Source organism: Brachionichthys hirsutus, chromosome 19 (genome assembly GCF_040956055.1).
Source record: "Brachionichthys hirsutus isolate HB-005 chromosome 19, CSIRO-AGI_Bhir_v1, whole genome shotgun sequence".
In the NCBI taxonomy this organism is placed as follows: Eukaryota; Metazoa; Chordata; class Actinopteri; order Lophiiformes; family Brachionichthyidae; genus Brachionichthys; species Brachionichthys hirsutus.
In genome coordinates, this window is record NC_090915.1 from 7,949,467 (window position 1) to 8,014,780 (window position 65,314).

A 65,314-nucleotide genomic window follows, 5' to 3' on the forward strand; every position below is an offset into this window, starting at 1 on the left:
CCCATTTTAAGGACCTTCAAAGAGCACAGAAATGGAAAGGGTGCAAAGCACAGGTGCACTCGCATCACTGCAAATGTACACGTGTGGAGCGGTGGAAACACGCAGAAAGAGAAGAGTGGGTACGATGTGTGAAACAAACTCACGCTGTATCACACACATCAACGTGAGGAACCAGGATGGCGTCTTGTTTTACCAGCGAAGTACTCCAGGTAAATGTGAAAGATCTGTGCCTGCTGTAAATTCAACATAGCAAGGTGGAAAAAAGGAGGAAAGCCAAAGGGGACTGAACCCATGAAGTCTGACTCAGGTTGCAGCATCGATCGTGACCTTGACACAGCATTGACCTTCTCTTGTCAAACATCTGGCTGCTGTCTCCTCCCCCGTCCTGCAGTAACCGTCGGTTCTTTCATCTTCCCCCGTCCTTCCGTTCGGTTCTCCCTTCCTGCCTCTGGAGATTCACTCCAAACACCTCCATATATTATCTACCCGGTACTTCAAAAGAAAAGGACCTGCAGGGATGTCAGAGAGATGTAGGAAGTCATATCGATGGAAATGGATCTGACATTTTTCTTTACATTCCCTAGAAATGTTTATATTTTAAGTGAAGCAAAATTCTAATTATAATGTCTTTGTGATCATTTATAATGATAAAGACTGAATGTTTTTGAAGGCTGTCAAACTCCATTAAGACTTATCCTGTATCACCAAATGCTGCAAATACCGTTGAATAACGACCCTCACAGGAATATAAGAGTGATCAGTTCAGACAATGATGTGAAAGAACGGCTTTTGTTATTTGGGGCAAACAACACAAATGCATCTATATCGCCTATCAAATCTGTTTTCTTTTGTCTTGCATTGAAAATACTTACTCAACAAATCCTGATAAGGGCAAAGTACAACCATCCATTATGGTCTGCTGTCTCTAAACTCATACAGTCTGATTATTTTGGATACTGGGAGCGATGCTGAGATGAATATGTGTAGATTCCAAATGGTTGCACATATTCCAATGCTAATATTCCAGGCCCCTCCTGCAGTCTGGCCTCAGAAACACAATGGAATCCTTTAAATATCCGTGTGTAACTTGGTAACAGTGGCAACGGCAGCGAGGCGTATCCCGATGCCACTGGAATATGCCAAACGAAGCAGTTCAACATTATGAACAATACATCCTCATCTGATGTCTGGTAACTGGTATGCGAATTGGCTTGTATTGAGAGAGAATGGGAATCCCTTGGAGACGGAGAGAGTCCAAAAGAGTTATGTATGATTGGCACATCTCTGTTTATAATACCCTTTCTTACGCCCCTCTTTTTTTTCTTCCATCATTTATCCTCCGTGCCCCCCCCCCCACGTCTCTGGTCTCCCGGTTCCCTAATGACGGTTTTAGGCTCTGCATTCCGGATGCTACGATGAAAATGAGCACAGGATATTTACATCTTTCAGACTAATCCACTTTTAATGTGTTCCAGGCCCTTGATCTGCTTCTTTTAATCCATGCGTCTGGTATGTCTGGTTTAAAGGCGCTAACGATGGTTCATTTTTAGAGCGACAGCTGTCTATTCCGCTTTAGAGAACATGGAGCACAGAGACGTGTTTGTGTACATGCATTCAAATATCAAGGCGCGATCAATCGCACGAAAGCTGAAATTTATACCACGTTCATACAGGGAAATGTATGCAGGAAAATAATTCCTGTTTTAAAAGATTCTAAATAAGTTTTGGTTCATGTGATTTAAAGAAAGATTACCGCATTCCCGCTTTTCTTTTTCATAATTTGGGGCCAGCAAAATATTCTTCTTTATTTGAATTGACTTCATCTTGATTAAGACAGAGTAATTGACGGGTGTAGATTCAGTCATTCTTGAACTGCAGCCTCTGAGCAACAACATTTGTTCTGCAGCACAGCATACAATGTCCTCTGCATCTAGTGTGACGTTTTACATTTCCATCAAGCAGCTCTTTGTAAGCAATGAAATAAAGTGGCGCAAACAAGATGTATGACTCTTATCTACAGCCTGAAACTGGCTTCTCATCTACAGAGGATCTGCATTATTTCATGTCTCTCTCATCTTTTCACTGAATCTACTTTCACTCTTTCACACTTACCGGTACAACAATTTATTTCACAACTTTGTATTAGATTTTTGGACACCTGTTTCTTTCCCACAGAGATGTGCTCCTTCTTTTCTAACAACCCTCTCGCTTATTTGATCTCTCTGCTCTGACACGGAACTCTCCTCATTACTATTCTTTCCTCCCTCACTTGCATCTCTTCGGCTCCTGAAATCATTGCAGGTTCAGAACAACAGGAGCTGCCTGGACACGCAATCCTACAATCAAATAGGAAAAAGTGTAAAATAATTAAATTAATTTACTACAAAGGATAAAATGACAAAATGCACTCAGGGCATCCGTATATATATATTTATATATACACAACATTTTGTTTTGCTGCAGATTCCTGATTCATTCTTTCATTTCATCTCATTTCACTCATATGCAACGAGATCTTCCTCGGGTAATATGCTGCGCCGCAACATGCTACCCTCTGAGCTGTGAATCTGCTTCAGGGTTGATTTCTCCACCTTCTGATTAATCTCATTTAAATGATTTATGGTGGAGAGCCTCACTTGATTAAATCCTCATGTTGTTAATGTGATCATTTGGACTCAGGTGGCTGCCTTCGAGGATTTATGTAGATGTAAATACTACGTATGTGAAAGGGCAGCTCTGGAAAATATCCTGACCTGATCCTCCTGACTTTGTCCAGAGATCATACGTGATATCGGTTATGTTTTAACCCTCGTGCAAAAGTTTCTGCTGTAGATTGAACTGAAGCGAGTGCTTGAAATGCAGCTGAATTTGAAGAGCAAAATGACATTCAGGAAGGAAGAACACGGGTGGAACGACGTAGACCTGAAGGAAAATTTTGAAAAAATAGCCTCCATGTGGAAATAATGTTTTGTTGTGGAAGCAGCATGGCCTTAGGTTAACAGAGGGAGCAGAGGAGCGGAGAGAGGAAGACGAGGAGGAGGGCGGGAGGAACAAGGAGAAGCGAAGGATCAACAGACTCTTTTATGAAACCCAACACCTGAGGCCCCGTCACGTCTGCCTCTCCCCCCCGCGAGACTGGAAGCAGACTGGAAGGATGATAGCAGGATTAGTCAAAGTGGATTCCAGTTATATATATATATGAAAATATGCATTGTGTATTTGTGTGTGTGTGTTTCAATAGCGCTCCATCAGTAGCCATGAAAGCTACAAACCATGATTCACTGGTTACCCTCCTGCCATCAGTTTCCATGTGGAGGGTTCCATCTTCGGATGAGCAATAATCAGTCCGTGATGTGTTATTATCATATAGCGCACTGCCTGTTTGGGGCATCATTAGAGCAGGCAGCAAGCAGCCCACAATGCGATGCCTCCTTGTTTTTGCCTGTTTGTGCCTCTGCTGTTAGAGATGAAAAGAGAAAGGCTTGAGTTTCCTCCAGTTAATTAGGATGAGAAGTTCAGACACAGGCAGCGCCGTGGTTAGAGGTTATTCTCTTTGTCTGTCTGCTGGTATTTGTCGCCTCCCGCTTTTTACAGAGCACAAAAATCACACGAGAGCAGCACTTGACATGGTTTGTATTCCACACATATAAAACGGTATTTATATCTGACTTTTTTTTATGCAGCGTATTGCTGCCACAATCCCTTTCCAGTGGACAGAAGACATCAACTGATTGCACTAAGAGCTTAATAACAAGGAGAGAATGGCCAATGGTCAAGATCAATACCTTTCTTAACACTACTTTAATGCAAGAAGCTGCTTTAAATTCAAACCCCTCCAACCAAACATGTCGGATGTGCAGAGATGCCTCATTTGATCCTATGACAGTGATCTGATTAAAATCCAGCCCAGAAAAAAGAGAAATCAATGATACTCGTTGATAGGAGCACCTCTTCGAATGACGAGGAAAACAAACACGGAATATGATTTTCTTATTTCAGCTTTGTTTTTCCAAGGAAATGATGATGAAACGTTGCAACAAACAGGGTCTCTGTCTATCTGTCAGAATTCTCTGCACCCCTTTACACTCCTGCCTCTTATTAGATTTCTCCCATAAATAATTGATGACTTCGCACCTCCCCCCCCCCCTCTCAATCTCTCTTTTTGGCTCACCCTTTCAGTCAGCTGTGGAGAAGGACACTCAAGGTTGAACGTCATGTGTTCCTTTATGTGTGTGTGTGTGCGCGCGCATGTGTGTAAACCATGAAACAGAAAGGAGAGATAAAAACGAATGTCCTGCTTTTGATTACAGAATGAAAGTGATGGATAGAAGAAAAAATTAGACATGGAAAAGAGAGTATGACCAAAGACAAAATATAAATGTGTTTAAGTGAAGCACCGTGACACGCTGGCTCGACTCATGGTCGATTCAACAGGAAATACTTCCACTTAGGAAGTATGGCTAGCAGTTGAAAGATGTGGACTTGCTTCCGGACCACTGTCCATGGTGCTGATCAGCCCTGGGACAATCTGAGTGAGAAACACAGAAATCATGGATGTACGGTTGTACTCTACACCCAGATTTTGATCCAGATTTTCTTTCCCCTTTTGGATGCGTTCACTGACTTGATAAGCTTCTCCCACTCTGTAAATGAGAGCGTCATTATTATAAAACCTTTAACCGCACATTAAGTGGATTAATGTTTTTTTTTCCTTACTGCATTTCGAAATTTCGAAATATACAATTCATTTATATATTCTTAAACAATTCTAATACTGTGGCATCAGATTTACAGTATGTAATCTTTATTTGAATATGCAGTACTTACTTATACATATAATCCCAACATTGATGCACCAGGCGACACAATATCTCACACAATTTGTCTTTCAGTAACTTCAACATGGACCAGGGATTTATACTACTTTATGCTACTTTATTTATGATAAGGAGTCAATGCCTCTACCCGAGCTACTGATAATATATTTAAAAAAAATCTAAATATGTTTAAACACTTAATGACTTATATTAATTATTGGGGGGTTGCCTTTTCAACGCAGCTCTGGACATCTATGTCAAAAGGCTGAGCAGGATTTTAACACTTTACTATCATTTTAATGTACAATAAAATGTACAGCACATTCCTGTTATTAATGATATTCTCTTATACGGCTTTACCGACATTTCATTTCTTCCATATTTCTTTGCAGTTTATAGCGTCTCACTGTACAGGAATACTGAGTTTATATTACAAATATTCTGCCCATTTTATAATCAATGGCATTGGATTAATTCCATCCAGGTTATCCTTTCTGTGTTGAATGAGTTCTTCAGCTGTAGCTTTCATGATGCATGCTACTCAACACTATCACTATTCCATATTGGATTGATCTCTCGTTGGTTTCAATTCAAAATGAGAACACCAGGTTTCATTATTTTGTCATCTCAGTTATTTGCAGTCCTCTAGTGGTTGTAAACTGACAATACATATTAGAAACAAAAGGCACAACATTTAAAGCTGGATGTAACCGGACGTAGCTAAACTGTACTTATCATTTCCAAAGTGAATAAAAAATAATAGTTATTTGTTAATAAAATCCCCCCCCCACCCCCACCCCGGGACTTTTCTGTGTGGAGTTAGCATGTTCTCCTATGTCTGGGAGAACATGGCAACCCTCACATTTTGGTTTGTAGTAAAACCTCTTGAATGTTGAAATATGTCATTGGAAAACAAAATAAAGCCCTGGTCCAGCATTACAAAGCAAATTTCACATTTTATTTTAAACAATTTTATTTTATTTTATTTTAAACAGCTGTGCCAGGTTTGCTCGGCCCAGGACTTCAAACCAAGGTCCTCAGAAGGACAGAAAAGGACACCCTTCAAGAGAAACGTCTGCCTTTGTGTGCAATGTTTTAACAACAAACAAGGCTTCTATAATTCAGCTCTCCATCCAGATGGAGAAGACAAATAGAGGTCACATCAACGCAAAGTGCCAAAAACTGAGGACAGACCCTTGTTGTCACTGTGACTTTTTCCTCTCCTGCCTTGGTTTTATTTGATGACGTTAGCTGTATTTCTCTTTTATTGGACAGTACGCAATAATCGGGGGGCAGATTGAATGCAGATCCCAGGACACAAAGGAAGAGAGAGACACACACACACAAAAAGGTTACAGGACCACAGGCCAGAAGCAAAGTGATTAGAATAAGTACAAGCTAAATTAAAATGTCAAGCAGCAGCTCCGGATTCCTCCCATATACCTCATTGTCCGTCTGAATACAAATTCAGAGCCACTTTACTAAAGATTATGTTAATATTTCTGTGAGAAAGAACTATCATAAGGCCATACATTCATTTATGAGTTATAATGTAGGGCTTTAAAAATATATTCAAATATGAAATATTCCTTTCTGTTCTATTTATCATTTAATGAAACCCTTGTGATTACCAACAACCTATCACCTTCTAGATGATCAATTCATTCTAATCGGCATCCAGCAGTATCGCATTCATGAAATCATGAATATGATAAGGAACATATGTAAACTGACTGTGTTTCTGAAGATAACGGAAGATAATTTATTCTTAAATTAATGAGTAAAGAATTCAATGCTGCATTTGTAGTAAAACCTCTTGACTGTTGATGTTCGTGCTACTAGGATGCAGCTTTGGAAATATAAAACAGCAAAGCTCACTGTTGGATGGATGGATGGATGCAAGTCAGCTCGGCCCGTGTTTGTTTGCCGTCTAAATGAGGCTTCGCTTTTGTAGCCTCGGGTCAAACAGACCGATATTTGTCACATGAGGAAGCCGAGAGCTGAATTATTGAAGGCTTGTTTTTCATCAAGGCGAAATTACAGCAGTAAACACAGGCGGTCATTCACTCGTAACAAATTACTTTTGTGTGCGTGTGTGTGTGTGTGTGGGGGGGGGCTTGTTAAGACACAAAGAAACCAACACTGAGCTATGCCTGAGAGGAAATCTCATGAATTACAGCATATCTGTGATTATCTGGGTTTCCTTTTTTTTTTAACAACACAGAAAGATTTCATTTATTCAGTGAACACCACTCTCTATTTCTTTTGCAACACATTGGTAGGAGTTGTTTTGTTTACTAAAGCAGACGTTTATTATTAAGATTATTGCTTCAGCTTCTGAAGCTGTAAAACCAAATAACGGTGGGCGACTGATGCTTTATTCATTTCTGTGCAATGAGTAATTAAACTATTAAATATACAGTCCCATATCTAACCATTTTAACCAACCTCAAAGTGTATAAACAACAACAGCAGCAGTAAAATAGAAATGTGTGTGTGGTTTTTATAAAGCGTAATTAACCCTTGTGCTGTTAAAAACAGCCTTTATTCACATCTCAGTTAAAGCTGTGCCATATCACGTTACAAGAACCACAAACAAACAAACACACACGCAAAATATTGAGATTAAACTGTAATCGAGCTCAGACTAAAGTAGAATTTTCTTGCCATTCTTCCGTGACCCCCCAATCAAGACTCAAGATCAAAACGTTTGAGAGCTTTGCTGACTATTAACTCAGAGCCGTTAGTCCTAAAGTTCTCCCCAGGGCACCCCGAGCCTTCACCTTTACAGGCTCCGAGACGAGGTCGCAGTTGGCCTCGGCGTCTAGAAGGTGGATTTTGCATGACACAACATCACTGAAAGCTTTTCACACTTTCGAGTGATGACTTGCAAGATGTGCGACAGACAAACTGGACAGCATGAGAGCGGTCCGGGATCAGTGGATGGAGCGTCTGTCATATAGCTACAACCCTGGGAATAACATAACATTCAATGAGCAACGGGTTCCATTCATTTGTCCTTGTCTCTGCCTCTCGTTCTCAATCCAACTGGTCCAGACAGATATCCGTCCACTATGAGCCTTCGGCTCTGTTCAAGGTTTCAGCCTGTTAATGGGAAGTTTTTCCTTGCCTCCGTCTCCAAGGTGCTTGCTCTTATGAAAAAAGTTGGGTACCATCTTTCCCTGCTACACCTGTAAAGTGCCTCACGATAACTTTCCGTTACGATCTGGTGCTCTAAATTGAATGGAATCAGTGAGACAACAACTTGTATGACAAAAGGCTTGTGGTGCATGTTCTTATCCCGGAAACTAGAAAGAGTTGTGCTGTAATAAAACAGAGAACGTGACGATGAATCAATGAAGCTCTCGAGAGCTTCTGTCTGAAGCATTAACTTGGAGGAATCTTTGACTCGTTACGGAATGATAAATATGTTTAGCAACTTCATCGAGTTTCACGTTGCCTCGTTTTCATGCTGCAATAGTGTCTTAGCGCTGGTGCGGTGAAGGGGTTGACAGGAAGTCGAGAGGCGTCTTTGTAGAACAAACGTTAACAGGAAGTGAAACCCAAAGCCACAGGCCACCTGAGGCGCAATGCGTGACTAGAATAATACCACAGTAATCATCTGCATGCTGCTGCACAACCATTAAAAACGGGCCACTCTAAAGCATCCTGCAATGCAGCATTTTTTTATGAACACAGAAATCATAAAATTCCAAACTAAAATTGCATAAATGGTGCCTTACTTAAATAATGAGTAAGACAAGTCGTTTATGCACATGTATGTAAAATTTAGACTGAAAGGTTTATAAATGTTCCACCGCATTGCAACGTGAAGTTTGGTGTCTTTGAGCAGAGCTTGGCTGCGATGGATCCATCAGAGGGCTTTTAAAAGGTTTTAAAGATTCATGAATCCCAGATGCTGCAGATTTAAACGGAGCTTTGAGGAGTCGATTTGAATCAATCAAACAGACGCAATGGCAATCTCTAATTTGAAACTGCCAAATGATGCACTAGCTCTTTTTGTAAGACAGGAACCCAACAGAATCACCTCAAAGGCTGAAATTGGCTCACTTAAATTAGGTGGAAACAAAAAACAAAAACAAATCACATACACAACAGTACAAGGTAAATGTGGACTATTTGCAAAGGTTTCCTGTGCAACTCTCACCCGCGTCCACCGCAGGACATCCGGCGCTGAGACCCAATGCATGAATATACTTTACATCCAAGTCAGGGATGCCTCATTTGTTTAGATGCATGGGGGCCTACCTCAGAATAAATGTGCAGCAGCATCCTGACAGATTAATACTACAAGCCCTAATCAAAGATTATCTGTGTACATAACAGATCATCAACGCGATCCTTTCAACAGCACCCTTGTCATCTCATCTTTTCATTTCCCATCACCATCGGCGTTGTCAGCGTTACACAGGAAGTGTCACGGTCTGCCCTGCCCCTGTCACTGCCTCTCAACTCTCAGTTTGTTTTACTCACACATGAAAACTGTATCCGATATTAATCCGCAGCGAGGAGCAGTTGTTCTTCCTCACATTTCCCCTCTTCAACACGAAGGGATCCTCTTCACAGTGCGCTCCTGCTTTTTTAATTCTATTGCATCCTTTCTCATCTGTCACCGGCCTGCAGCTGCATCATGAGCATACGGAAATTTAGTGAGTATTGTGTGTGTGTGTGTGTGTGTATTTGCGTGTTGTATTGTTAATTTGTTCAAACATAGGCAGGATGACAATTGACTGGCTGTGAGATAAAGAAAGAGAGAATTATGTCTTGCAAATATCTGGCAGTTTAAATTATCTCCGTCGACAATGCAGGTTATTTTTGTTTTACTTATTTTGTTAGGGTTGGGGTTACTGCTTCTACTGTGTGGAGAGGGATGCGATCAAAAACGCAGCTCTGCAGAGGATGGAGGGATTGTTTTGTGTCAGGCGGGCTGAAAGAGTTAAGCTCGCTTATCGAAGCTGCATTTTGTTTTTGTGCCACCGGGGGACGGCAGAACAACCTGAAAACACCTGACTGAAACTCACTTTATAAAGACAAATACACTTTTTAGCAATCACGTATTCATCGATCCATTGCAAAAGTCGAACAACATCGGCAGTCCAATATTGTTAAATATTATTTCACCTTTGTTTAAGAGCATATTAATGTTATTAATGGAAAAGTTCTGGACACACGGAAACACAAACACAAACCTTCACAAGTCTCTGCATGTCAAAGAGGTTATGATTCTTCCTGCTTATCTGTCTGTCTGTTAGCAACATAACTAAAATGCTACAGACAGATCTTGAAGAGATTTTCTGTAAATGTTGGGAATGTTACCCGGAATAGATGATTATATTTTGGTGATGATCCAGAAGAGATCCCGGATCCTGGATCACTTTGAATTGCAGTAAATGGAGCTTCAAAATTCTCTCCCAGAATATCCTCTCTGTTTCGTCAGTATGTTCAGGCTCTCCCGTTCTATGTGTCGTCCTGTATTCCCTTGTTCCATCTTTAATACCTGAGGAAACAGATATCAGGTGAAATCGGGGTAAATTTAAATAAAAACAGGATTTTTTTTCTTGACCTTTTCAATACTAAACTATTAATGATATTAACTTGAATCCAATTGTTAAAGGTTTGTTTTCATGGCTAAGGAATCTAGAAATAGAGTTAAAATAAATGCAGGATAATAAGTTTTGGTGTAAATCCTAATATAGGGAGACTGAGGTGCTTGGCGGAGGTCTGTGCTCTGAGTGCTGTTCTAGTTGCATTATGTTGTTACCACATACTGATCCTGCTCTCGAACCCACCTCAAGGTCTCAAGTGGTTCGGGAGCCTCACCAACCTCTCTTTCCGCCGCTCCACTGAAAAACCAGACTCCGAGTCCCCCCAGTTAAAGTCTGGCGCAGGCATGGGACCTGCAGTCGATGAATACGATGACCGTGGCGTGTTCACCGGCCCCACCCTGGCTCCACGTGCCGACACGACGATGGACGACATGGAGACTACGCGTCCTCGCACGGCCAGCTACGTCCGCTCCAGCGAGAACTACACACACATGGGCACGCTGCCACGGCTGCTGATGAAGAGGAAAGACAAGAGCAATAAAGGTAAAGGAGGATGTTGATTTTGCTCGGCTCCTCTGACAAGTTTATTCATGTTATTCATGTTCATGGCTGATTTTCAGCAGGAGGCCCCAGCAGCAGCGTCACCAGAAGTCAAAGCCAGCAGCGACCTGCAGTGCACCGAGACCGCGGCCCCCCAAGGTTCAAAGCCACGTCATCAAGCCGTGCTGCCGGCAGAGTCAAAGCAGAAGACACGCTTGATCAACCCGTGAGCAGGCCTCCACTAACAAACACCCCCGGCGGCCTCTCCGAGCAGGGGTCCGAAGACGTGAGGTCCGCTGCTGGTGGAAGACGTGCGGCCCTTCAACCAGAGGGTGCAGACACGCGAGGGGTCTCCCTGGCAGGCATGGACTTGAACTTCAGAGAGAGTTCATCACCTCCACTCCGCAGGAAGGGTGACCAGACTCAGGAGCAGGTTGGGTTTGAGTCCAGACCAGAAACAAAAGAAATCCAACATCCGGAGGAGAGCTCTGACCGTGCTCGCAGGTGATTGCTGCCTACTGTTCATAGCCAGCCTGAGATCGAATCCCGGTCGGTGCTTTTCATCGTGTTAATAATGATAATAATAATAATTCAGTTGACTTATTTGTATAAATTAACATGTGCTCTATATTAGACGGGTTATGGGCATCAGACCTTAGATGTGGATCTTAGTCAGGAAAGACGGCTGACTGTAGTTATCATGAAACAGTGAAAGTGACTGATGATGATGATGAGCTCCGCTCTTCGTCTTTGTCGCGGGGGGGGGGGGCTCCTTACTCATGACGTGCCAAAGTCTGCCTGGCTTCAGCATTTCTTCCTAGCAGATCGCATGGATCGTGTTACAGTGGAATTTGACGGTATGACTGCATGCGTGTTTGCGTGCACGCACACGCTCACGCACACGTGCGTGAGTGCGAGCTCATTAGTCCAGGCGAGGGACCGTGGGAAATCTTATTTGGGACTGAATCTCACTTCCTTCAGTCTCTCTGTCCGTTTCTTTTGCTTTTCCTTTTCAAAGTGCAGCTTTGGTCTGTTTTTCTGGCGACCGGTAAGTTTTTTATTTTTATTTTTATTTTTTAAGCTTCTTAAATGATCTTTTGTTTCCTTCGTTTCCAGCTCTTTGGGTTTGTCCTGCTTACAGGACAATTAAATTTAAGTCCAGGTCAGTTTTTTAGGGAAAATGTGTCGTTCCGGTCAAAACTGATATTCAACAGTAAATGGGTCAGTGTGGACTTTTGGGGAATTTCATATTCTGTGACGAACTATTTAATTAAATGAGAAAATAACTTACTTGGGAATTAACATATTTATCCTAAAATGTATCACAAACAGCCGTTAAGATTCAAGTCAATTTTAATTACCGTATTGGCCCGAATATAACACGATGTTTTTTGCACTGAAATTAGGCTGAAAAAGTCGGGTCGTGTTATATTCGGGGTCTAGACATTATACCCATTCTGAACGCTAGATGGCGCCAGATATCGTTACAACGAATGGTGAACTGAACTCGCCAGGCCAAAGCGAACGCCTATCATTATTTTATTGCGATGTTTTTCCTTATTCATATGTGGTGAGATGTGTCTGTGTGGATGTGTGTGTGTGTGTGCGCGTGTCTAGCTGGGGCGTGTCCCGCCGGAGCAAGCGAGTGTGTGAGAAAGATAAAGAGAGAGAGAGCGCGCAGAGCAGCAGCAGAGAGAACTAGGAGACAGAGATATGCGAGCGATAGGAGAAAACGGAGTTTTGTTTAACAGTGCAAGTAAAATAAAGCAGCTTCAGTGATTCAGCACGTCTGGCCGGCGTCCATCTTGTGTTGCTGCGCTTCAGCCTTCGTCCCCAGCGTGGTCTGGAAGTTAACCCCGGAGGCGCTGGAGAACAACGATCCCCCCAGTTAAACTTTACTTTGATGGTTAATGCAGTTATTGCAATTTTGTTGTTTTATCACAGTAGATTGGTTTATTTACATTTTAAAAACCAGAAGCCATTCATTTACAAATGTGATTGCACTTTAGTTCACATATTTAAATGTTCAGATATTAAGATGTGAGACAGTTTTTGCATGATTTGAATGTGGAAAAATAACATGCTTTTTCTCTCGAATATATTGTTATAATCATTTGTTTCAGATGTACTGGAATTATTTTCTGTATAAAAATTGAAATTGGTGTTCAAAAAGTATTTTCTCAAACTTGAGTCTTGAAAAAGAGGGGGTCGTACTATATCCGGGGTCGTGTTATATTCGGGCCAATACGGTATATGGCACAAAATAATACATTTCTATGGGGTTTATGCTTCTAATTAAATATAATGAAGAGAACTCATCCACCCACCTTCTGTAACACTTATCCTGTGTAGGGTCAAAGATGGACTAGAGACATTAGACATTAGGTGAGAGGCTTTAAAGATGTTAAATTAAGAGTCTTGCCACTACTCAAAGTGAAAGTGAAACGACTATATGCATTGTTGTCAATGTCTGCTGGAAAAGGATTTAAGATGTGTCTCATTGCTGGAGAGCAAAAAAAAATAAGTTTCACCTCCGCTGAGGTGGGGGTTTGTTTGTCTGTTAGCAAGATACAATTCAAAAATTAAGTTTAAAATACACAGCAACTCTGATTCACTTTTACTTTTCATGGTTGTGTGTGTAATGTTTTTCTTTTCTGATGCTTTTAGTGTAAATGGTTGTGCTGCATAGTTTACATTTGGTCAGCTGTTTAAAACATTTTTTTTTTTAAAGCATGACAGCCGCTTGAGAATGAAAAGCTCCTCTCTCGAGGGGGCCTATTAACATTTCTGAGTCCACTGCCACAGCAGGGCCCTTTGAACTCTCTGTGGTCATGTGTAACATGGTTTAGCTCTGCCCCCCCAGGACCCATCGTGCATGCATTTATGAGCCATGATGATTGATCTTAAAACTTGGGAGTGTAATTGCCCCTTTGGCTCAGGATCACTCTACATCTTAAAGCATTAAATGCGAAATAACTCCCAAGTGTGCTGCACAGCAGGGTGTTTGACACGCAATCCGTGAGTGTGAGATTTAAAGGGCCAGCTCCATGATTTAAAGGGCCAAAGCCGGGATTTAAAGGGCCTGGGGTTTGTTATCTGCCTTTCTTGTGATGTACAACACCTGTTACAAGGCCCGATCAAACACGAGCGTGCGCACGTGTGGCGATACATAGAATGTTGAGTGAGGTTTGCAGGCTTGTCCAGCTAACGTCATTCATTCTCTTTTACGTCCTGTCCCTTTTTTTTTCCAGCCACATGGAGTCACCAGGGAGCCGAGTGGCGGGCGTCCAGGTACGTCTGCTTTTTCCAGCTATGCTTGTCTTGTTCTCCGCTGTGTGTTTTTTTTTTTTGTCCTTGAATATTTAGTACTTTGGAAATGTCCTCCCTCTTTTCAGCTATTTTTTCCTACCATAATAATAATGTAGATTTTGATCCAGTCTTTTTAACCTCCACCAAACAGGCTGCCTTTACACCTGTGGCAGTTTGTTGGCTGTCAGATTGTCAGTAGAGCCTCGTGCTTATCAGAGGTTAGTGTCCGTGTCGCTCTTGGGCCGATCATAAGCCCAGATAAATGCAGAGGGCTGTGGCAGGAATTGCATCCAGTGTAAAACTTTGCCAAACTTTAACGTTAAATTAGAAAGTCACCCCGGATCGGTTGATGCCCGGGTTTACAACGACCGCCGTCAGCGCTGCTAACTTGCAGGACGCTGCTGGAAATTGGATTACTGTGGGTTGAAGACAGAGATAAGGAAGAGGAGGAAGACGGGTATATAAACAGTGAGAGAAGAGGGAATGGAAGAGTTATTGAGGATGGAGCAGGGCCAGAGGTCGACCCAGGAGGAGATACATGGACGTAGTGAGGGAGGACATGAGAGTGGCTGGTGTTGGGGAGGACGATGCAAAGGACAGGGTGAAGTGGAGAAGGTTGGTTTGCTGTGGCAACCCCTCAGGGGACAAGCCGAAACTGTAGTAGTAGTAGTAGTAGTAGTAGTAGGTTGTCAGTAGAGCCACTCAAAACTCACTGAATGGTTTTCCGTGAATCTTGGCGGGAAGATGAGTTTTGTGCCGTTAAAGTCTAGAGCTGTTCGGTCTGAGTGGAGGTAAAGGTCGAGTCGTCGTCGTTTTACCTCCGCATGCAAGATTTAGATGATGTTTAATCACCTGTGTTTAAAAAAATAAAATAAATATTTATCTGTGTCTTCAAGATGTTTCATAAAAGAATGATGATGTTGTGTAGGTACAAACGTGGATTTGTAATCCTTTTTTAATAAAGAGAGTGAGTGACGGCGCCTCTTTAGGGCGACTGGGCGCTTTCTACGCCTGCCAGTGTGATGCTTGAGACACCAGACTCCAGTCTCCATCAGTTTGAACGCCCCCCCCCCCATTATTAAATTAGATTTATGTGTATTTTGTTCTGAGCGCTCTGATGTAATTACTGTTGATTATTGGAGCCAAGTCTTTAGCAGTTATGCTCATTTCAGTCACTTCACTCTGCATTTAGCCTAATTCTGTCTGCCATTTAGCTAATTGAATTTGAAGCGAAGCGACGACGTCAGCGCCGCCCAGGAACGAGAAGCAGTCTGCGCCTCAGCCAGTAGGTGGCGCAACATGCTCAAGCTGTGAACTCCAGAATCAGAGCAGCGGAGGCTGTTTCATGACCTTGGAGGTGGATGATTCATGTTATCTGTATGTCACAATCATGTATTGATGCAGATATTGGACTGGGAGAGAAGTGGGGGGGTGAGAACAGGAATGGAAAGCTCATGATGGAAGGATGGAAAGGAGGTAGAGAAGGAAAGCCTGAAGCAAACTGGGCTTCTGGGGTATGTTGATGTATTGATTTTACATCGAAGGCGGGGCGGTAAAAGCTTCTTCCCATGACCCTGACCCGTATTTCTTTTGTAAAACAAATATGGCCAACTCCACCTGACCACATCAAATCGACTTCAGTTAAATCCCCCCCCCCCCCGCTTTTCACAGAGACGACACGTAAAGCACAAACGCCTCTAACATTTGCACTCTTGTTTTTGAGCTCATGAATTTTTATTACAGTCTGAGACGTGAGTTCTCATCACAGATGGGAAGTCAGTTTCTTCACACGCCGTTTATAACCAGTCCGCGGTATTAAGCCACCGTGTTCCTTACATATATCATTAAATATGTAGCCGTGTGATTTAAAGCATTGACCCTGAAGGTTAATGTTCCAGTCATGTGAATTTTTAATGCAGAGGAATGGGGTCTGGGTGTGTCTCAGGGCAGCTGATAAAACACAGACGAGACTCTGTCAGTGCTGCAAATGCTCTTATTGTAATTCATCAGCATGCACAAGTCAATTCTTCAGTGATTACCGGTGGGGTAGGGGGGGGGGGGGTGCCCCGCCCCATCCCATTAACACCAGCATGACAACGGCACAAAATGTTGCCTGAAATGTGTGGCTTTTTTACTTTAGAGACAAATTGTCATCTCGTTTCAAACTTTCCTGCAAGCCCTCGAACATGTTTGCATTCCTTCTTTCCGTACCTTGCTCTAAAGCACTCCAACAACCGCTCCCATCACCGCCGCCGGCCCCACCCGGCCTCTGAAAGCTCCCAGCAGCCCGCCTCCATCTCCCGCAATTTCTCTGAAACATTTATGACAGGCTGATGTTTAAATCAGGAGTTGGCCTGAGTGTTTCCTGTTATAATGGGAAGGAATGGCCCAGTGATGCTCCGAGTGCATGTATGTAAATATGCATGCACGTGTTCATGAAGCCATACCGATACAGAGAAGGACACATAAACCAGTCTGATATGAAAGTCCTTAAATCACCAAATAAGGAAGAAACGTACCAACATCTGTTTGCTCCTTTTGTCCCGTTTATAAAATATAAAACCATTTATTTATAATGCGGCGCTGGTCAGGCTGTGTTGACTGGTTTTGTGTCTTTCATTGACATATATTTAAAACGCTGTTTAACGGCTGGGTCGGTGGGACCACATTGTTATTGAGCAGCTAATTAACATCTGCAGTGAGTCTAAAGTGTTCATGTGGCCACTGGAGCTGCGACTGCGTGTTTGTTTTATACTTCGGCCCAGCCCTGCTTTGTCTCCTTTGGCTGGTTTGAAGCTACTTTGATGGGAGGAGCAGGAGGGGTTTGGTTCATATGAGGCTTATTAGCATGTCTGGTGCTAGGCACAGTCCATAAAAATGTGTATGGGGGTGTTGGCACGTGCACGTGTGTGGAGGGGTTCAGCTGTGTATCTGTGCTGTGTGTGTGATTATGTGAATGGTTTCAATTTCCTAAATCTGTGTGTCTGTGTGCTGCCTGATTAAATTAAGGAGATTTCTTGTGTGTGTGTGTGGGGGGGGGGGGGGATTATTACAGTATAGTGACTTAATGTGGCGCCTCTGAAAATTAGAGGGGGTGTAAACGGTCTCTAGTTGCTGTTCCTTCTCCGTGCACACAGACCAACACACATTTGCACACCTATAGTACTGCTGCATATTAGAAACTGGATTCACGTTTATATTATTAGTTTAGAAGTTATTCACTAAAAACATCACTTTCAGTAATGGTGGTTTTTTTCTGGATCTAGATCCAGAGCTTTTGAAGATACAACAAATCGGGTTTGTCCACTACCAATTCCACAGTGTCTGGGTAAAGGCAGCAAAAAAACAGAACCTCCTTTATGGAGGTGATCAGAGAGAGATTATTGGAAGGGTCCAAAAACAAAATGGTTTCGTTGTGAAAATCTACCCCGATTTCAACTGGATCTGTTTCCTGTGTTGCTAGAAGACGATGCTTGTTAGAAATCGCTATCTCTAATATTGCCAGAGGTTATGATCTTTTTTTATCTTTGGGTAATCCTGTGTACCACATTTAACACGCGTACAATCGTTGCTGAGGATTGACCAACACGGCCGTCAGAAATCTCTGCTGATAGTGCAGCTAGAAAAGCTTGCAGTAGCGGTCCCTTCATCTAGCTGTCCTTTTAATGATGATTAGAGTGTCAAAGTCATTAAACACTGAAAAATATATCATAATTATATTATAAGTCTTAAAAGTCGTGGGACAGATGGTGCATCTCAGCGTGAGCTCCATACATCTAGCGGTTTGGTTTGACCCCCCCACCCCCCTGTCACCATTTGCTGCCTGTCTATCCCCCATGTTTCCTGCCTGAAAGTCTCAAATCCTAATGTTTGATGCAGAATTTAGTAAAGCAAGGACGAGTATTCAAAAGTGCACCCTCAACAAAATTCACTGAAAGAAAACGTACTGGAATTTTGCCACAAACTTCCACCTCTCAAAAGAAACAACCTCTAAAAGACTGAAAGGGAATAAAGAGCCGTTGTGTTGTATTCCCAGGAGTTCCTGTTGTTCTGACGTCTTTCAAGGTCGGTGTACCCGTGCACGTGATGGAGAATGATGACACATTGATCTCTCCATAAAAACGTTATTTCACACTGCATCATTCACCCTAAAGAAAGGTCTCGTTGCTACAGCAACGCATCCACGATCACATTAAGTCAATATAATGAGATTAAAGCAGGACGTTTGATTTTTAATTGCGCTATTTCACACCGAAATGAATGTTTTTTTTCACATCTTTGCAGACAAAGCGGCGGCGTTTCCATCAGGCCTCTCACTCTGCTGCGTCTTCATTGAAGGCTAATGTTTCAAACGCGCTTTGAAACACCTATCATGTGGATTAACCGGTCTGTGAAAACACACCGATGACAATCAGACACACACACACACATCATTAGCCGTACCCTCCAAACCCCCTAGAGAGTCCACCCTTTGTTTTAGAAACACGCGTGTGCACGTATAAAGATGTGTGTGTTCATGTAATCTCGATCAGCCTCGCTGTGTGTATCTATCTCACACACGCACACACACACGGACACACGGACACACTCTTTTCATTAATGAGACGCTTGCAGGCACATGCAGGGATTCTCCATTGTGCTCCCTATCAGCCTGTGGGACGGGAATCACTAATTAATATTTAACTGAAGACCGCCCGCCTCCAAGCTGGAGAGGAGATGAAGAGATCGAGGTCTGGGAGGAGAGGAGGAGTGGAGGAGCAGCCATGGAGGAGAGAGAAGGGAGGACAGGGTGGAGACGGGAGGGAACGACAGGGATCAGAGAGGACAAGGAGGAGGAGGTTAGCCTGGGGATGAGAGGACCTGGGTATGGAGGGAGCGAGGGGAGGGCAGACGGGTCGGGGAAAGGTTGGATTCGATAGTGCATGGAGATGAGTTGATGTGGGAATAACGGAGGAACAAGTGAATACAAGCTTCCAGGATAAGGGATAAGATGAGAAAAGAGAAACTACGAGAAGCATCGTTCTTTCGGGCTAATTTATGAATTCAAACACTTCAAATGAAAAGCTGAGGATTGATGTTTCTTACAATGTGTGTTACAACGAGGAGTGCATTTGTATAGATCACAATAACTAGAAGACACTCAGATCACAGACCTGACGATAGAAAATACTTTCTAGAATGTGTCTGCACAGCTGTGAACCGGTAACACTCGCTTATCTGAGGCGCATCGGCAACTTCAGTGTTGTAGCATCTGAACGTGTGCACGGAAATGTGTCTCCAAATATCAAGACCAACCAAACTAAACCTGAGAATAAGATCATTTCCTTTGCAGAGTTTTCAATTTCATTTAAAATCCTTTGACTTTTTATTTTATTTTAAATATCTCGGGTGCAACTCGAGGAAAAACAATGAGTGATCAGTAACTAAATTGAAATTGGTATGAACTACTTTTGAAAATCACGACTGGAACCAAATGTTCCGACCCCGGCAGAGGTTTGCACCATCTGAGTGCTATTTATATATAATATATTTTGTTGGCATTTCAATAAATCCTTTCCTTTTCGTGGATGTAAAAGGGAAATCGGTGGAAACAAGCAAACTTCTGTCGTCAGCCACCGAGTGTTCCATCCAACATTTTCAGAGAACGCAGTCTGGCTCAGTTGGGATGAATCGGCTGCTGCACAGCAGAACTTCTGACATCTGTTTGACTCAAACTAATTCATCTGAGGATGGAGAGTGACGCATAAAAGGCTATGCTCCTGGCAGGATTATTCACAGGTGAAAGTCAAAATATGTTTAGACGGGTTGAATATAAAGCCTCTGTCTTAAAGTATAATGGTATAGTTACCGTATCAATTTGCTCAGATTCTGTTTTTTTTTCTTAGAATAACGGGCTCTTCTGTATCCTTGGATACACTTTTTTTTTTTTATTCAACCTCTGCTTCTATCCACTCATGAATTCGGGCTGTGTGTTTGTGTGTGAGCCAGATCTAACACTACATGTTGAGACTGTTTAGTTGAGGAAAGAAAAGCACAGAGCCCCTCGTATCAGATTATTTGTGTCCCCACTGCGTAATCTGTCTAATCCAGCGTTGAATAGTTTGAGATTACATTAAGAGGAGATACTGCGGTAAATGAATCTGCCCTGTGTCCCGCGGCTCCTTATCTGTCAACATTGTCCCTCCGCCTGTGACCTAGTAGCATGGATTCAAGAGACAGATTAGCAAAGTGATTACAGCATCATCTGATACTGTTTGGGGTTCAAAGATGACCTCAAAGTCGCTGTGAGAAAATGAGAGTTTTGTGTGACCTAGAATCTGGTCACACAAATGACCCCCACCCCCACCCCCACCCCTCTCGGGCTTTGTCTCTGTGTGGTGGTGCAGACCCCACCAAATGCAGTGTCAGAATTTTGGATGCTGTCAGCACAGGGCTCTCGCAGTGTTGCTATGGCGAAGCGTCCTTTAATGATGTCACTTACTCAGGCCTCTGGAGACGGAGCCCCACCCCTCATGGTGTGTGTGTGTGTGTGTGTGTGTGTGTGTGTGTGTGTGTGTGTGAAATGGGCCAGTGAAAATCAAGCCGTGTTATCCTTGAAACACCTGCCTGTGTGTTTCAGTTCATAATGAGCTGTCTAGCTGCTGCCTGCATGGTTTTTTGGAGACGCATCATTATGTTCTGCCACACGCGCACACACACGCGCGCACACACACTCACACCTACACCCACACACACTCACAATAGCATTTCTAGCAACATTATTTCACTACAGCAGCTAAAAGATGCATGTTTGTGACTTCTAATAATATGTAGTGGGATTTCTCTCTCTGTGTCAACTTGAAGGTGGAATAAAAAGTGCGGATTTGCATGTAATTGTGTGTGTGTATGGAGTGTGTGTGTGTGTGTGGGGGGGGGGGGGGGGGGCACCCCTGTTGGGTTCCTTTCATGGGAAAAGAAAGGTTAAAATTCCTGTGGGAGGCTCCACTCCTCACTTTCTCCTTCTGCCAGCATCTTCTTCATCTTTTCATTGAGGTTTGTTTCCTCCTCTCCCTCCTCCTCCCTCTCTTGCTCCGTCTTTCACCCCCTCCATCATCCCACCCCGACCACCACCCCATGTCAGCATTGTCTCAACGCTGAAGCGGAGGTCGCTGCGAGGGTGGGTGGGGTTCCTGCCTGCTATTCGACAGCACCTCTTTCTGCCTGTGCCTATAACAGCATTCACCCTCCCTCCATCCATCCATCCATCCATCCTTCTCGCCCACCCTCCCTCCCTCCCTCCCATCCCTCTGGTCCGCCCTCCCCCCACCCTTTCATCAGCGAGCAATGAGGTAATCCCTAGCAGGCGCATGAAGTGCAGCAAGTGCGGTGAGAGGAAGAGAAGGGAGAGCAGAAGCGTGAGGGAGCCGGTGCGAGGCAGACGCTGTAATATCACAGGGTGTTATCAGTACCGGTATGGTAGCGGTAGCGGCTAATACCTGATGAGGTCACCTGCAGCCGCTGGGAAGCTGTAGCTGTGGGTGTAGCTGTTGTTGTAATTGCATTATGTTGAGGGGCTGTTAGCCGGGCAGAGAGGCAAGGAGGCTGGCAGGGGTGGGACAGGTCTAGCCCAGGGGCTGGGGTTCGGATTGGACTCCCCGAGGGGGGGAAGCGAGAAATCAGACCAGACGTGGGAGAAGTGAGGTAGAGGAAGAGGAGGAAGGAACCAGAGGGGACAGGTTTAAGAAAAGGTAGCAAAAGAAGGTGTGTGCACGTGTGTGTGTGTGTGTGTGCGTGTGCCCACCATGACGGAGAGGTGTAGTCTGTGGAGCGCCCTGTCGGCTGCAGCATGCTGCTTCTACCGGGGATCGTTCATGCAGGTGCAGGTGAGTGGCCGTCGATGTGTGTGATGCAGAAACGGAGGAGCAGAAGTGTTTTTGATCCACGTTCCCTCATGTTGTGCACATTCATTCATGCATGTGTGTGTGTGTGTGTGTGTGTATTTGAGGGAGGTGCGCTCACATCGCCGGTCTTGGCAGCTGGTAATGTCAGCCGTCCTGCTACATCGCTGGCAGATCGGCGGTATCATATTTGTTGTGCAGTGCTGTCAGATGGACGGATTGATTCACTGCATGGCTAGAGACGGAGGGATAGAGAGAGAGAGAGAAAGAGAGAGAGAGGGACACGCTTTAGTGAGACTTAAAAAGTGTGTGATGGGTGCAGCAGAGTGTATCAGCTTTACTTTGGTCTAATTCTGTCTTCGTGCTTGAAACCTAATATCTGACCCCCCCCCCCCGTCATTCGTGCTTGCTATTTAATATTAGCAAAAGGCTTGTGCTTTCTCTGTCGATTTTCCAAAGAGAAACTAAATGACATTTGTTTTAAGGGGCTTTCCTCGAGCTCCTTGCAGAGGGAGTCACGGGATGATAAAAGAAGAGAATGCATAAAGGGAACTGCTTAATAGATGAGATAATAGGAGCTGGTGTACCCCGAAGATGTTACTGCCCGGGGTTGTCGTTCTGTTCAGGGCTGAGGTGGAACCTCTTCTCTTCTCTTCTCTTCTCTTCTCTTCGCGCAGACTGTGTTGTAATTATAGCTGTAAACAGCCACAGAGTTGTTTGTGCATGTGGTTCAGGCCACTAATCCTGATGTTGGCTCTTGGCGTGTCCCACCTTCCCCCCCCCCCCCCCCCCCCCCGTGGCTGCGGGACATTTTGTCAGGATGACACCGGAGACACTCTGAGCTTGTTGGCAGATCAGACGCAACGCAACAAGAAAAGTAAAGACGGTTCTCCAGGAAGCCGTGATTCTCGGCTCGCTTTCTTCCTGGTTTTGGAGGCATATCTGCTCGTGTTTGGGGCGAAGTGTTTTGTTTCTAGTTTAATTGGATCTGTCATGGGGTTACTGTGCAGTGGTGGTGGTTGGCGGGGCTTGTGTGTGTGTGAGCCGGGGGGGGGGGTAATTTAATCAGCAGCCGCCTGAATGCTGAGTTATATAGCAGCAGCATTTCTATTGTAAAGGAAAATAATTACTTCATTTCCTGCATCTTGGATTTGTTTACAAACTGTGGGAATCTATGAAACTGCAGGCTAATATTGATTGGTCAGTTTATTATTGAACACAGCCTGTCAAGTGCAGTAATGTGTGTACTGTCTGTGTACTATTTGTTCTAACTGCATTCATAGTCCTGCTTTCTTAAATTGCTGCTGTCCTTTCAGCTGCAATTCCTATTGATGAAAATGAATTTAATCCTAAATGCTTTTACATGCTAAAGACTTTGTCGCTACCAGATGAGCTTCCCAGCATGTCGTTCATACTCGATGATGAACCTAGCGGATAATAATCTGTGTTTCTCCGGATGGTGTGACTGTAAATGCTGACGGCATCTTGGCTGTTTGCTGCACTAATGACTGGAGATTGTTCTGTTCATGCGGGGGCCATTAACCACAGCAGGAGAAACTGCCTCCACTTCAGACATCTTTTTTTGTTTGCCATTATTATTATTACCTTTTATTAATAACGTACAAAACCCGTCTAGATCAATGCTCACACTTGAGTTTTTAAACCTGCAATCTCAACCAAAACATTGAATTTATGAGTGTGTCGTTACACGATTACTACTGATGTAAAGCTTGTGTGTGACCTCAGCTCATCAACTGTACCGGTGGGTAGAGATTACACTTGATCCCCTGGTCTAGACTGCAGCATGCTAACTATGAACGCACACATGCACGCACACACACACACACACACACACACAGATATGCAGCTTAACCATTGTGTGTGCATTACACTCAGTGCTTCCAGCCCTCTGGCCTCCGGCAGTTGTTAAAGCCCTCACTAGATAGAGACGTGCATATAAAATACACACTTTGTTTTTTTGTGAGCCACTCTCACTGCCCCGCCCCCATTTCCCTCTGCCAATCGTGCTGCAGCTTCGTTCCCCGCTGGCCCGACCAGCATGTGGCCCCTCTGTCCTTTAGCGTTCTGTCAGCCCTGCTGTATCTGGAATGTTGCTGTCGACCTCCAGCCTGGCGACACGGCACCTCCCTGCCCTCCACTCCCACACTCTACACCGTGAACCAAATGTCTGCCCGTGCAAATGTTTTCTGTATTCACCTGGTGGTAAAAGTGGGCAAGTAATGGCCGTACAATGTAAGAAATAAATGTCCCATAGCTCTTGTGTACTCCCTTTTTTTTCCTTTTAAAGTACGCAATGTTTTTTTTTAAGGAAGGAATAAATTCTCCATCCTTGAGTGGCTAAACATTATTTCCTTTTAGTTTTACATGAAATAAAGTGCGAGGAGATGGGAACTCCGTCCAAGTTCATTGTAGTAAGTAAAAAAAATGATGCTTTTAGAAGTCCAAATTACACTGCTAAAATCTGACTTTCAAGTCGGTATCAGATTTAATATTGCTCATTTTAAATGCTGAAAAACAGGGGTTATTTATAGCATTTTTGTTAATGGGGAAAAAATACAATATTGGGCAATGACATCATCGCATAGCTCGAGTTATTATGAACACATACAATCACTTTATTATTACAAACATATTAAACTGACCGGCTTTATTTGATCTATGTCTCGCCCTCTTCCCGGGAGTACAGTCACAGTTTAATAACAGAAATGGAACCGACACCGCCGGTGACCTTTCTTTTCTGTATTACCTCACCTTATATATTTCTAGACAGTTTTACAGTAATAAACTAGACAGCAATCGGAGAGACACAAGGCAGCTTTTTTTTTCTTTTTTAATTATGATATTGCATCTAAAAGCAAAGATAAGATTACACTTTGGCGTGCCCCTATGTCACTGTCCTGTAATAGTTTGAACTCCCGTGACTCCTTGATAATGAAAACCTGGAATCACATTGTCATTATTAGTTGATGGAAAAGCAAAATGATATTTTACTGATGGTGGTTTTCTTCTAATAATAATTGTTTCAAGGCAATCCGATCTGTAGCGTATGTGTGATTAACCTGAACATAAATCACCCAGCATTGAGATCCACTCAAATCTTAATGGATCTTTTTTTCTACATGCCAAATCTACCAATGTTTGCACAAAATCCATCACGCAGCCTACGCATAATAGAAATGATCTCAAGGAAATCTCTCAATTTTAAAGATAGGAAAACCGATTCCTACTTCTGCCTCTTCATTTAGATCCGCTATAAAGTTTGAGGCATTCCTCCTCGTCATCTGCCCATCCATTCCACCAAGTTTAATGAAATAATAATAATATAATCCTGCTAACAATTAGCACAACATACATACTAGTTTTTTCTACACTTCCTATGAGTCAGATTGTTGGATCTACTCTAAATGAGTTCTGTTATTGCTTTTTACTTATCTTAAATTGAAAAGGGGGGAAATTGACTTGTTGCCTTTTGTTGCAAATTTTGAAGCAGCTTCTTTGACTTTGTATGGAAGTTCTCTATCACTGCTCGACCTGTCTTGTCACTGCTGAGTTAAAAAATGTGCCCCTGCTGAATCCCGTGTGTGTGTGTGTGTGTCTGTCTGTCCATGCTGACAGAGCCAAAGCCAATTGCTATGTAATATTATTGAAATATTCACCATGTAATCCCCTTTTCTCCACTCCTCCTATCTCTCTCTTCCCTCTCGCCCTCCTCCCAAAAGCTTTTCACCACAAATCCTCTTTTGGCGTGCCTGCCTGTCACACCCTCAGGCGCGTACTGTGAAGGGCAGCTGTGTGTGTGTGTGTGTGTGTGTTTAAAGGCCCTTACCAGAGCCCATATCCTCATTAGAACACTGTGATGTTTTTGGCAGGAATGAGGCTCAAGCTTGTGTGTGAGAACTTCGTATGCGACGCTTCCGTTCTCGGATCTTTAATTTGTAATGTCGGTTTCAATTTGACTTGAAGTGGGCATTTTAAAAACATTATGGTTTTTTCTTTAGTTGAAAAGAGGGTTAGGGTTAGTTTGACGCTAGCTTCTTTCTTCTTCTTCTTCTTTTGACTAGGGGTTGCCACAGCAAATCAACCTTCTCCACTTCACCCTGTCCTTTGCATCGTCCTCCCCAACACCAGCCACTCTCATGTCCTCCCTCACCACGTCCATGTATCTCCTCCTGGGTCGACCTTTAGCCCTGTTCCCTGTTAGTTCCATCCTCAGCATCCTTCTACCGATATAGTCCCTGTCTCTCCTCTGGACATGTCCAAACCAACAAAGTCTGGTCTCTCTGATCTTGTCTCCAAAACGTCTGACCTTCACTGTCCCTCTTATTGTCTCATTTCTAATCCTATCCAACCTAGTCACTCTCAAGGAGAACCTCAGCACCTTCATCTCCTCCACTTCTAGCTCCGCCTCCTGTCTTTTCCTCTGAGCCACTGTCTCCAAGCTGTCCATCATGGCTGTCCTCACCACTGTCTTTTAGACCTTTCCCTTCATCCTCGCTGACACTCTCCTATCACAGAGCACACTTGATGCTTCATAATTCACAATTGTTTGATGAAAGTCATTGATTTATTGAGCGCTCTTATAGGACTGAGATTGAAGTGGCCCTAAAACAAATCCATATACCTGATCAACAAAATCTTTCGTAATATCCTCCTTATCAAGTGCGAGTGTTTCCCAAGCATCCGCCTCAGCTCTGAAGGGTGGGTTCGTTGCACAGAAAAAAGGTTCAGGTGAAGGAACGAAGAAACCAACATCCGTTCACCTTTACCTCCCCACAAACAGCTTCTGCCATGATAATATTCTGCTTCTTGCTTTGCCCTGTTGTGTACTGACAAAGCAACATTAGGAAGGCGGGACAAATAGATATAATATGATATGACTCTGGCTCCTTACAGTAAAAGGCAAGCAGGATTGCTTGTGTTGTCCTTGCATGAACGCTTTTCTTGCAGCGGCTGCATGAATTATGAAATGCATCAGCAGTGCTTCGTTGTTGTGAGGCATTATGCTCAGACTTTCATTCTACCGCCGTGTGGAGCCTTGAAGGTTCGAGGAGACGCCGAAGCCGCGTCCTGATTTGCGTCCTCCGAAGGCTGCGTCTGCTGCCTGAACCCGTCGCTGTGGCGACCAGGCCTGGCCCATTTTAGCGGGTTAACCAAGGATCTACCAAATGGGTCCGGCGTAGTCCACCCTATCCCAACATCATTGCACATAGGCGATTTCAGTCATTTCCGGCGCTGCTGATCGTCCTATTCCGGTTTGGCCTTTGTGACTGTGGTCGCCGAGGGACAGGAATCGGTGGACTGGGTCCCTCAAAGGATGCCGCCCCTTAAAATGGATTCAGCTTGCCACTTAGGTGGTGTTTCAGACGCAGGTCCCTATTGCGCAGCATTTGAAAGAGTACTTTGGTTCCTAGGTTGTTGGCGAAGAGCCCTGTCGTCAGTCTTACTGGTTCAACAGACTCGAGCACATGATGCTCTCGCTGTTCAGACGAGCAGAACTGCAAAAACCAAATGTTCTTCTCGCATCATGACTTTTAGCTGCGGGCCAAGATCAGAGAGGTTCGCAGCTCGGTGCTTCAGTTACTCATCTGCGCTCTCACTTCACATTATAAAGGATGGCTTTTAAATGGAATAACATAACATGAACCCATATGGTCTGAACTCTTTAAACAGATGCTGGTGGAAGAGGGAGATTATTCCAGAGAATACCTGCCTGCAGGTCAGAGACGACAGCGCGCTTTAATGCGGTGATATAAATACATGCTTTTGAATATTTTCATTTTGCTTTCTCGCCGTCTAGTGCTTTCGCATCTTTAAAATCTGTTGTGTGATCTGCTATCAAAGTCTGGATTACTCTGCTTGTGAAAGTTGACTATCAGTTATCTTTTTTAATTTATTGAATCTATGGACCTGTGAACTGAAACCTAAAAGCAATAATCCCATGGAAACCTATCCCTGGAATTTGGAATGAGTTTGGTTGTATTATTACTAGTTTGATATAAGAAATGATTTCATTAGTTGTAGATTTCTTTCAATGATGAAGCTCCTTTTAAGTGATTTCAGTGATGGAGGACTGATTGTTTGTGAACTTGAACGGTGAGATGAAAGACGTTCTTTTAAATGAAGAGCAGCATCTAAAGATAACAAATTGCCGACATTCTTTTGATACACTACACGGAGTTGTAAATTCACAAGTTTATCGCTTCAGCCATTAGCTTTGTTTTATGTCTTTAATCTACTGATGAAGGATCGACTGATGCTCTCCTCTCCCTCTCTCCTTTATTCTTATCTCACTCTCTAAAGTCTCACTCTTCTTCTCATAATACTTAATTCATTCACAAATGATGAATGAATCCCAAGTGTTAATTTTAAAAGCAAGTGTGTGTGTGTGTGTGTCTGTGTGCCAGTCCTCTGAAGTTTCTTCAGTCGCTGTAGATCTCGCATGCCTGTAGATCCACACATGGTGGGAACGCCACAGCTGAGAGGGAGTGTGGCATAGTCCAGGGATTTGGAGCAGGAGGTTTGGCCATTGTTTGCTCTCCTCATCTTTGACCTCGCCTGACCTTGGGAATGCGGCGGCTATGGGATCACAGGCTGCTGTGGATTTAAAGGCTCAGTTCTCCCAAAAGAGTCCCAAAAAAAAGGCCTTTTCAGCTTTGGGGGTTGTGCTCTCCTGCTTTAATGTGCATTGTTAGAGAATTACAATGGAATAGAACGCTCTGACATTAAGATGGGCCTTCGTTGTTTAGTTTTGACTGGGATACAGGAAAAAAGTGGAACTTGGTTATCACAACATTAAAAACCATACAAATATCTGCATTAATAGCATGATGGGAGGCTCTACGTTGCATCCCAGTGCTGCTGATGCTCATGCAGCAAGCCCTCGGTGTCTTCTCACTGAAAGTACTGATGGCATGTTTTATCAATGAGGGAGATTGTGGCGATAATGTGAACCAGATGCAGATGATGTTTAGAGATGAAACAGATTAACTGACTGACGTCTGATGGCTCCGTTGGATTTGTGTGAACAGTAGGAATACGAAGCAGATTTAAACGACAGACATTGAAGGAACGTCTGCAGGCGAGGTGCGAATGATCCGGACAGTTATCTGGATGATTTGTGTCTGTCTGGTCTGCTCTATAAACCTGCAGCGTGTTTAAATGAGACTCTCGGCTGGTGTGTTCACGCGTGAAGTCTTGGATGAAATACCAACAGCAGGGTGGTGAGGAGGGGAGGAAGACGAAATGCAAAGTTCAGATGTTTTCAGTTGGTTTTCTTCTTTAAATTCGATGGCGAAACCATCTGATTCTAAACTGTACACAAAAAAAACCTCTCAAGCGTTCCGAAAACGTTTGGAATTACTGCAGCAACATTTCCGAAACGAACCCTTGACATCGATCTGCAAGAATGTCCGAAAATGTTGTAGACTGGCAGCGTAACCTTTAAAAGAAATCACGTTCGGGAGGCCGTTTTCTGGAGTTGGTGCTTTCAAGCCCTTTCGTAAATGACAAGACAATACGGCGAAAAAGGTGACCAGTTTTGGGTGAAATACTTTTAGTGTGAACGTCCCCTTGACGCTGGTTTGTATGTTGATGCGAGAAATCTTGGAAGGCATCCCAGCAGCTTTACAGGCAGTTACAAACCTACAAGTGACATCATAGTCTCATAAAAGTGGGTGTTTGGGAGCGGAGTGAGAGTTGTGGGTGGTAAGAGGGGGAAGGGAGAGTAAAACATCCCAGCTAGCAGTAAATGCTCCCTCTTTATCACTATGACAACAGCCCAGTAACAAGGAGACAACACCCATTTCAACCCTCCCAACCCCCATCAGTGTGTGTGTGTGTGTGTGTGTGTGTGTAGCATCACAGCAGGTACCGTTTGTGTCACCAGATTTTGGTAGGCCTGCCTGTGTGCCTCAGTGGGACACGCACACTCGCCCACGCTCCACTGCTGCCTCTGTATGAATGGAATTGATACCTCAGCGTCCCACTCCCACTGTCTTCCTCTCCCAGCCAATTGTTCGCCTCGCTGCTCAACCTCCAGGAAGGGATGACATCGTTTCTGGCCAATGGCTTCACAGCTCCAGGGTGTGTGTGTGTGTGTTTCTCTGCTCTACATGCTGGGGAGTGATGGAAGGTTGTGTGTAGGTGTACATGTAGTGTAAAAAGGACAGCTGATTGATATGCATCCGTGGTTTACCTGGGGGATCAGACTGGCCCTCTTTTCCATCTCATCACTTGCTATGCTCTTTTCTTCTTCCTCTTGTATCCCCTTTTCTCTATGCTCTTTCTCTACATTTAACTTGTAGCGCTTCTTTTATTTTCACACCCCTTCTTTTTCTTTTTGAGCTTTACAGTCTCATCTTCATCTGCATCATCATCATGCAGTGTGTTTTTGTGTCCAAGTTCCAAAGCCAGTCAAAAGACCATTGTTTGTGTGTGCATGTGTGTACTGCCTCAGCAGGGAGTCAGATGTCATCATGACCGAGGTGCAGATCAGTTTATTTATGACACACTTCCCTAATGTGACCTTCCATCTAAATTTAGTGTTTGCAACGTGGATTTCCAGTCATGTCTCAGATTAGCTCCACCATGGAAGTTACGTTCTTGACGCTGATTTTTTTAGTTGGATGGATCTTAATGAAAAATATGCTAAAGATGGGTCTTGGCCAAACTCCCATTTAATTCTGAGAATGATTTGTATATCCCTCTGGATGCAAAAAAAATAACACATCTACGTTTTCCCATTTACTTTAATAATAATAATTTTTTTTTTAAAACGAATCTTGTAAAATATGCATTCAATTCACTCACCAAAAATGTTGAAATATATCAGAGTTATTTATTTATTTGTACTTTTACTGTACCTTGGCAGAGGTTTGCGCTCTCCAATTGCTTTTCTAGTTATACCTGTATCTGTTTATTCACGACAGTTGTCTAGTCGACGCTAAGGTCAGGGATGACTTCTTTGTAAGGTGTTTGAGTCTGGCATACTTTCCCACCGGAGGGACTAGAAAGAAAAGAAAATGAATCTGGGACAATGCTCATTTTGACAGTCTGCCTTGAAATCCAAACAAAGAGAATCCCGTCTATTCAGGCCATGCATGATTCCCTTTATTGGGGTGTGAGCGTTTATTTATTCTATTTCCTGGCTGTGTTTCAGCCAACAAAGCTGATTAATCCTCAGATGTCAGTCATTCATTAATTAGATGCTGTGTCACCATATGTGTGTGTATCCATAGTAACAAGGCAGCATATGCCGCGTCTTTTTAAAGTAGTAGAGTTGGAATTCATCAATGAAGCAGATGGAAGAAGAGGGAATATAGAGTACTTGATGTCATTGCATTTATCTTAAAATCACAAGTCGGTGAAAGATATGGATCTCTAATTTAATTTTGAATCACCTGAGGCACTCGTCTCTCTTCTCACCAACCCCCCGCCTCTCACTTTGCCTCCCCATTTCCTGTTTAAATGCATTGGAGAAAAGCATTGTGGGTTTGCGGTTTTTCCTTTACACCCGTCACTGTCAAGATAGATGGCATTAGTATGAGAGGTAATGACACTGCCTTGCAGTTTAAAGCCATGTAAGAAATACGTGTGTGAGTACATCAATATATATATATATATATATCAGATTGGTTGCACCTCAAATACATGTGTGTGTGTGTGTGTGTGTGTGTGCCTTTGTGTTAACACAGTAAGGTCATATTAATGAGTCCTTAGACCTTCCATCCATCAGTCTGGTGACCTTTTACCCCAAAAAGCCTGCAAATTGGCCATTAATGGTTCAATCAGGAGACGGATGGCAATCCGACGAGTGCCCAAATCCCCGGAGAGGGGGGGGGGCAATGTGTGTGTGTGTGTGTGTGTGTGAGCGGTGGGTGCTGTGACCAAACTGGCCACAGCATAATGGACGTATTTGTCATGATGTGGTCTGTTTTTAAAACCATTCTAATAATAATATAATAATATTCCAACATTCAGGATTTCTCCCGACCTTCCCTCGTCAACCAATCACAAGCTCTGCTCTGAACTGTCAAAATGAAAGGTTAGACTTGCTTTTTTTCCCAGCAAAGTCAATAAACAGGCCAGAGCATCTTTCAGCTGTGGCAGCTGGCCGTGGTTGCCATGGACACAAACAGCTCCCGGTTCAATTAAAACCCAAAATAGGAGTGAAGTTGTGCTTCATCTTAAATTGTATTAAGCAACAAATAATTAAATGAGAGACGAGAGGATGCCCCATCTGTAGAACAGTCTAAGACGATGTGCCAGATATAACCGGGATAAAAATTATTTATAACGGTGAAAGCCAGTCCAACACGTTCCCTGCAACATATAAATAATTTACCTGACACAAGCCTGCAGACTTGCTTTTATTCCATCTAAAAGTTAAATGCTGCTGTACGCTAAGCATGAAAAGTTGAAACGCTCCTGAAATTATTTAAATTCAACCATTTTTGGAGCCTATAGCACTTTTCTTTCGTAAAAACAATATTTCCGAAATGAAGTCCTTAAATGTTTGATTTTGCAAGCAGTATTTTTATCTCCTCCTCCGAGTGCATCCCATCTTTCTCCGTCTCTCACTGATGGAACAAGGTGCGACGCTCCCGCTGCTGTTCGACGCAACACACATTGAAACAGTCGCACGGAAACGACTACACACCTCGGTGCTGGCAGACGACCCAGCTGAGTGGATCGGTGAGGAAAAGTGCACGGAGAGCGATGATATGACGTGTGGCTGAGAAGACATGACAGGAGAAAACGGGGAGTAAGAGATGAACCGGCGGAGGAGCTACAGAAAGAGAGACTGCAGGAAAGGTGCAGGAATAAAGGAGAGATGGAAGAAAAGACAAAGGGCCCTTATTAAGAGTAAAAACTGAGATGGGGGTGCTGGTCGGAAAGGGGAAATGAAACTAATCTCCCTCCATTCAGGGCTACAATGCGGTACAATCTGTGGCAAAGATAAGAAGAGATACTTGAATAAGGAGAATGAAAAGCTAAGAAGCGTGAGAAAGTGTTGGGCTCGAGCGTGTCGGGTGGGAAAGGATGGCAAACCGGTGGCGACTCAAGGGACTGGAAGAAGAACCACACGATGAGGTTTGAATAAATGAAGAAAAAATCTGCAAAACCTCAATTTTCTTTGATTACATGGCGCCTGGGCCAGCTGGGTAAAAGATGGACGGATGCTGGCCCAGAATATGAGACGGCGTCGGGGATTTATTCTAAGCTATTGCTAAACATGAATTATTAATGTAAGACACTAAAAAGGGAAGCTGCTATGCTTTATAAGGCTTTATAAGGCTCACTGGTCAGCCAGCAGATAATCGCTTTACATGCTGCTGCTGCGAAGATGGAAACGCTGTGGTTGCATCGCTAATTCTAATGCACTCTGAATATGGCATGCAAGTTAGCGCACAGCGGTGTCGAAGGTGTGCGCGGTTAGATGAGGTGCTACAGAGCGGTATTAAAAGAGCATTCATTCATTCATTACCCTCGCCGAAGAGGAGGCGAGGGTAATGCAATTGGGTGCGTTTGTCTGTCTGTCTGTCTGTTTGTTTGTTTGTCTGTCCGAGTGCATAACTCAAAAACTAGTAACCCAATCGACTTGATATATTTACACAAGCAAGGTTCTGTCTGTGGCTCGGTCCTCCCCGAGAATGGCGTTGATCCGGATCTGGATCCAGATTCTAGAATTATTTTTACATCTGGAATTGTGCCTGTGCTGTAAACTGCCACTTTAAGAGGGAGGGACACGAATGGCATGATGGGAAAAAGAGTCCAGAAGATGGCTTGTAGTACATTCCGGAGCAGCAAGCTAGAGCAGGTTTGGCCCCTCTGATCCGGAAGCCCTGTTTACTGTCTCACAAGATCCAATAGTCTTTTGGAGGCGAGGGTCTGCAATCTCTGATTGTTGTTTTCTAGTTTAATCTGAAATCCAGGCCGCGTGATCTACTGGAGTCGTGCCCACACCCTGGACAAGCCACCGGTTCGTGTAATTCAGACTGCTGTTAAACCCCTGAACCGCTTCTATCGGTGCTCTCGCATGACGACCGATGCCACAACGAACAAAACTGAGAGCTGGAAACGTGACGAAAGAAAACATTTTTCTTGTCTAAGATCCTCTCAGTCGTGTTGGCAGAAACCCGGGAGAAACACTGTAATGTGTGCAAATTTAAATAGTGAGTCATTGGGAGGGAAAAAAAAGGACCTAGACTGAGATAGTGAATTAACTCTTGAGGTATTTGTTGGCATTTCCAGCTGTTTATTGTATTTAAATCAGCTTGATTTGAGGTTAGCTTTTTGCCAACCATTCTCAGCAGTAAAGTCGATCAGATGAGTTTAGTTTCATCTTCATTCGTTGCTTTGTCCGGTTTGGCTTTAATGGAAAGTGTTGTGTTGTCCTCTCTGTGGAACCATAATAAAACCGATGCCTGACCTATAAGAGAACACGCACGTCACACACGCAATGAGATGCCGTGACGACCAGCCGTGTTTTCCTCCACGATACACAACACTGCACATGACAGAGCCACGCACACATGGGGCACGTTAACCTCTCTCCAACACACACACACACATGTACATTATTTTCTTTAGGGGAAATGCCAGCTGGGGCATGCAGAGTATGGAGTTACCATGGCAACAGCATCTATAGGTGTGGCATTGCTGAGTCTGCAGTAAGAGCGTGACTCTGCGCCTCGATTGTGTTGGTTTTATGCGTTTGACCATGATATGAACAAATACCTGCATCCAGGCACCTGAAGTCGTTGTGTAGATTGTAGTTTTATAGAGTTTCTAAAAGCGCCTGTCAGACATGTTTGAGTGAAATCAAAAACTAAATTGCTGCTTCTTTTATGCATTTCCCTCCTCAGTAAAAACCCAGACTGTTCAGGCTTAGCATTAAATTTGTGTGTGTGTCCAATAACAGCAAGGCAATGTGTGTGGCTAAGTTGCTGTGTCATTAACACGAGTATTAAAATAATTAAAATTGAATTAAGTTTGCAAACACCGTCTAATTCAATCCAGAGAAGCGTCTAATTGAATATGTGTAATCACTAATCAGTGTCTGTCTCTCACTCAGGATGACATGAATACTCTTATCTCGTCTGATTTCACCTCGATGCTTAGAAGGTATTTCCATGTTATTTTAGTTTTTCTGTTTGAATGTGCAACGTGTGTACTCACATGAGAGAGAGAAGTGTGTGTTATATGTTTTTACATCTTTGTGTGTTCTTGTATAGTTTCTTGTTCACAATTGTCAGGATAAAGAAATGCAGTTTAACTTTATATTTCTGGCCCATCAGGGTTTCCTGTTTTTGTGCAATTGTTCCTTATAAGAAGCCTTAAAGAAAAAAAAAGAAGAGGATAAATGAGCTATAAAAGATGATTCCCTCGGTGATGATAGTATTGATGACACATAAAACCACTCAGATACAGCAGACAACACCCACAGAAGATACTCGGGCAGCCGATCGTCAGCATATCTCTATTGGCAGGACGGCGCCTGCATTGATGACACATTTCTTTTGTGGTTTCTGTCTGTTGTAATCGTCAAAGCGCTGATGGATGTTTCCCACTGGGCTGGATGGAGAGAAATGGAGCGGCGTCAGGAAACACTTTGGTCTGAAATTCAGAAACAAAAAGTGAGGGGGGGGGGGGGGGGGGTGATTCACTGAAGAAGAGACATTAAAATATGAATGGCAGAGACGGAGAAGAAGATGGGTTTGGTCCATCGAGGAAAGGAAAGACATGACTGTTTAAAGGAACTGTGTTCTTCTACAACTCGTCCTCTTTTTTCATAGTTTTCATTTTAATCACTCTAATAAGATTTTGCTCATTATTGCTGAATAAAATTTCAAAGCTTCAACCGGGATGATCTGTAGCTTCAGAGCGGTGTCCAGAAGATGAATGATCACAAACAAGCAAAAACGAATATGTGCTGCCTTTTCCTCCGGGATTTGTCTCTCAGGCTGCAGAGAGTCTACATCCCTTTCCTCTGACCTGCACCCTGTGCCTGCAGTCCAGGGTGAAGGACTCGCATGCACAAAATACTCCAAACTCACATTTTATCATCAACAAACCCGAAGACGAAAGCGTGGACACTGTGTGTATATGAAACTGCTGCCGGTGTGTCAGATGTTCTTGAAATTGAGCCGAATGACAGAGAGAAGTGAATCGATCGAGGAAGTGTGATGAAGACAAATGAAAACCGATGAAGCGATGATGTACAGAACAAGTAGAAAAGAGAGAGAGCAGCTCTACGCTAACTGCAGAAGCATTGTAAACTGGACGTCCTCTACTGTCCACCAGCTGCCACTCAAAACGGGGGGTCTCCTCTTTGAGACCGAACTGACAGCTCGCACCAGTATGTGTGTGTGTGTGTGTGGGATGCGTGTGGGATGCATGTCAGCATCCAGCTGCCTCAGGGTGTGAACGCCCTGCTTGTGTGTTTGGAGGAGACAGTCGTTGCTAACGACAGTGGAAGGTCACCGTTATCAGTCTCGTCCTCTGTCTCCCGTTGTCGCTCCACCTGTCTGAGCTGCTTCACAGATGGTATCGGATCTTATCAGACACCGGCACCGATATGTTCGTGTTTGTGTTTGCAGAATAATCCGAGAATGACATGCATTTTTTTTGTCCAAAAGACTGCGTTTCTGAACAGCAACGCATCCAACATCCAGCAAATGTTTATCTGCATCCCTGCATGAGTCATTTCAATAGCTTGGATTCAAGGGTTTTTAGAATAAAGGATAATAAATGTTGGGAGTCTAAAGTTTTAGCAGCTCTCTCTGTAACGCTCGGATCAGACTGTTCTACAAATGTGAGCTGGGACGAGTGAAACAGGCTGGAGGGCACACTGGGATTATCCCAGTCTGGAGAGGGCTGATATTGGCCATATCTGTACACTTAAATGTGTGTGTGTGTGTGCGCGAGAGGGAGAGCATTGGGGGTGGGAGTGGGGTAAGAGGAGATCGGGGGTCTTTATGCAGTAATCCTGGTCTGCACCTCCTCAAGAGAGAGGAGCAGTAGAGTTGAAGAATGACAAAGAAGCAGCAGATTAAGGCATGAGGCAGTTCAAGAGCTGCACCCTGACCGTGTGGGTGTGTGTGTGAGACCCCTGGACCAAGCCCAACCCCTTTTGCCCCCCCCCACACACACACACACACACTGCCACCATTGCTCAGGGGTTAGCACAACAAGGTTAGAGACTAGCACAAAAGCAGAAAATGACCGAATATGCATTTTGATATAAACTTAGATGAAAAGTTGTTGCGTGTTTAGGTTGTTTTGTTGTTGTTGTTTTGTACAAATGTGTTTTGCTTGCATCCATACTGTTAAACGCCAGATACTTCATTTTCCTCCCTGCGGGTTTCTATTCTTGTCAGCCAATTAGCTTTGGCTTCATTTTTCATTCATGCCCGTTTGGGTTTAGCTGCATCCTTTTAATTGCTCGAGGTACTTGGCTTTGTGCTTCTTCCGCAAGAATTAGCACACAAACCATTTCAACCACAAACAACAACGTGCTGAGAGTTGTGCCAGTGAACGCTCCTCCTCGGCGCCGTGCCTTGTAAATACTCGTGGCTGTACGTTCCAACCAAACACGTTCTTTCACATTAAGTAATGAGGCGGTTTCCATTAGAACTTAAACTCCTAAATCCTTCAGTATTGTTTATAGCAACCGTATTTTAGAATCACAAACACATTTAAAATTGCAATCTAGACAAATAAGTAGATATATTAAATGTCTTTTCCGTGTGGAACTGACAGCAGAACAGACACACACACACGCGCGCCATGCTGTAAAAAGAGACGTTTGCATAATATATGCATAAATATGTGCATACATTTAGGATCTCTCCCCATTATCATCCCTTTCATATATTCTCTTTTTTTTTGGGGGGGGGGGGGGGTCTAGTTATTCCTCCTGTGATGTTGGGTGATAGCGGCGTCACTTTCCACTCACGGTGCGGCGATGTCATCAAACAGAACCGTCTAATTGGTCCACAGTGGGGAAAAGAGACTCGAGTGTATTTTGCTGTAAATGAGGTGGCGAGTGTCGCCGGGTCGTTGCCCATCTCGCATGTTGTCGATGTGAACGCACCCTCTAACGCCTACAACGCATCCCCTGACTCGTCCAGCGGTTAAACCAGGCCGACCAATAGGATGATTACATGCCAGCCTTCATTCACATTTACGATGGTCACAATGAATAACTTGGAGACACTTTTCTCCACCTCTGACCAAAAGTAGAGCCGCAGACATGAGTAGTGCCACCCATGTGTAACACAAACACATACTCTATATGCACACACACAATCTCACTCACAATCGCTTTGCTTCTTTGGCCCCCTGGGAAGTGAAGTCCTGCGTCAGCTGCTAAATTACCTAAACTCTCTCGTCTGCTAATGGGCTGCCTGTCTTCCTGCGTGTCTGCGTCTGTCTGCATCAATGAGTTCTTGCTGTCTGCCTGCCTCTGTGCCGTCCTGACTGCCTGATTCTTTTGTGAAGTCTGTTGCGTTGGCTGTTTCTCTCTGACTGTTTGTGCTTTGGAGCTTCTCCTGTACGCCTTTCTCTTCCAAACCTGCTCGTCTCTGTGTTTTCATATGTCACTCTTTGCTGCCGTGCACGACTGTTGTTTTGATGGCTCCGCCTTCACGCTCAGACTACACGCACACACACACACACACCTTTACAAAATAAATATCTCATGCTTGGATGCTGCCACACAACAAACTACATAAAAGAACCTGAGTGGGTGTTTTCTTTTCCATTATTGTGGCAGCGGTAGTAAAACTACTAGTTGCAGTATTATGAGCGGAAGCAGTGAAACTGCAGTAGTAGTATTACTAGGACGTGTCTTTCCATTCCAATACACAGTCTCCATACTGGCCTACTAAGGCAAAGTTTTGTTTTGTAATTTTTGTTAAATCAACTTTTTGTAAACCTTTTCTCTTCAGGTTGCCAGACTGTCACACATTTTGTTTTTGTGTTTTATTGATATTTTAGGGTTTTGCTTTGTGTTGTCACTTAAAAAGCCCCCGACAAAAACGAGAGGAAATGATCACCAGTAGATAATAAGCACAGGACAAATTCAGGTTCAGAGTTTGTGTGGCCATTATTAGGTCTTTCTCTCCACCACCCCTTCGCTGTCGGTCCATTCTTCCTCTCTCTTTTGATGTGTTCCCTATCATATCTCTTTATCCTATGAACTGTACTGTAAATACTGCCTCGCTGACATTTCAATTTGCCCCATAACCCCTCATCTATTTACACGCGCGCGCACACACACACACACACACACGACCGAGCTCATCGCTGAGCGTCACTTAAGCAGCCGGCAACTCCTGGGTTTCCACGGCGACCGGGGAAAGCAATAACTGCACACTTGACCCCACCTGCTCTTTTATTGGCCTCGTCTCCCCTTCGCAAACACACTAAGTCACACACTGACGCACACACCTCAGATCTAATCAGGGAGAGTGCGCCTCTGTCGCTGCATTCCTCCATCTTCCCTTGAGGATTTGGAGAGGATGATGTTAATAATTTCACTGACCTGCAGAAGATAGCATCGATTGTTTTTGGTACTTGTAGCCTGCTCATATTACACACACACACACACAAATCTCTTTCTCATTCTTTTTCCATCACACATGTTCAGGGAAAGTACGAAAACGTTCTGATTGGGAGGTAGGTTGAGAGGAACTTTGTGCAAGAGGGGAAAAAGTGGCTGCAAAAGATTGAAGACAAATATTAGGAGGAACGACAGGCGAGCCTTAGCGACGAGGCTGTTTACTGTTTATTTTGGTCTCCGGCTCGTTTCTTGTTGTACCGGCAGAGCTGGGATGATTTCCTCTCGCTGTTTATTCCTGTGTGCATTTCTTGTGTAGTGTTTGTGTGTTTGCTCTGCATTTGTGTAGAATGGTCCGTCTGAACTCACAATCATCGACTGTTATGGCGTCTTTATGTAACTAGTGCCGCTGTGGGATTTCCTCCTTTTCTCTCCACGCTGACACAAATAATTTCTGAACAGATCACACACTCGAAGCATCTTCGTGAGTCCATGTAGATGCAGAGTGGCTGATAACGCGCCTCATTATGTTGATAAATAGTGGATAAATCAGGCATTTACGGCACTTATTTATTGCCCTTTTTCTCACTGTGATGATGGATTCAGCCGATCCTGGCGTGTGCATCACCTGACAAGCATGACTCGTGCTCATTATTGTTACCTCAGACTCACACACAGCTGAAGGGTGTAATTTATCAAATAGAGAGAATTTCTTTTCTATACAACCAAGTACCTATTTGTGCAAATGGAAGTATGAAGTGTGTGTGTGTGTGTGTGTGTTAAATACATCATACAGCATTGTTCCTATGAAACACACACACACACACTTTATTATTTAATAATCATTTCATGCCATCAACTCATCTATCTTTCCAGCAGCCATTTGATTTATAAGCTCTCCTCTGTGTTTGCAGTTCTCCAAGGAGAAGTACCTGCTGGAGTCTCCTCCTGAGAAACTGCGCAAGGAGCTGGAGGAGGAGCTGAAGCTGAGTGCAGCTGACATCAGGAGCCATGGCTGGTACCATGGACACATACCCAGAGAGGTAAATGTACCTTAGAACCAGGAACACAGTTAGTCTGGTGCACAGCACTGCAAATGCGCCCTCGAGTGGCTCATGAAGGTATGATCCTACAAATAGTTTTTATTTTTCTTTGTTAGACAATTGATAAAGCTGGTTATTTTATATTTGAATGGGGCAAAGAATACATAAAAGTAAAAAAAAAGAAAAAACAAACGATAACGTTCAGTAAACAGTATGTCCTAATTATGATCACGTCAATCACAAAATCAAAGACAAGGAATGGGCTTAACTTGTTGTAGTTTAATTACATTTGAATGTTTTATTGAGGTCTGGACAACATTTAGAAATACTTTCTGACACTTTTTAAAAGCCAACAAATGTATTGGTGAACATGATATTTTTGTTTGATTTAATTATTGTATATTTAATCATGTTTTCTGATTAAGGAGCATGCTTTAAGTTAAACGTCTCTGTCGCTGCAGCATTGAAATACTTTATGAATAAATAGATTCTGAAAATGTTCTGCTTTATATTTCAATACAAAATATTTCTTGATGTGTTTCAAAAGGCCATAATTAAAAATGGGGGGCAATCATAATTCTGTATGGGTTGATGTTTTTGTCAGATAGAAATATTAGTTACAAATAATTTGGCCAGAATCTGTTGGCACAAAAAGCACAGTTTAAATGCTTTACACACAGAATGACACTGATTACTGAATCCCAACATCTGTCCCAGCTCAGTTTAAATTGCGTTGGCTTTCAGAAGGAGTAGAAATGCTGCCAAACTGACAGCTGTGCTCGTAGCTGATGTGTTCAATTGCCATTCACAGCTGCTGATGCACGCACGCACACACACACACACACATATATATATATATATATACATGGACATGGAGAGGGTTCATGTTCATAACCATATACTCCGGATCAATCTCTGTTCTGTCCCACTCAGATTCAAATTAGCCATCTGTGAGTGTTCCCTCTTTTAATTTACATAACATATTTATGTCTTAGTGATTTGGCTCCTGTACCCTAAATTTCCAGTTACCAGTTAATCTCACAGTTTACTTTATTAGCTTCCTAAAGGGCAATGCATTTAATTTTTCTTTTGGTTCTATTCTCTTCCCCTTTAAATTGAACACTTAATTTATGAGCTGGAGTTGTGAGAGCGTGGACCATCGTTGCTTTTTCTTTAATGGCATTGGCTTAATAAATAAGAACGATTTAAAATGCACAAATTTCCTTGTGATTTTAGTTTGCAATCTGTGCATATGCTGCCCCCTGCTGGTGTTTATGTATTATGTGTTAACGCGTCTCATCTGCAGCGCCTTGCTCCAGGTAGATTTAAAATAAATTATTTGATTCTCTCTTCTGCTGCATGGATATGAGAATTATGTTTATTACAGACACCAAATACATTATTTGAGTTAATGTGTCAACTGTTCTTTGGGATGGAATGTTTTATTTCCCATTAATTTAAAGTAAGATTATATTTCCAGTAGAATTTATCTGGTTAAAATGTGGCCTCGGAACATAATTCGTGACATTGTTCCCTGGCATATTGCACATGATTTGCGGTGTAAACTGTACGTAGCATAGACAGCTTCGTCAGTGTGAGCGATGCAGTTGGAGGGAACATTATCCAACTCCCGTTCTGTGTTTGGAAAATCGAATCAGCTCAGAAAATGCAACACAAAATGTTGCATTTAATGAACTCTCCAGTCTCAAAGTTATTCAAAACCTTGAATGGCAAGTATTTCTAGTACTTTGTGGAGACAGTTTAGAGGCTATGAACATTATGCATAGCCAGAAAGGGGCTTGTGACAGCTTTATTGAGGAATCATCCTTCATGAGCAGAACCCCCCCCAATTCTGTGATAGTGAACCTGTTTCTGCAAACAGCTGATAAACAGTATCAGCGAACCGTCGGCCTCCAGCTCCTCTGGAATGGACTCATTTAAAACCATGTGTTTTCTTTCTTCCTCGAGGTGTCAGAGACGCTGGTTTTACGTAACGGAGATTTCCTGGTGCGTGATTCTCTCCTTAACGTGGGCGACTACGTGCTGACCTCTCGGTGGGATAATGAGGTGCTGCACTTCAAGATCAGCAAAGTCCTGGTCAAATCCAGTGAGACCACGGTAATGAAGCGTTTACTGGCTGCCTGTCTGCCGTTTGGCTAAGTATGTTTTAGGCTGTTTCCCATTGCTGTGATGCTCCATATCTGACTTCATCCGCCATCGCTGAGCTTGGATGAACAACGACGTGAGCGTGTTCAGAAAGGAGAAAAGCCACAGAGATTCTGCTCTGATCATTCACACTGCTGCTTTATGCTTTTTCTTTTACTGATCTGCTTTATGTGTCCGCATTGTGCAGGAAACCCAAAAGGGAATCGATCACTGTCGGTTGGCAATGTGTGGAAAATGCGGAAACTCCTTCGAGTGTGATATTTAAATGACTTTTGTTCGAGAGAAGATAATTTAAAACCCAGCCCCCCCCCCCCCCCCCGTCAGGTATGCAGGGGCATATGCCAACACGTACTTACCGTGTCTCTTCATTCTTAGGTGCAGTACATCCTGGAGTCGGACAGTTTTGACTCGGTCCAGGAACTTGTTCGGTTCTATGTGGGCCAGCGCAAACCAGTCTCCCAGTCACACAGCGTCCACATCTACTGTCCAGTGAGCAGGACTCTGCCTCTGCGCTACCTGGAGGCCACCTTCGCTCTCGCCAACAGTAAGCCGGGATGCGCCTACTCGCCGTCCAGTCAGAGGGGAGCGTACATCAAGAGGAGGAGCGTCACCATGACCGACGGGCTGACCGCTGAGAAGATGATCCCTCACAGGTGAGCTGGGAGGAAGAATAAAACCTTGATTCATTAGTAGCTTTTATTTATCGTCATCAGATTTGTTTCATTCTTGCTTTACGGTGCGCTCATGATCAGTGACTCAGACAGTCCCAGTCCAGATAAGACACCGGTGGCAACTCCAGAACCAGAGCCGGAGCCTGTGCCCGATTGCAGGTTGTGTATGTGTGTGTCTGTGTGTGGGACACCAGTGTTATGTTTGAGCACTAAACTGGTCCCCTCGCCACACCCACGGTCCTGCAGTCCCTTCACTTCACAGACACCCCCCCCCCCCCCCCCCCCATAGTAGTGAGTCTGTTCAGGTTCTTTGTTCGCATCACGAGCCCCAGCGATCAAACCCAGCTTTTTATTTTTTTTCCAAGTTATCAGGATTTTTGTGTCTGCACAGCGCTGAGAAAATTCAGTAGCCAAAATGTTGTTCATTTCACTTCTGCACTGGAACCCTCAAAGGTCAAAGACAACAAGACTGTTTGAAGCCTGAATCTAGAAAAGAGGAGCAGGTTAGATTTCAGCTTCACAGGGAGGGGGTCTGATTTGACCAAACAACAAACACACAGAGCTTCATAAAGACGTGTAAAATCCATTTGGAATTGACTGAAAACGTTTCCCAGTGTTAATGAATCTTCTGAAATAACGTCGTACCAAATCTTCTGCTCCGGTTTTTCTGATTCATTAATCAGGCAGAAATTTTTCCTGCAGTAAAAAGCGATTATGCTCAACTAAAATATCGTCCTCTTCTCTATCTAGAATCTATACCTCCATCCCTTTGCTCTGTAGCTGGAGCTGAACTGCTTTGTCAGGTTCCCTTCATTGCTCTGACGACTTTTTGAATCATCAGCCAAAGATTTCTAAAATCCCAAATCCGCTGTTTCCAGCCCGTCGACCATCCATCACCATAAGGACGCGATGCGGAACTGTGCGATGAGCATGGACCAGATTCAGGAGTATCGCTGCCCCTTGTCACCTGTTGGGGAAACCCCACATTCTCCCGCGTACAGTGCCAGTGAGTGCCACGCCTTTTAAACTGCTCTCCCCTCGCGCTCACGAGGTGGTAACGCTGTCCTGTCCGCCTTCAGTCACCAGGCAGAGGGCCCACTCAGGCGGTCGGATCCTGGCCGTTGTTCCACCCTCCCCTGTCGTGCGCCGCTCCAGCGACCCTCAGCTCAGCCCTTCAGAGGGTAGCAACCCTCCAGAGCATCCGGCGCACACCTGCCACTCGGCACACTCCTCGCCCGCCCACCAGCCCAGCTACCGGTCGCATTCATCAGAAACGGCAGGGAGCTACTGTGACCTTAGACCTTGCCCGGCTGGGCCCCCCAAACCTCCGACTAAGAGCTACGTGGAGCGATTAAGAGTGGAAGAAGGGAGGCAGGAAGGAGCGAGGGAGGACAGAGAGGGGCTGTTCAACGCCCCACAGGTGGAGACCATGTCCTCGTTCATGCCATCCAGGTAAGAAACCCAAACACACACACACACACACGACACCGCTAAACTTTTACTTTCTGGTGTTTCCAGAAGATGCTGACAACACAGAAACGGTGTGTGGCATGAATTTGCACAAACAGCATATATCGCTTTTGCATGACACGTACTTGTATTTTTCCTCTCTGTCAAGTGTTAAAAAGGCACGGCACGGAAATCTCTGTGTGATTTTTGCTTTACCGTAACATAGATTGAAGGATTTGTTTGTAAGTAAACTAAAATACACACCACTGAGTTCTACGTGAAGTAGACATCGTGTCCGACCAAACTGAGGCTTAAACCTTCAGTCCTCGCCGGCGCTCCTGACCTTTCTGGTGTCTGTAGTTTCTAATATGCTGCGTTCACTGCCGGCAGGTACGAGTCTCGCCTTATGCCGGCTGAGAACAAGCCTCTGGAGATGCTGGTGCTGAAGAGAGTCAAAGAGCTTCTGGCTGAGGTGGATACAAGAACTGCGGCGAAACACATCACTATGGTCGACTGCACGGTACAAACACACACACACACACACACACGTACCTGCACACACCACACAGCTATACTGATTTCTCACTCTTGGACAGGTGGCTAGAATATTAGCCGTAAGTTTGGAGATGCAAAGGATGATGGGAGTTTCCTCAGGGCTGGAGCTACTGACGCTACCGCATGGACACCAGCTAAGACTCGACCTGCTGGAGAGGTGTGAACACGCTTCCCTTCCTTTATGCATCGCTCACTACTGATCACCGTCTGTTCCTCCAAACCACATCTTGTCCTTTTCTCATCCGATCCTCACTCCTCAAGTCTCCCGTCCCCTTTCTACCTCGTTCTTCTCACTGGAACAACAGAATGTTGCCGGCGTATATGAAACACATATATATCTATATATTCAATACACTGGAATCACCGTTGCCACCCAGATTGGCTTTCGGAATGGGCTTCGTCTCAACATGGTGCCGTCGGGCTTTTGTCAGGTTCTACACCATGTCCATCATGATGGCAGTGGACCTGCTAGGCTGTACAGGGAGCACGGAGGAGAGGGCGGCCCTGCTCCACAAAACCATCCAATTAGCCGCCGAGTTGAAAAGCAACCTGGGCAACATGTTTGGCTTCGCTGCAGTGATGAGAGCCCTGGAGTTGCCACAGGTGAGACAAATGCACACGAAAAATACAAAAGCGCTTCCAAATGCCCGGGAATGCATTTATTATTAAATGTTACTTTTCAGATCGCCCGCCTGGAGCAGACGTGGGTGACGCTGCGCCAGCGACACACGGAGGGCGCCATCCTGTACGAGAAGAAACTCAAACCTTTCTTGAAGAATATGAATGACGGCAAAGGTGACGCCTCTTTTCGCTCGTGTTCCATACAGAATGTTGTGTGCATTTCGTTAAAGCCCTGAACTCACACGCTGCTCTGTATCCAGAGGGTAGCGTCCTGTCCAACACGTCCTTCCCCCACGTCATCCCCGTGTTGTCGCTGTTGGAGCGGGGCATGGCTGTCGGGGAGATGTCGGAGCCCTGGGAGAGTGCGGAGGTGGGAGTAGACGTGGTTATGCATCACCTAGAGGCGGCTCGTACCATCGCACACCACGGGGGGATCTACAGAACCAACGCCGAGGCCAAGCTCCAGGGTAAGACCCCAGAAAGATGACCATTTTTAAAATATACCGGTATGTGTATATATATATATATAAGCCATTTTCTCTGCATTCTAACGTGTTGCTGTACAAAATTGATAAGTGTTATCTCTATAACACTCATATGATGGTGTGTGTGTGTGTTTTACTTTAACTGTATTGATCCCTAACACCTTCCTAATGGTTCTCAGTTTGAGGTGATTACTGCTTTATTGAACCGCGTGTCAATAGCTATCAGCTCACATCTCTGTTTTCTGTTATAGCTCGCCATCGATCAGCTTGACCTCAGTCTGCTCCCGTCATCAATAATGTGCAGATAAATCTGAGCCGTTTCCCTGAAGCAGTGATTGAAATGGGATTAGTCCCAACTCCAAGTGCCCGTGCACCAAAAAGGCTCCATAATTCATCTGTAGGGTTTGGTTATGGCATTAAAATATTCAACTGGGCACATCCCAGGTCATTTACTCTTGTTGCCGCGAGCAACAGAAGAATGTTATTTTTATTTGGTGCATACCTCACAGAGACAGAAAGAGGGAGAAACAGAGGAAACGACTACAGGGAAGAAAAGGAAATGTGAATAGCTCGATGGAGAGGGAAGAGCGAAGTGTGATTCCACAATAAAGGAGCTTGATCACTGAAATGATTCATGTGGTTCATATGATTACAATGTCATCTGCAAAGAATAACATCACCTCCTCCCCTCCTCTCCTCCTCTCCAGGACTCCAGGAGCAAGTAGAAATACACGAGATCTTCCAGACGGAGTTTCAGATGCGTCTCTTGTGGGGGAGCCGCGGCTCTGAGGGCAGCCAGTCGGAACGCTACGAGAAGTTCGACAAGGTCCTCACCGCGCTGTCGCACAAGCTAGAGCCTCCCGTGCGCCACAGCGAGCTATAGCACCTGCCCTGCACACACACACACACACACACACACACACACACACCCCTTCACCAAAACACCCCCAACTGCACCGGCCACCTTTATGTGGTATGGTATTATTTGGCACTGCAATGGGCGATGTGGAAGAGTCCAACATGAACAATGAACAGAAGATGGATGACCAGCCCCTCTGCTTGGGACAGACAGTAACGCGTATGGTGTCTCCTGAGGGCCAAAAAGAGCTGCAGAGTTTGGCTTTGCTCTAATCAAACACAGAAACAACTGCTGTCAGACACAATTACCTTCGTAGATTATGTATAGATGTTCCGCCTGTGAGAGTGAGAGTGTGTGTCTGTCTGTTTACATTCCGCCACCAACGTTTCATGTTTTTCTTTTTATATATATGTGTTACTTATCAAAGGTAACGAAACATCATAGGATCACAAATGAAACATTGGCAAAAATAATGCAGCGTTATCAATACAAGGGCTTTGTGGGATGTTAAAAACTCAATAAAAACAAAGCAGCTTCCATCTTTTCCAGCTGTTCAGCCGATGCATTTGATATTATAAGTCTTATGCGCAAAGTCTAGCCAGCGTTAACATTACTTAAAATGAAGATCGAGCAATGTTTGACGTCCGTATTCAAACATTTCTGAACATGGCGTGACTCCAGTTTCAGCTTGTACATTTTCAGATGTATTTAAAATGGTTGACGCATGCAGCTCTAAATGTTATACCAAGTAAAATGTTGCCTTAAACGACTAATTTAAATGTGCATTATGGCTTTTAAACTACAGAAAGCCAATACAGCCAATATCTATTGAATGATACCTATTGCAAAAATCTGTTTTAGTTTAGTGTTTTAAATTTGGAAATGAGTAACGGTTCCCAAAATGAATCCGTTAAGGACATGCTGACCACAGCACGGCCGCCGAGAATGTTGCTGGGTTTTATGTTTCGAATTTGTGTTTAAGAAACGGAGAAGATTTGACCCTAATCGTTGTAGCGCTGGAAAATTACATTTTGTTTGCCTGTTTAGTCTTAAATCGTCGCTGTACTTAAACGATGTTGGCCTGAGAGGGCCGCAGCTGGCTCTCAGAGTTATGCAGTTATTTCTGTCAGGAGCTAAGACCCCTGACAAATTTATACTCATTTGGAATATTTTAGAAAATTTCACTTTTCAGAGATTCTGCCTTTTTCCCAAACCTAAACCAAACTGATACTTATGAATTAACTTATTTTATTCAGACAGAAATAATATGTAAAGGTATTATCTGAGAGAAGCACAGCTGAGATCCTTAAATGGGTGTCTGATACTTCTGCTGTACAGAACACATGAGGCGAGGGGTCGAGTAGCAGGTCCCGCTGTGGTGCAGCAGGGGGCGATGTTTGGCCTGAAATGAAAAACTGGATCATTAATTGTGATCATGAATCACATTGTGTGTGATTTGAGACCTTTGGTTAATTCTACTTTTGTGAGATATAAAGCCTACTGGTTTAGGTCTAATATCTGATAACGCCGATGATGATAAAGTGATGATGATGATGTAATGTTTTTATTTGTCAGGCTCTGTTTGGATTCTCCTGATTTTGTAACATGACTTGTATGAGATGAGATCGAAAAGCAGAAAGACAAATGTTTTCAGATTGATCTCTTTTTTTTTTACTTTACGTATTGTAAATACCAGTTCACTTTTTTCAAATTAAATGATTGCTTGTGTCAGACATTGACTTTGTATTTACCTGGTAAGCTGCCACTTATTTACGAGTGTGACAGAATGTAGTTTAAAACTTCTTATAGGATCATTTTAAACAAACTGCTGTCAATTAGAAAGGCACAAACTGAGCAACATCCAAATTGTCCACTGCAAGAAGGTCACAGGTTCAAATCTAGCTTGGGGCATTTCTGTGTGGAGTTTGCATGTTCTCCCCTCATTGTGGTTTATCACTAAAGGGTTCTAGATTTTTCTTGCTATCTTTAACTGTGAAAAGTGAAAGTGAATCAGAGTTTTTAACAGATTTTTGAATCCATAAATGGGGTTTTAATGCTAAAATGTATTTTTTTTCCTGGCGTCATTCTGGATCTGATCCAGATGTAATTCGGTGGTGAGATAGAGACCTACATTACTGTGTCAAATTCCATAAACATTGGTCAATAATCAACGGACACATTTTGAAGCTCGATTGACTGCAATCTTACCCAAAGTTTCAAAGGGATCCAGAATCCAGGATCTATTCTGGATCATCACCAAAATGGAATCATCTGTTCCTGGTAAGATTACCAACATTTCCTGAAAATTACATCAAGATCCGTCCAGAGATTTCTGAGGTTTCTAACAGACGGACAGGCAGACAGACAAACAAATGCCGGCGAAAACATAACCTGAAGAAACATTCTCAGTGTAAATGTCTGATCACTAGGGGGCAGCATTTCATTGTCAACCTGAAGCTGACCTCTGTGTTGCATAAAGTTCATCCATCGTTACAGAGCACGTCACCGTTCTCTAACACGAAGGCAAAAACCTCCATTTGTTTCCACCATATTCTTGACTAATGCATGCTCCTGCATGTGTTTCTTATTCTATCACTTGTTTTAATTTCATAGTGCATTCAAATATTTGGTGTGTGTGTGTGTGTGTGTGTGTGCGTGTGTGTTGTTTCCAATGATAAATCTAACAAATCAGGAGCACTGAGCGCTTGTGTTGTGTGAACCATCACCTATTTTTTTGCAGACAGACCCATGGTGATGGCAGTGGGGGGGGGGGGGGAGACAAAGACAGATGGACTGCGTGTGAGTGTCCATTCAAGCATGTGTGAATTTGTGTCGAATTAGCATGCGCCTTTTTTCAACGTGTGGATGTCTCGGCACAGATGCTGCAGGAATATACTGCTGTTGCTGCTTTCCTCCTTCATGAAGGAGGCGTAGTGCAGCCTGGGCAGCTGTTACCTGGGAGGTTGAGTTGATGCCAGGTGAAAAATGTCCAGGGAAACACATGAAGTAGGAAAGCTGCTGCATTTGTGAACATTAAGGATGCAGCGATGTCGAACAGCGAAGACGGAACATAAAAGAATCACCATAATATAATAGAACAGGATTCCCCACAATCTGCAACAATAGAATCTGTTCTTTGTCTCCCCTCTCCATGCCGTTCCATAGGCGTAACATGTTATGGATGTAATCTCTAAGAGGATTCTCTCTGCTTGGTATCATGGTACATGTTAATTTCAGCTCTTTATGTTTCTTATTGAAACAGACCCAGGATCTCCCAGGCCTGCCAGCCAACCGTCATCAATTCACCCCTAATCCCCCCCTCCCCAGTTCTTTTACAGCTAATCCATTGTGTTGGTCATTGTCATTTGATCATGTGTGACCCCAACTGCTTTATAGCCAGTGCCTGGCAGTGGAGCATTGACTTTTGACAACCATCTTCGAGCATATATTGGGGTGGATTGGTGGTTTAACATTGAATCCAGCATTGGGATTTGGTGAGAATGATTTGATAATTAATCAGATTTAGGTTACACCTAGATAAACATACCCTTTATCACATCATAGGTCACTATTATTCCTTTACATAATAATAACAACAAAAATTACCTACTGATATATCTGTAGCTTCATTTTAAACACAAAAGACAGTCAGATTAAATTTTTTGTGACTGCCCATTTTGTATACAGCAACTGACTTGAGGAAAACTCCCCCAAATATCCATCGATGTACAACAGAAGAATGGACGACAGCTTTACCTGAAGTGCATAGCAACTCAGAAAAATGTGGCGCCCAGTGATGACGGGATTGTACCTGGAAAAATCAGAATAACCCCATCACTTGCACGCGTCATTCCCACTGAGCTCACTCCTCACCCCAGCCAGGAGTGAAAGGTAATCACCAACTGTATGCATCACATCTTCATTATCTTTCAAAAACTTCCATCATGACCTCCACCATCAGGGGACCCCCCCTTGATTTCCCGCCTGCCTCCTCTCCCAGGCCTCCCTCTCTCCTCAGCCCCCACCAGGCTCCTGGTCGATCTGTCTATCTGCCCTTGCACTGACTCCTCATTATCACATGAATGCAGAAGGAGAAGGCTTGGTCGCCAACAGAAGGCAGCAGATTTGCAATTCAAACCTCTGACCGCCCCTCGGCTACCCCCACTCCGTCCTCCCAGCCCTGGTATACTGGGACTGGAACTGTCACCAGTATGATTGAATATGTACATAAGGAAGAGGAGAGGGGACAGGAAGAGACGGATATGCATTCACACGCATCCTGCTTGTGCACTTTCTTATTGGCATATACACAATGCAAATACATGCATGTGAGGAAGAGTGCTGTATATTCAAAGGAATACTGATACCATGATTTTCAAAAATTAAAGTCTGTGAAGGGAATACCCGTTAATAAACGAAGCCACCATAATGAACAGGGATTTTACCTCAGAAGTTATCAGGTTGTTTAAAAAAAATGTTCTTCCCAATATTCAGCAAAATCACAAGATTGTGATACTCAGTCAGAAACAGGTTCAAGTTGTACAAATCAGTGCCGTTCATTCAACATACTGCTCACAAATATCACAAAACAGGTTGCTTTAGTGGCCCTGTTCTCTGTTCGCAGGCAGCTAACTAACCAATGTAGATTAAGCATTTATTTATTGTGTGCCACAGAGCTGAACAAACACCTAGAGGATTTTAGACTTTTAAATCCACCTTAAACATTGTATGTTTTGCACTGCCTTTGACTGAACGGATCTTGGATCTTGTTCTTCTCTCTCCTACATGTGCATTTCTGCACTAACCTAGCATTTTAATTCTGTTTTCTCATCTTTTCTTATATTTTTTGTTGATTTATTTTTATTGAACTTTTTATTTAATAACCTTTTTTGCAAAAATTATAGGCTTGATGTAAAAATCAACTTCTGTTATCTTGAGATGCCTTGAGGCTCTGGAATCAACAAAATCACAGACATTTGTGCAGAAAAAAACATTCTAAAACATGCAAGTAATTATTTCAATGGTAAATATATCAATATGGAATGTAAAACAAAAATGAAATTAAAGTAATTGAGAATAATAATATTAAACATTAAAAATTTAAATTAAACACCAATATGTTTGTTAAAAATAATTTAAACAATAACTATTACTTATTAGTTCATTATTAGTTAGTTTGCTTTTATTTTCTGACGTTCGCAAAAAAGGATCGCTCCTCCTGCGTCACTTCCTTTCTTCACTACTACTTCCTGTGGTGTGCCGACAACATGGCGGCGCCCGTAGCGATTCACTTGGAGTTTGGGTAGGTGAATTTAAACCACAAAATTACAGTTTGTTCCGCCTGTATCGATTTCTGTGCGCATTTATGAACATACAAATCGCTAAAACACTTTGATTTTGTATTTGTTTTGTATCGTTATTATCCTTATGGCGTTTAAACCCAGCTACAAATCATTGCAACCTCAAACTGCCTGCTAGTTTTCGTTGAGAAATATCTCTTTAACGTATTAAATGCCGATTTTATGGTCATTCTGAAACACTTCGCTTACGGGTTGCTTTTGAAAACCTTATTCTGATTTTGCTTCCCTGTGCAGCCTGATAGAACACGCACGCGTACTCGTAACCACCCCGTGGTGGTGGTGCGTGTAGTTTCATGCAAGTTTATTTAAGTGGCTGTGTCAAATGCCATAAACATTTAATAATCTGTCTCTGTGTTAGTTTTTACTGCTGCTGGTACACATCTGTAGGTCTGCTTTTGATGCTGCCGTGTTTGTGGTGGGTTCTGTAGTCATATAATTTTCTTAACTTAGGGTATGCTGTAAAATGCACTATCCTAGCACTGTAGTTTTGTAGTTAGCTGGAATACGATGCATTTCCATAGTTACATTAATGACAAATGTCGTTCACATGTTTCATCTTGAAACCCGCTAATGGCACACAACTGTGTTTTTAGATGCAATACACATGTTGGTGTTATTTTGTCTTGAGTTACTTCTGAGTTGACTCCGGTATCAAACCGGAACTAGTGTCCTCCAGCATATTCACATCTGCTAGTCTTCATTTCATCTCAGGAGAACCGGTGTTAGCTCTCGCATATCTGAACCGCGACGACGCACGCTTTAGTGATCTGAATGTTTCTGATGTAGGGGAGGAGCGGAGCTGCTTTTTAACGGAGTGAGGGAACATCATGTGACTCTCCCAGGCCAGCCTGACCCTTGTGAGTATCACCCGTCTGCAGGTTGGAAACGGAGCCTCGTTGTGTGTCGGTGATGTCCTTAAGGACCCGTCTAGTGTTTCTAAAAGTCCACGCACTGCAATTCACAGACTCAAATTTATATTAAGGCAACAGACGTCCTCATTTTAATGACCATATCCGTTATTCGGTTCGTTGTTGGTTGCATTGCATGCATGTTATAATAATCACATAAAATTAACAAACCAAAGACTGTGATCAGAGTATGTACATATATGTTCTAAAAAAAAAATGGAAACCAATGACTCAAGAAAGGAATCCTCCTCATGTTAACAAAAATTTCAAAGTGATCCAGAATCCAGGATTTCAACAATCACAAAAATCATCTGTTTCTCTTTAAGATTAACAGCATTTAAGGAAGATTTCGTCAAGATTTGTTCCGGGCTGTTTGAGTTATCTTGCTAACGGACAGACAGACGGACCGACGATTGCATAACCGCCGCCTCGCCTCGGTGGAGGTAACTAATCTGTAATGCCTCTGTGCAGGTCGGCAGGGTTAGCAAAGGCGTTTTATTCTTTCAGTCAGCAACTGCAGTGCTGTTGGACAATACTTTTTTTCTAGCTGTTTTCAGACTGCTTGTCTGGCAGGTGCTGATTTGTCGTACCTTAAAAACCCGCCACAGGAAATAGATTAGATTTTAGATTTCGTCTCCCTCCGGCGTGGACGAGTCGAAGGGAAACGCCCTTGCAGCCGCATTTTACTTCCCGAATCATCTCAGACCCGAGTCGCAGGAATAAGGAAAGGAATCTCTCTCTGTGTGTGTCTCCATCAATGTGTGTGTTTGTGTGTGTGTATATATATATATATACCGGTGGGTGTGTGTGTATATATATATATATGTGTGTGTCTTTGGTATTTGACTAAACGGTGGGTTTTCATCCATGGTGCTGATGTTACCACGACAACATAAAGGCAAAAGTTGACCGGTAGCAGGAATGTCAGCTAGATAGGACCTTGCTGCACAGGCCAGCGCGTGTGTGTGTGTGTGTGTGTGTGTGTGTGTGTGTGTGTGGTAAACACCAGTGAATCAGCACGTTTTTCACGTGGTGTGTGAAGTTGATCGTTTCCACTTCCCTGTAGAGTTTGGATTTTATTCCCTCAAAGCGATCTTACCTTTGTGTTTCTGGCAGGTTTTGTGATCCAGAAAATGTTGCGTCGAACTAATTTTATGTCGCACATCGGTGTGTGTGTGTGTGTGTGTGTGCGTGTGTGTGTTCATACAGAAGGGGCTCAGTGAAGGCAGATATAATTGGTTTTGAATCCTTCGTATTTCTCTTTGACCCCAGCCAGTGATTGATGACCCTCGAATGAAAGACCCCACCCCCACTCTTTCTCTCCCTCTCTCTCGCTCTTCAAGGCGCCCACACAACAAAACGCCGTAGTCTATGGATCACACTGTTTTTGCCCTTCGCATCGGCAGAAAGATGGATGCCCCCCCCCCCCCTCTCCCCCAGATGACCGTCATAATTGTGCAGAGACAGAAAAGCACAGGGAGAATAAAGGAGGGAAAACTGCATGCACAAAAGTAAAGCGTGGTTTGGAATCGGTGTCAAAATGGCGCCTTCTCCCTCCATGGCTCCCCTCCACCCACGCGACGCAGCAATCCCAAGATGCCTCAGGAGCCCGCGACGCATTTTCCCCCTCTCATGTCAGTTCCCTCGTTTTCATTTGCCCCTCTACCTGGACCGCAAGGCGCCATCGGAAGCCGCCACCTCTCGATCTCCTCGTGTCGCCGTTCCCTCCTTTCCCCTCCTAACTCCTATTCACCTTTCTATCGTCTTCAATGTTTTATGCAGTTCATTTATATAAGCCGGCTCAGGCCGGAGGATTCAAATTTGTGAAACCGCTAAAAAGAAAGCCATTAAAAGGCTGTGAATTACAATCGCTTCTGTTTCTATGAGTCCTGACCAGCGAACGTCTGGATTATCGGCCCGGGCATATCGAGCCTATTTGTTGCGTGCAACTTTTAACGTGTTTGCTCGCTCATGTGGGTTTTTCAATTTTTGAGGGGGGAATAAAGAGATGGCGAAGGATGGAAAGGGAAAAGAGAGGTGGAGAGCAGATTTTATGAGCGATTTAAAGAGTGTGAGAGATGGAGGGAGAGAACGAGTGCAAAAATAAATGGGGGAGAGAGATTGAAAGAGCAAATAAGGGGTAATGGAGGAGAAAAATTACTAATAGTCAAAGGTAGAGAGGGAGCAGAGCAAGGAGTCGCCACAAAGAAGGAGTTATGACCGTTGTAGTGATTGGTTCTGCTTTTAGCCTCGCAGAGGTGCAGGTCAATATTCAGTGTGTGTGTGTGTGTGTGTGTGTGTGTGTGTGTTGCGTGGGGAGACATTTGTCGTTCTTTTTTTTTACGCAGAGACCTGGAACCTCTGAAATCCAGCGCTATCATTACGTTACTGAGCGACGGCGAGTCACAAATGCCTTCACAGAACACGCCCCATCCTCACGTGCACTGTTCCGGGGCGGATCCGTGCACGTCTTCTCATGCTTCGGTAACGTCTCTGGAATATTTGTTGTGATTGATTTCTCGGATTTTGTTTGCTCCATTTGCATTTCCTGTTTTTTTGTGTTTTCTGTTGCTGAGGGTCGGGGCCCTCGGATGGAAGCGCTGTGATTTACCCGAACGTACGGATGAATAATTGAAGCCTTGGCCTTCATGAGAGGACCCCAAACATTTGGCCAGATGTGTAACAAACTAAACGCCGTCATAATCTATAAACTCAGGGAAAGCAGCGCTCCCGGTGGCATGTTTATGGATTATTATTTAATGTACCGGGAGTCGTAGCTGTGAAATACAAGCTCTTATATCTCGAATATAAATATGAATTAAAGTAAAGCTCTGAGCATGCCTGCGTTTCTTGAAGCCGTCTTTATTCTTTGAGCTGCTTTGTTGTGCGTTTGGTCCAGATTGACCTCAGACACCGGCCGTGGTTTTTACGCCTACCTTCCTTCGACTTCACCGCTCTCCCTACAGCCGGTTGGGGATGACTCACCGACCACCATCATCCTTTCGCCCTCGCTTCTGCTCCATCCGCTGCTTTCTCCTTCACTCTTGTAATATATATATATATATCTCCCCCCCCCCCCCCCCGTCTTTTGTGTATTTCCTGGTGCCTCCTCTGTTCTTCTATGCCCGGTCAAGGTGGCCGGTTAGTGCCGTTACTGCCGTCACTGCTGACGCGTTGTGTGTCTGTGTGTGAGAGCAACCGTGCCGCTGCTCCCGAGTGTTGCCGTGCTCCGGTGCATTAAGCAGACAGCTGGGTCACACACACACACACACACACACAGTCGCACACTCAAACACACAACCAGGAAATAGCCATAAGAACATATTAGATTTCTCTGTTTTCATACGTGTGTGTTCATAACGCCTACACTTTACTTTTCTTTCTTTTTTTTTTTTTTTGGTAACATTCGGAAGCTCTCCATCAGCTGGAATCTCAACGCCAACGGCCGCCACCATAATATATTCATTATTAGTCGCTTAGTGGGGATTCATCCTAAAACCCCACGTTGTCGTCGCCTTTGTGTCTTTCTGTCAGCCGGTCTGAGTGACGCTCAACCTATTGTTGAGACAAGGTCAATCTGATTGCTTGAGAGGTCGGACTCGTGGGGGATTCGAGCGTCGCTGATATTCAAACGCTTTAACGCGAAATAAAATCTCACTTCAGAATTGGCTGGTCTGTTCCTTTTATTGCTCCTGAATTGACAGACGTCGCTACAATTAAAAGACGGGAGATATGCAATTCCTTTATTATAAGAAGTAGATGCTTTTGGACATTGCCTGTCCTTTTTTTTCCCCCCCTTTTCTTCATTTCAACCACTAGAGATGGCGTGTGGAGCCGGAGATAGTTTTTGTTTCTAATCTCCTGGGTTGATTCTAGATTTGCACATCACTCATTTTATTTCTTTCTAACCTTGGCAAGCGATGTTGCTCCTCGCCGTTGACATCAGTCTTCCCTCCCCCCATTTCGGTTGTCGCACCACAACCCCAACATACACTCATAAATATACATGCAAAAACACACACACACACACATATGTACATGGCCTCGTCCTGTCTGGTGCTTCCGTCGCGCCACATCGACTAGGGGGATGCAACCATGCACCTTGACCCTTAACACCTGACCTGTGATCTCTGTTGTCTGCCTGTGTATGGCCTTTGTGTGTGTGTGTGTGTGTGTGTGTGTGTTTTCTAGGGGACATGAAGCAGCTGCTGGTCTGGATCCAACGCAACCTGCTAAAGGAAAGGCCCGAGCTCTTTGTCCAGGGGGACACTGTGTGAGTTTGTGTGTGTGTGTGTGTGTGTGTGTGTGTCTGTGCGTGCCCTTGACACACACTTGGTCTGCGTGCAACAACTTGAAGGCTACATCACGCCTCCACTGGATCTCGCCTGCCTGAAATAGTTGCACTAAATTGTCATCAATACAATGAAAATTTGAGATTGAATCGGTTTGTCCAGGAGCTGGAGGAAGTTTCCTGCTGAAATGTTGGGGGTCGGGACAGTTTTAATAAGAGATGATTTTTTTTGTGTGTGTGTGTGTGTGTGGCTCGCAGCAGTCTTAAAGGACTGGCTGACTTTTACAGCCGCCTTTGTGCAGGACTATTTATAGTTCCTCCTCACCAGTGCACGGAGGGGACGCTGGCCTACCTATGTAGATTAGACGCACCTTCTATTAGCGATACGCCATCGAGGTGCTTTCTCATTCCTCTGCAGGACATTGGATGTTCTCAGATCAGTCGTTGCGTTCTCATTCCGCTGTGGTTTCTCATTGTCGTCAATGAGCGTCGGCAAAGCCTGAGGGCGAAAAAGAGGTGCGGGTCTCAGCAGAATCTGCCAAAGACGTCCTCACTGTCCACTTTATGTTAGCGCGTCCCTCTCTGATGAAGGTGTAAACCCGCCCCCATTGTTCTCTTCTGAGGGCTGGTGATGTGTTGTAGCCACTGTCATTTCTATTATTATATTTACTTTTATTTTATTTACGTGTGTGTGTGTATAAACACGTGCATATTTTAGAAATATATTATAAATTCATCAGTTTGTTTTTAAAAATAATGTATGTTGTATTAACTTCAAACAACAAATCCAGATAAAATGACTGATTTCATTTTCAATATGTCCCAGTGTGAAGTTAATACAACATATATATATTTCAGCAGAAAACAACAGTTCTATTTCCTTTTACCTATTCTGCACATTAATGTCAACAAACCAGATATCAGGTTCTGACTCAGCCTCACCTTCAGTAAGAATTGTATTTAAAATATGGTAATGTGCATTTTAAATTATTTGCTTTTCATATTTCACAGCTGCATTAGTTTCTTATTTCTTTATTTTGTCCGCATCTGTGAGGCTTTCCTGCTCTTCCTTTTTGTTTGTTTGTTTTTCATGTGTGTTTTTGTTTGTGTTACCATTTTGGAAATGTGTCAGACTGAAAACTGTCATTTCCCACAGGAGACCTGGGATCCTGGTGCTTATCAATGACGCCGACTGGGAGCTAATGGTGAGCGCTGGCAGCCGTGCTCGATGGAGAGAGTGTGTGCGTTTCCAGTAGTTTGTTCAAACATATTTCTTATTTAAAGCCATGCTAGCTGCTGTTGTCAGGGTGTGTTATAACGGTTTTAAATAATTGGACGGAAGAATGCTTGTGTGGACGTCAGAGAGACGAAGGCTGTCTTTGTGGGCGTGGAGGTTAGCCTAGCTCAGACTGATCCTTTTCTCGGAGTCACTTAATGCTTCATATCTTTAGAAAGCTGCTCAGAGACAAGTTCGTCTTTGGGGTCTCGTATCTGAGCCTTTATAGTCTGAATGCTTCAATTTGAATCCATTGAGTGTCATTTATTGGGCCTCAGTGGGGGGGGGGCTACACATATTTGCATTAGTAAATACAGATTCTTCGCTTAAATGTTGAATGTTCTGTGTGTTTTCTAAACCTCAGGGCGAGCTGGACTACAAACTCCAGGGTCAAGACAACATTGTGTTTATTTCTACTCTTCATGGAGGATAGAAAACGACATGAGGACTACAAACGCGTCCTCTACACCCTCTAAACGCAGAACATTTCAGTTCATTGGACAACCGGGGATGTCTCATTCTATACCGTGACAGCTGAGGTGATTGATCCATGGGAATAAATGCTTATTCATAAGTTGTTACCAAAATTAAAGGTGGAGTGCAGCCATTTTTTTACTCGAGCTGGACACGATATATGAAGCTTCGGTGGTACTGGTGAACTTACAGGTGAGATGCTGGTACCATGCAGGTGTGCTAACCTTTACCTTCCTCCATCATGACTTGACCGTATGTTGGGACGGTCACTCATGACCCAATGTTTCTAAGCAAAATGTAATTTAATTAATTGTTCTTAACCCACTTTTGGCTTCATTTCATCTTCATGTCAGAAATTATCATCAATGAAAACGTTTTTGTGATTACATCCCTGTTCATCACAAAATGCTTTGAAATATTTATATAAAGGGGTTAAAATGATAAGTTTTTTTCTGTGATGACAAAATCTTCTGAAAATGTTATTCATATTGCTACATATGTTTTCATGCAAAATTAGAATAAATGCCTTTTTTATTTCAAAAACAGAATTTGAATTTTATTTATACTATAATTTCTCTAATTGCACTTCCTAATCATCAAATAAAGCATGATACCATTGGCCTTCCTGGCAGTCAGTTCTCAAATTAAAACAGTGGTGAATGGATTAATATAGTAAAAATAAATATTTGAATTCACAGGAATGCTTTTAATATCTGAAGTTTTTTTTTTTTGCTGTTTGGATAACAGTCTAAATATTTTGACTGTCGTGAGTCCTCTGACGTTGGCTGTTACAATTCTTCTTCTTCTTCTTCTTCTTCTTCAATGAAACAACTTTTCAAAATAAAGGGCCACTGCGGGGTGTCGGGATCTCGCCTCCGGGCTGCCGCTGCCCCTGAGCGCCCGAGGCGACCTAAAACCTTTTCTCGGTTGTGGAAGCCCGATTTGCAGCGGGACACCGAGCAGCAGAAAGGGAATGCTAATGAGGCTGCGAGGGGGGGCTGCAGGGGAGCATTCACCCCGGCTCCGGGTGATGCCTCTCCAAGCCTGACAATGGGCTTAAAGAGACCACATTTTTATTCTCATAAAATAAGCATTTCAGGAATAGCTGTCTATTATTTGAAGTTTCAGTCTGAAATATAACCAGAATGTAGAATCCAATCTGATATAGCTTCAGCTTGGGCCTGCATCCTGCCGGTTGTGATGAAGACTGACCTCATCATCACACCAATGAGGATTCTGAAGGGTCCAGGTAAAGATAACGGATGATAATAAAAAAGAAAAAGCGCCATGCTGCAGTCAATAAAAACAAGTGAACCTTTTACGTATGAGACTTCGAGAAGATTAATTAATGGAATTATTTTTCTCCAACAAAAAAAATAGAACTGGACCAACCTTCTCCGTTTGCATTAAGGCTTAAAATAAACGTGTTTCTCTCTCAGCGCGTTTTAAAATAAATAAGTAAATAAAATAACCCGCAAACTCCGAGCCAGTGTTTTGTCCTCGTGCAGCAAACCATGCAGGGAAAGCACGACGAGAGGAAATCTGGCCCTGATTAGTTGATTTTTGTCAACGCAATCGAAATCATTCGAGGCGCGTTCTTTAATAACACGCAGAAAACACGCGCGTTTGTGCAGAACGAGTGTCAAACAATTTAATGTGTAATATATGCGTTTGAAATCTGTAATATTCTATGAAGGAACAGTAGGCTGTGAAAAGTCTCTGCAAGCAGGATGCTCTGATCACCTGGAATTAAAAAGTCAACAACAACAATTGTGTTGTTGACAAAATGACGCACAATCAAGAACAGAAGGCGGGTATTTGCTTTTAAGAATATGCTTGAATAAAAGTGCATTTTTGAAATTGCATACGCTACAAATAAATCTTAGAATGATTTCTTTACATTTGAAATGTTAAATAATGCAGCATCTTTGCTTGTAAAAAATATTGTAACAGCATAAACGTTTAGAAATGTCGAAAGTTAAAGAATAAAAGCGTCAAAAAGGAAAACGCGTCCCATGAGATTCATCGAAGACATCCAGAGATTTGGCAGCCATCAGGCCTCGGGCCTCATCTGCTGTTTTTACATGTTTGACCTAATGTCGCATTAAATGAGCTTTTAAAAAATGATTCCTTCATTAACGAACCTGTGATCAAAACGTATCCTCCCTGCAGGATGGACTTTAGTTTAAGCCCGATGCTTTGGAATGGCCAAATACATTTGTTTTCTAAAGAAAACGCTTTTTTAACACCCCATTTAGTAGCCAAATTCTATTTATTCTCAGCCTCTATACGTCTCTGGGTCTGAGATGGTCCATTGCTCGGCTCCGTGCGTCACGCACACACACACACAGGCCTCAACGCACGACTTTCTATTTGCCGACACGAGTCGATACATCGATGCTTCCAGTCGATATTTGCCGTTTCAAACAAACATCTTTGATTAGATCTTCGACAAACTGTAAATACCAGCCGGACCAACCACGACGCACGAACCGGGAACATAGTGCACGAGGCAGAGCGCGGGTTCATCCACTTTATTGGCCCTGACCGGCGTCCGTTCCTCCATGGCGCGCTCAACACGCCTTACCTGAAACCACATGTTAGAGAGGAAAGCCTTTTTTTTCCGGGGCCTTCTTTGTGGGGGGGTTTTTTGGGGGGGGGGGGGGGGTCACACAGCAGTGATGAATGTGAGTCTGCAGCAACAGATGTCCACACACAATTCTCGGGATTGAATGCGGGTTTACTCAAGAATTGCGTTTGGACAATCAGTCGCTAAAGGCTCTGTGCGTGCGTGGAGGCCCCATGCACGCTGCACCTGCGATGCGCGCTGCGTGCGTCTGACTCCAAACACGGGTTTCCCCATAGAAAGACGTGCGCTTGCAGCATTCACCTGTTTCTTTACCAACACTGTCGCAGCAGAAAAAAGCAGACCTCGTGATATTATGTGCGATCAAACGCTCAAACAGGCTCGAATCTATCACTTTGACCCAAAGCATGAACCCAGATTGAACCAGCCCGAGCTCGGTTCCATTTATAGTCCGTTTACAGCGATGCTGATGAGACGCACTCACTTGGAGACATCTTATTTACACTGGCTGCTGCTGGTTGTAAAGTTAACCCAAAGTCTGCCCGCATGTCTGGGCCCTTAAGATGGATGAAAGCTCGTTTGGATCACCGGAATCTGACTTTCAAAGCGTCTCAACGCACAAACGCAAAGCAGGACAGCAGCATCTTTTTTTGGGGGGGGGGTCCATTTTACAGTCCGAGGTTTCAGGAAACGTTTAATGCCGAAACTGCACCTGTCACCGGTTACAGAAATGCTTGTTCTGGTGCGTCAGCGTGCCCGACGGCTTCCCACGCATGTTTAAAATGTAAAAAAATAAATATAGAAGATGAATAACATCTCCTCCCACGTTGCGTGTGAGTTCTTTCCCCCTCTCGTGTTTTATAGCTGGAGATGAAACCCCTTAGTTCCCATTTGTGCGTCCTTGGTTCAGTTCCCCGACGTGCGTTCTCTCCGATGCTCCGTCCAAAAAGCCCCCCCGCAGGCGGGCTGCGTAAAAAGGGAGGCTGAGGAGCAGCGGGCTTCGAACTCTCCGGTCTCTCCGTCCATCCTTCCTGTGCGGGTCTCTCTGAATGACTGGCTGGCTGGCTGGCTGGCTGGATGTCTCTCTGCCCTCCTGCCTCTCTCCTTTACGCGCTGCTCCAACAATAAACGCTGCGGAGGCAGGAGTGGAGAAGGTCCTCGCTTGGTACTGAATTTGAATAACACCACGGGGTGATAAATGTCCATTGTGCTGCTTAAGTAATGAATCTCCGCTGTTCTCTCTGTTCTCTCTCTCACACACACACACACACACGCACATGCACGCACACACACACGCCAGCAGCTGCGACGAGGGACCAGCAGCCTCTCTTAAAGACACAACGGCCCTATTTTCTACCCAAAAAGAGATTACAATCCGGACACTGTTTACTCTATGGCCGCCCTGCATGACGTTTAGTGTTTGTCTTGTGTCAGCAAACTAGTGCAAGGCTGTAACAAGGCACTTGGGCATGAAGCGGAGTCTTGTGCGCCGTGCGCGCACGCACGCACGCAGCCTTCCGACGCAGGAAGCGCAGCCTCATACTGTAGGCCTGCCTGTGGGGCAGCGAATGACAGAAAATGAGTGGATTATATGACGCTCACATGACAGAGGGCTGATGGAGTGACAGAAGGCGCATTCCTCCGCCGCAGCTTTCATTCAATCAAACTCCGAGCAACCGTAATTTAAGATTGTTATATTTGGAGCAGCTAATTATTTAATCTAGTGGTTCAGGATTGGTGTTTGGATCGGCACCACAGTGAAGACACTGAGATAACAACTCCTAAATGTCGGATGTTTGTTATTAGATTAGGATTAGACGTATTCCATGATAAATTACAATAAAATGATATTTTAAGAAATTTAACCAAATAAATAAATACATAAATAGCTCTAGTCTCATTCACAAGAACATTTCTGACAAATAGAACCTTGTTGAGAATATTTTTTATTTAGCGTTCATGCACTGCGCATGTCAGTTAATCATTTTAAAAACCCAAGAGGAACGATTTTATCAATCAGACAAAATTGTTCAAAACAAATCTTAATTAGACTTTTTTTTTCTCTCAAGCATTAAAACCGCTAAATTTTTGGCATCAATATGATAATTGTAAATTAAACAGACTAAATTAAACTCTCTTTAGTTCTGAATCAAGACCAATAATTTACTCTACTGTGTTGGCGCTGCAGCTTTTTGATACTTAGAAACGTCACCTCCTCTCTCTCTCTCTCTCTCCCTCTCGCTCCCTCTCTCTATAAATCATTCTGTCTGAACCCGCCCAGGGCGCAGAGAGTCCTCCTCTTTAAAGCTCAATCCGTTTCTTCCCTTTTCATCCCCCTGAAGAAGCCAAGTTAACCTCTGCTGATCCGCAGAGCTCGAGTCCCTCTCAGACCCGGCCCGTTCATTGCTCTCTTTTTTTTTTTTGGAGCGGTGAAAAGCAACCCCTCCATCTCCACTTCTCTCTCCCTCTCTCTCCCTCTTTGTCTTTTCATGCCTGGACTCTTCCAGACGCGGGGTCAAGAGGGTCCCACTCTTGCGCTCACCTTGATATCCTTTACTTTTGGTGTCACAGTCGTGACACAGAAGAGTTTTGACATTCCCAATTTAACCAGAATTGTCATACACACATTTTTACAATTGTTTTCATTAATCTGCAAGAAAAGTTTGTTCTTCTGATCTATAAATCTGATTTTAAAGAAACCCCGACAGCTCAACAAGCCCTCAACTTGACAGAGGATGCAGATTGAACTTCTTGAAGCTCTGAAAGACATTTGTCGACTGAAAACTGCACCTGTTTTTTTCTCTGATTGAAAATCTATTAAAGGCTAATAGAAAGACAAAAACATTTGAAATTGTATATCCACTTTTTTCGTGTG

The 65,314-nt window shown here is 43.7% G+C and overlaps 2 protein-coding genes across 2 annotated transcripts; both read left to right on the forward strand.

Moving 5' to 3' along the window:
* Positions 1–10,728: 10,728 nt before the first annotated feature.
* Positions 10,729–47,567, forward strand: sh2d3ca (SH2 domain containing 3Ca). The gene is made up of 15 exons (XM_068753224.1): positions 10,729–10,927; positions 11,005–11,428; positions 14,176–14,215; positions 40,609–40,737; positions 42,706–42,855; positions 43,279–43,556; positions 43,656–43,733; positions 44,453–44,580; positions 44,654–45,026; positions 45,414–45,543; positions 45,620–45,735; positions 46,010–46,181; positions 46,262–46,373; positions 46,460–46,666; positions 47,392–47,567. The coding sequence occupies exons 1-15, from the start codon at positions 10,729–10,731 to the stop codon at positions 47,565–47,567; spliced, it is 2,712 nt and encodes a 903-aa protein (XP_068609325.1).
* Positions 47,568–52,807: 5,240 nt separating this feature from the next.
* Positions 52,808–60,338, forward strand: urm1 (ubiquitin related modifier 1). Its single transcript, XM_068753253.1, has 5 exons — positions 52,808–52,845; positions 53,690–53,760; positions 58,003–58,084; positions 59,259–59,307; positions 59,743–60,338. Exons 1-5 carry the CDS (start codon positions 52,811–52,813, stop codon positions 59,809–59,811), a joined length of 306 nt encoding a protein of 101 aa, XP_068609354.1. The 5' UTR covers positions 52,808–52,810; the 3' UTR covers positions 59,812–60,338.
* The last annotated feature ends 4,976 nt before the right edge of the window (positions 60,339–65,314 follow it).

Excerpts from the sequence above, each read along its gene's own strand:
- sh2d3ca (XM_068753224.1), top strand. The coding sequence starts at position 10,729 with ATGGGACCTGCAGTCGATGAATACGATGACCGTGGCGTGTTCACCGGC. Across the intron at positions 44,581-44,653 it reads TTCTCCCGCGTACAGTGCCA|TCACCAGGCAGAGGGCCCAC; the intron begins GTGAGTGCCACG and ends GTCCGCCTTCAG. Across the intron at positions 45,544-45,619 it reads TCACTATGGTCGACTGCACG|GTGGCTAGAATATTAGCCGT; the intron begins GTACAAACACAC and ends ACTCTTGGACAG.
- urm1 (XM_068753253.1), top strand. The coding sequence starts at position 52,811 with ATGGCGGCGCCCGTAGCGATTCACTTGGAGTTTGG. Across the intron at positions 58,085-59,258 it reads TTTGTCCAGGGGGACACTGT|GAGACCTGGGATCCTGGTGC; the intron begins GTGAGTTTGTGT and ends CATTTCCCACAG. Across the intron at positions 59,308-59,742 it reads ACGCCGACTGGGAGCTAATG|GGCGAGCTGGACTACAAACT; the intron begins GTGAGCGCTGGC and ends TCTAAACCTCAG.